Source organism: Aptenodytes patagonicus, chromosome 7 (assembly GCF_965638725.1).
Source record: "Aptenodytes patagonicus chromosome 7, bAptPat1.pri.cur, whole genome shotgun sequence".
In the NCBI taxonomy this organism is placed as follows: domain Eukaryota; kingdom Metazoa; phylum Chordata; class Aves; order Sphenisciformes; family Spheniscidae; genus Aptenodytes; species Aptenodytes patagonicus.
Genome location: NC_134955.1, coordinates 1,754 through 68,216, shown reverse-complemented (window position 1 = coordinate 68,216; position 66,463 = coordinate 1,754). Strand labels below are relative to the sequence as shown.

The window sequence follows — 66,463 nt, the reverse complement described above, 5'->3', positions numbered from 1 at the left end:
GTCCGCCGCGGCGCTGAGGGGCGGCCTCGCCTCCGCGCCCGCTCGGCGGCCAGCCCCGGGGCGGGGGCGGGCAGAGCCCTGCGCCGCGCCGAGCATGCGAGTGCCGGCGGGGCGGGCTACAGCGGCCGCGGGGCGTCTGCGGCGGCCAGCCGGAGCCGGGGGAGGCGCCGGGCCGGGCCGGGCCGGGGCGGCGGAGCCATGCTGCTGGCCTCGGCCGTGGTGGTGTGGGAATGGCTGAACGAGCACGGGCGGTGGCGGCCCTACAGCCCAGCCGTCAGCCACCACATCGAGGCGGTGGCCCGCGCCGGGCCGCGGGCGGGCGGCAGCGTGGTGCTGGGCCAGGCCGACAGCCGCCTGGCGCCCTACATCATCGACCTGCAGTCCATGCACCAGTTCCGCCAGGACACCGGTGAGTCAGCCCGGGGGGAGCCACCGGACGGCCGACCCCTGCCCCGGCGTATCTTGCCCTGCCCGGCCCGGCCGGGCCCTGCGCCGGGCTCCCCGGGCTGCGATTGCGTTGCTTTGCGCTGCTTTGCATCGCCGGGTGCCACGCAGCCCTGCCTGTTTGCACGTTGCTCCGGGCTCCGCGGTCTGGCCTTGCGTTGCTCGGCGCCGTGCAGCACAGTGCTCCCTGCTCTAGAGTTGCATTGCACCGTGCTGTGCCTTGCAGTATTGCTCAGCCCTGCGTGGTCTCGCACTGCTTCGTGCTCCCTGCTCTGCAGTTGCATTGCACCGCACCGTGCCGCCGGGTCCTGTCCAGCGCTGCCGTGTCCTGGTCCCTCGCTGCACTGCGCTGCACGGGGTTCTGGTGCCAGGCCCCGTGCTGCCCTGCCTGGTCCGGTGCTTTCCTGCCTGACATGACTGATCTAGATTTGCTCTGTATTTCCAGGTCCCTTATTGAATTGCACTGGTTAGTGTAGAGTTGCACCATGCAGCGCTTTGCTGCCAGGTCCAGTATTGCACAGTGCTGCCTGACCTGGAATTGCATTGCACGGTGTTGCACAATGCTGTGCTGCTGGGTCCCGTACTGCATTGCACTGCCTGAGCTGGAGCTGGGTTGTACTGCGCTGCCTTTCCCAGTCCCATATTGCATTGTGCTGCTTTGCCCTGTGTTACGTCCCATCGCCCGCTCTGCCATCACGTTGCTGGCTGTACTGCGCTGTGCTGCTGGGCGCCGCGCTGCATTATACTGCCTGATCCTGGATTGTATTGCCCGGTCCTATACTACATCTGGATTTGCCTTGCACCGCCCTGCTCTGCCTGCCCTGGAATTGCACAGCTCTGCTCCTCGTTGCCCAGTCCCACACTGCTGCCCAGCCCTTACCGGTGCTGCCCAAGCCCACGCTGCCCGGGGTTGCCCGCTGCCAGCTTGTGTTATGCCATCCCACCTGGTCCCCAGGTGCTTGCTGTATCCCATGCTGCCTGGCCCTGCCCATGTGTTTGTGGTCCCTTACAGGGTTGTGCTGCCCAGCCTCCTCCCTGCTGCACCTCCCTGGGCCCTATTGCATGCTATGGCCTTTTCCTCTTCTGGCCTGCAGTCCCTTCGTGTGCGGAGCCCATCCACTGCAGACCCTTCCCAGGATCCTGCCCCACCATGCCCAGCTCCCTCTGTGCTACCCCTGAGCCGCCATCAACCCCAAAGGCCCAGTGCTGTAACGGTGCTTGGGGACCAAATCCTGCCCTGGGTCATGGCAGCCCATGGGGGTGCCCAGGGTGGGGGCACACGCAGGTGGGGGGATGCTCAGGGAGGGCACCGGCAGGTTGGGGGTCCCCAGGGTGGTGGCTTGGATGGGTAAAGGGGCTATTTGGGGGTAGGGGGCAATGAGCAGGCATGGGGGTCCCCACGGTGGTGGGGTTGTGGAGGGATTCCCAAGGTGGTGGGGTACATATGGCCCTGGGGGTGTCTGGGATGTGGGGCACAGGCACCCATGGGGGAGAGGTTGGCACAGGGGATTTGTGCCCCCTAAACACCCCCGTAATGGCCATGGGAAGGGGACCAGCCAACGTCCCTTGTTCCTGGGACAGGGAGTGCTGGGTGCAGCGGGGTGCTGGACACCCTCTTTTGTCCTCTTTCCCCCAGCAGCTCTGGGGGCTGGTGGGGACCCTTCCCTGCCTGGGGGTGTGGGGACGAGGGACCTCTGCGGCAGGGCTGGGGGCCAGCCTCTGAGGGCTATTGTCACCCCAGGGAGGAGGCCTGAAAGGCGGATTGTTCTGTCTCTCCCTGGGTTGCTGGGGATGTTGGTATTTTGGGTCATTAAACAGCTCTGATTTGGGGGGGTCGCGACCCTGGCAGGCCCTGAATAGCTATTGTCCCTTTTCTTCCCCTGCTGAATGGGAGGCCGGCTGGCCGCGCTGGGCTGGGGGAATGCACGGCGTTCCCACACCGCCGCTCGGGGACCGCCAGATGCCGCATGCTGCCACTGCTGCCCTCCCCGCCTCACGCCGGATTAGGATAAATCACCACCCCACTCCCCTCCTGCCCCGCTTTGTGCTGCCAATGCCAGCGGCTTTTCTCCCCCGGGATGTCCCTTCGCAGGATGGGGACGGGTGGCCTGGCTTGCCTGGGGTGCAGCTGCACCCCATTCTCCATAGTGGGGTGCTTGATGTGTGCCTGTCATTAGTGCTAATAAACAGCTTTTCCTTTTTAGCTCACTTTTTCTTGGGAAGTGGTCCTGTGTGGGGACTGATGGTGGCGGCTGCTCCCAGCGGAGAGGTGGGGGTGAAAAGGGAGTGAAATTCTTGCAGGCTTTGCAAGACATGTGGTGAAAAGCCGAAGAAGCAGGCTTATTATTTCTTCTCTTTGACCTTTCTTGTTTCTACTGCTGGCAGGGGGGCCAAGCCATGGGGTTTTGCAGAAGAGCATGGAGGCAGCTATGTTCGTGAGCTCATCCCACCTATTAACCAAACAACTCTGGGTGCTAGTAGCATGCTCAGGATGGGACCCTGAGGCTGAGCCTGGCTGTGTTCAGCCTGCCCTGCTGTGCCATGAAACGTCCCAAAGAGGAAGGCTTTCTCCTCATTGTAGGAGTTTCTAAAATTTGTGTCCGTGCTTTGAATGCGTCCTAGTCAACTGGGAGCGGTGGGAAAGGAAACGCCTAGCAAAAATAAGGATGCAAGCCACAAAGCCTTCATGCTCTGCACTCATCCCACTCTTAACGCTTGCTGATGGGGGAGCAGGAGCCGGGCACAGGGCCCCACTCAAACCCCTTTGCTTGGCCTCGCGGGGATTTTCCCTCTGCCACGGGCTGGGTTTTCGTCGCAGGCCAGTTTGGCAGCTGCAGATGGTGGGGCTGGCACAAGCCCTGCTCCCCTGCGCACATGGGTGCCTGTGCATGTCACCTCTGCGGGGCTCAGAGCTGCCCTTAAATCTTATTCCCCCATCCCGGTCCAGAGCTGAGAGGGGGACAGGGCCGTCTCCGGCAGGAGTCCGGTGCCTACATGCCTGGTTTCATCAGGCTCCCGCAGGAGGTCCCTGGGAGCAGGTTGGAGCGGCCAAGCTTGTGGTTCTGTGTTTCCTCATCAGGGCTGAGCGGCTGCATGCTGGGGCTGGGAGGGCAGCCACCCCTGTAGACTGATGGGGGTGAAATCTGCCCTTTCCTCACCCCGGTCACACTGGGGGTGCACCCCAGTGCTGTGCATGTACAGCCCAGGGGCTCCCTGGCCCTTTGGGTGCGCCAGCAGCAGTGCGGCTTGCAGGCAGTGGCCTGGAGAAACCAAGGCACACCAGTCCCCTGGCAGGGCAGGGACAACTGCTGAGCCAGAAAGTTGTCCTGTCCCCGTGCTGAACAGCACCGGCGGGGCAGGTTGGGGTGGTTTCGCTCCCTGCCCACAGGTGGGTCCTGGCGCCAGAGTCTGACAGCATCTCTCATCCTCCCTCAGGCACTATCCGCCCTGTCCGGCGCAGCTACTACGACCCATCGTCAGCACCAGGCAAGGGAGTCGTGTGGGAGTGGGAGAATGACAGTGGGTCATGGACACCCTACGACATGGATGTGGGTATCACAATCCAGCGCGCCTATGAGAAGCAGCACCCCTGGGTGGACCTGAGTGCCATTGGCTTCTGCTATGTCATCGACTTTGCCACCATGGGTCAGATCAACCGGCAGACCCAGCGCAAGCGCCGCATCCGCCGCCGCCTTGACATGGTCTACCCGCTGGTCTCGGGCACCCTGCCCAAGTCACAGTCCTGGCCGGCCAGCCCTGGGGCGGCAGCGGCCCCCCCGGTCCCCGCCTGCGCCTGTCCCCAGTGCCTCCTGGTCATGAGTGTCAAAGCCACTGTGTCAGCCGCTGGCCCTGGCACTGCCACCCTACAGCCCCGCAAAGCCCCCCCTGCGCCACCTGCCGCCCCCAAAGCCTCAGCGCTGGCCCCAGGGGCCAAGGTGCCCAATGGTATGACCCCGGTGCGTGGCTCACTGAAGCCGCTGGCAGCCCAAGGGGGCCGGCGGCAGGCAGCCAGCACACCCGCCTTGAGCTCAGCCAGCTCCACCACCAGCCCCCCTGGCACAGGCAGTGGCAAGGCATCCCGTCCTGGCCTCAGCACCCTGAATCGCAGCCACCTCCAGCGCCTGGCCATCGCCCAGTCCCGGGTACTCATTGCCTCTGGGTGAGTCCCGCCGTGTGCGAGCGAGAGGGTAGCTGGGGGGAGAACAGGTGCAGCGCAATTTTTTTTCTCCTCCCCAGGGAACGGAGGGACTGCAGCCCTGTGGGGCTCCCCCCTGCAGGGGTGCTGTCACCCCTGGGCCTGGTGGGAGATGGACCTCGGCAGTCCCCAACCTCCCGTGGGCGAAGGGCTCTGCTGGGCCCCTCTCCTTCCCTGCGGGTGCCTGGGGACTGGAGCAAGGATGGGGTGGCTCCTGCATCTCAATGAGGAGGCTGAGGCTGCTCTTTCTCTTGGTGGCAGGGGACGGGTGGGGGACTGCGAAAGGCCCAAAGAAAAGCCATTCAGGCCCCATGAGAAGGGGTCCCTCCAGACCCCCACCCTCCGAAGACACTTTTTTTTCAAGGGGGTGGGTGTTTAATGAGCCTGTTTCTCCCCTTTGTCTGGCTCTGCTGTCAGCCTTCTGTCGCAGCCTGGCCCCTTTCCTCTCCTTCTCCATCCTCCCCCTTCCCTCCGCTCCTGACCCGCCGGGAAACTTTCCCATGGAAGAGAGCCCCAAGGGGAGGGGGGGAAAGAGCTGTGGCAGTGACGTGGCTGTAGGAGAAAAGAGAAAAAAAAACAACAGACTAGCCCGGGGAGCGGTGACAAAAAGGGGCTGTGAATGGAGATGCAGGCGGGGTTTCTAAAGAGCAAGAGAAAAGGCGGCAGTGGGGCAGGGGGGGCATGTTGCCCCGTTGGGGGTTTCTCTGTTTCCAGCCAGGGCCCATGCAGTTGCTCAGGCAACTATTGTCTGGCCCCTGCCGGCCCCCGGGGGCTGCGGGGATGTGGGTGCCTGCCGCCGGCCCTGATGTGGTCTCTGCTGGCTCCTTGCAGGGTCCCCACTGTCCCTGTGAAGAACCTCACTGGCTCCAGTCCTGTCAACCCAGCACTGGCAGGTGAGGATGGGGCTGCAGCAGGGCGCCTGGTGCCCGTGTGTTCTGGCCTCCCCGGGGGGGCAGTCAGCCCCAGTGGGGTGGTTTTTGGGGGAACATCTGGGGTTTGGGGTGACACTGGTTCCTCAGTGCCATTTCGAACCTCCTCGCCCAGGGATCACGGGAATCCTAATGAGTGCAGCTGGGCTGCCCGTCTGCCTGACACGGCCCCCCAAGCTGGTGCTGCACCCCCCACCTGTCAGCAAAAGCGAGATCCAGTCCATCCCTGGCATCTCCCACACCTGCCGCAAGACCACCAAGAAACAGGCCAAGAAGGGTGAGAGGCACTTTGCCACATGGCCCCTGTTCCTGTCCCCGCTTCCCAACCTGGTTCCCCTGTCTCCTCCCACTGCTCCCAGCAGTGGGTTTCCCCCGTGCTGCCCTCCAGCCCCTCTGACTTTTGCTCTCCCACAGGTAAAACTCCAGAGGAGGTACTGAAAAAATACCTGCAGAAGGTGCGGCATCCGCCGGATGAGGTGCAAGCAGCGGGGGTCACGCTGGGGTGTCCATGGGGTGCTTTGCTGTGGGAGGAGTGACTGGGGACACAGGCAATGCCCCCATGCCATGCAGGGGTCTCCTGCTGCCCCTCATGGCTCTGCCCTGTCCCCATCCCCCTCCGAAGAGGGGCTGCGTGCCGCATGCATGTGTTGGCCAGCCTCTGCGGTGGCCCAGGGTGACGGCATGGCACCAGGGGTGGGTGCTGGTCCCTGGGTAAGAGCAGGGCAGCTCATCAGCCCCATGTCCTTGGCGAGGCTCTGGCTGCATCCGTCCATCTGACCCTTCTCCTCCCCTTCTGTGCAGGACTGCACCATCTGCATGGAGCGCCTCTCTGCACCCTCCGGCTACAAGGGACCCCAGCCAGCCCTCAAGCCCGACCTGGTGGGGAAGCTGGTGAAGTGTGGCCACGTCTTCCACCTCCACTGCCTGGTCGCCATGTACAACAACGGCAACAAGGTGCAAGGCTGCAGCCCTGGGGGATGCCCAAGCCCCCAGCTCGGCAACCTGTGCTGAGCTCCACCTGCCCTCAGTGGGACGACGCTTGAGTCCTGCTGCCCCGGAGGGCTCTGACCTCCCCGCCCTTGACAGAGTTTAATTTTTATCAGCAGCAAGCACTTTGGGACTGCTAAATCAGAAACCAGGGTTGTGTGGGTGTTTTTTCCCCCACTATGCCTGGGTTTACGTCCTTGCTTTCCTTCTCAGGGTTAGTGGTGGTGAACTTTGATCCCGGCATGTTTGAGCAGAGCTACCTGGCATCTCGCACTGGGCAGTGCCTTTCCAGCCGCAGGTGGGCTTTCCTGAGCCCCCTGCAAATGGCCCTTGTGCTCGATATTCCCAGGAAAATGCATTTCACATTGCTTGGGGTTTTTTAATATTTATTATCTTTCCCTCTTTGAAAAAAAAAAAAAAACACCAAAACAGAGGTAGGGAAAGTAGAGGGAACTGTGAAACTGATGAGGCAAAGAAATGCAGACCTCAGGTTTTTGGTTAAAGTTGGGTTGCTGTAGCAAATTCTCACAGCCCTACCCCCTACCTCCTAAGTGTTTTTGAAATGACTGTTTTCATGATGAAAATGGCGTTCAGTGCTGCTCAGGGATGAAGTGCCTGGTCTGGCTCAGTGCTGGGGGATACCGGTTTCATTATATTCTCCTCTTTTCCTGCTCTCAGGATGGGAGCCTGCAGTGTCCCACCTGCAAAACCATCTATGGGGTGAAGACTGGGACACAGCCCCCGGGGAAGATGGAATATCACATCATCCCTCACACGCTGCCTGGCCACTCTGACTGCAAAACCATCCGCATCATCTACAACATCCCCCCGGGGGTGCAGGTTCGGCCCAGTCCTATGCCCAGGGAGGTACATGGGTGGTCCCCTGTGGGGGCTGGTGGCCCTTGTCACTGCTGCATCACCCCCGGGTCATGCTGCAGCTCATGCCTTGACTCGGGGCTCTGGGTTCAATGATGTCTCAGGAGCTGCGTGTCTGTAAGGATGTTGTGGGAGTCTGGGGTACATCTGCATGAAAGTGTTGGCCCCGCCTGCTTGGTGGCAGGGGGGATGGTGGCATTTAGGGCCACCATGCTGGAGCATGGCCGCCCAGCACAGCAGTAAGCAGCTCTGTGTCCACTGAGGTTGGGGGGTTACCTTATGCCCAGAGCATCCTTCTGAGCTCCAAAAGGGTTTTGTTCCTCTCCCACTCCACCCGCTGCAGGGACCAGAGCATCCAAACCCCGGGAAGAGCTTCACCGCCCGTGGCTTCCCCCGGCACTGCTACCTGCCAGACAGTGAGAAGGGCAGAAAGGTGAGGGGCTCACCTGGGTGGCTCGAGCTGGCCAAGGCATGCTCAAGGGCATATCGAGGGGGAGAGGGAGTGAGCAGCTATTTGGAGCATGGGGAAAAGCAGATAGGGCTTATGCAGGCAAATCTGGGTGGAGGTTTTCCCCGTAGCTCATCTGGCATGCTCTGCAGGAGCCCAGCAACGTTCCCATGTGCTGGGGGAGCTCTGCAGCCTTGTCCCACTATTTTGTTTGGGGTAGGACCCCATGCTGGGATCCTGAGCTCCCTGGGAGGGCTTGGCTGTGGGTTGCCCACGTTGCCGGGGCATACCAGGATGATCAGGTGTGCCTTGAGCAGAAGTGGGTGCTTCCCCGCTGCATTTGCCTTGCTGCCTGCCTCATCTCTCCCCTCCACAGGTACTGAAGTTGCTGCTGGTAGCCTGGGACCGGCGCTTGATCTTTGCCATTGGGACCTCCAGCACCACAGGCGAGTCAGACACGGTGATCTGGAATGAGATCCACCACAAGACAGAGTTCGGCTCCAACCTCACTGGCCATGGCTACCCCGACATCAACTACTTGGACAATGTCCTGGCCGAGCTTGCGGCCCAGGGCATCACGGAGGAGAGCCTGGCACAGGAGAAGGACTGAGACCGTGGCAGGGAGGCAAGGGAAGGGGCACCCATGCCGTGCCCCCCCAAGGATAAAGCTGCTGGAGAAACCCGCATGGGGGCTTTGCAGGGGCACCTGGAGCCCCCTGCTCCTGGTGGCACCTGCCCAATGGGAGCATCCCCAGGCTGGCCGGGAATGTGGGAGAAGGTCCTTTTGGCCATCCCCTTCACTCCTGCGGGGAGGGAGCCTCCCCCACGGAGCCGTGGGGCTTCACGCTGGCCTGGCTGTCCCCTCCGGCTGGTGTCCTATCCCCACTGCCACCATGCTGAGGGCTTGGGGGGTGCTAGGCTCCCCTCCCTCCTCATCCATTGGACGGTCCCAGCCTGGCCTGATTCCCCTGACACCCATCTGGGGCTGTGACCTGGCCTGGGGTGGGAGCAGGGGCCATGGGAGTCCCCCTCGCTCTGCCTCATCCCTCAGCCGTCTATTTGTTCATTTGTCCTGTCCGGTACCTCCCCACTGGTCTCTTGTGTCCACGGAGGTTGGGGGGGGGCCCTGGCCTGCCTCGGCTGGCCCCCCAGCCCTGTGCCCCCTTCTCCTCTTGGCTGTGTCTGAGCTGTGCCCTGCAGGGTCCACTTGTCTGGGCTGCTCACCCCCACCCCGTGCCGGGGAGGGGCTGGTGGGTGGTAGGAAGGGGGGGGGAGGGGCATGTTTCCTGGCCTGTCTCCCACCCCCCCTGTAGTGGGTTCCTTGAACTGTTCGTATGGGGGCGTCCCCGCCTTGAATTTTTATATACCTCGTGTTTTGGGGTTTTGTCGTATATATGTACATATAGGTCGTGGCATTTTGGGAGGTGTCCTGGGGGCTGGGAGAATGGGATGCTGTGGCCAGACTAGGGGCTGAGCCCAGTGGCGCTCGGGGTGGGGGGGGGCAGGGGCAGCACCGCTCCCCCACTGCAGGGACCCCCCACCCCGAAGGGGGTCAGTGCCCCATGGTGGGACTGTCGCCTGTGGGTCACTGTGGGGCCAGGCGCAGGTGGCCCTCCTGCTGGGTCCCAGCACCATCCCCAGAGGCCCCTTTGGGGGGGCAGGGGGCAGGGGGGAGAGGTGGCTGGCTGGCGGTGGGTTGGCACAGCCATTTTGGGCTGGGGCCAGGGGGGTTGGCGTGGGCAGGGGAGTGTGGGTGATGGGGGGGGGGGGGAAGGTTGCATGGCATCTTGGGGTCTCTGCCTGCCCCCGGGGGACTTCATAGGGCCTCTTGGAGCCACCTGTGATGGGGTGCTGGGGAGGTCCCCGCAGCTTTGGGGGCTGCCCTGGGGACACTCTCCCCATTGGTGAGGGCTGGCTGCACTCATGCCGCTGTCCCGCGAGACCCCCGGGGTTGGAGAGCGGAGTGGGGGGCAGCACCCACCACTGCCCAGGCTGCCCCCAGCCCTGCACTGTTGTCTCCTGGGGGGGGGTTGGGGCCTCCTAGGCCGTTTTGTTGCATACCCCTCGTGGTTTTCCGGGAGGGGGTGTGTGTGTGTCACCTTGCTCTCGGTCCCAGGGGATGGCTGCGTGGGAGGGGGACCCGTCCTGCTGTGCATCGTGTTGTCACTGTTTTTCCTCTCCCTGGCTTGGGGGGGGTGTCGCCCCCAGCCGGCCCCCTCGCAGAGGAGGGGGTGGGGGGTCAATAAAGCGGATGGCAGGGGACGCCCGCTGTCCCTGCGCGGCCTCGCCTCTCTGTTGTCTTCTGTCCGTCATCTGTGTGGCCAGGCGAGCGAAGGGGCACCATGGGGAGGGCAAGGCACGCCTTGTCCCCCTGATGCCCCTTTGCACCGGTCTGTCCCCAGCTGTCCTTAGCATGGGATGTTATTTTCTACCTCAAGGGAGAAAATCTCTTTCCCCAGGAAACCCCCCTTTTTTGGGCGGCTTAGCAAGCCAGGGGAGCTGCAGCAGTGTGATTTCTCCTCCACCCGAGCCGCAAACTTCCCCTGCTGCAGAAAAACCCTGGTTGGAGCTATGCAAAACCCTCCCATGATCTGGGGGAGGAAGGGGGGGTCCCCCACCCTCCCCCGGTGCCGCCCTGATGGCTCTTAACGTGACACAGTCTTTTCACAACATGACTTTTTTTTCTTTTTTAATGCCGCGTTGCCTACGCAATTACTTCCTGGCTGAAATAAAACTGATCCGTGCCTCTCTGCATGCGTGTGTATATCTATCTCGATAGATATACATGGAGACAGGGCTTGCCCACCAGTTGCAGCGGGCAGAAGCCAGTGGCTAACTCCACGCACATCTCCGTGGGGCCCCTCTGCTCCCTCCTATGCCGCGAGGTGAAGCATTGCTAATACTGTCTGTGCCAGCCCTGGGTGCCTGCAGTAGCTGGGGGGGCTCTCTGGGCTTGGAGGGCTGGGGGTCTTTTCCCAGGAGTCGGGCCCCAGCATGCATCCTGACCCAATGTTTTTACAGTAGCAGGTCTCCACCGTGGACGTGCTTGAGTCCTGCTGGTGTTCCTGTGTGTTGGGGGAGGGGGGGGGGGGAGCGTTGCACAGCTTCCCCTGGCTTTTGGGGGCCAGCCTGTGGGCAAGAAGATGGCTGTGCTCAGGGTTTCCTTCTCCTTGGGCACCCCAGTGTCCCCAGCAGCTTGTTGAAGGGTCCTGAGGCCCCCTTTTTGGTTTTGGGGCAGGGGAGACAACTAGGGCATGGCTTGCAGTGGAGGGGGAAACTCGCTTATCTGTGAAGGGGCAGAGCCCTGGGACTGGTTGGAGGGGGGAGATGCAGCCGTGGAGGTGCAGGGGCAGGCAGAGGGATATCGTGGTGGGTCTTGATGATGGGTTGACCCTAGGAGCCGGCCTCCGAGGTCAGCCAGGGAGGGATATCTGAAGGGCCATGGAGCCTCCCATGGAGCTCGAGGCTGGAGCTTGGGGATCTAGTGGAGGGCGAGAGCATGTGTTGTCCCACGGAGGGGTGAGCCTGGGGCCTTCGTGGGGACAGGGACCCTTGGCTCCAGGGGGCGAGGGGCAGGGGGCTAGTAGCGCTGTGCAGCTTTGCCCCTGGAAAGGGGGGGTGGGCAGGGGGCTTTGCCTGGGTTTGGGGCACAAGGCATTGCCTGGCAACTGCGGGGTGGGGATGCTCATGCCATCAGCCCCTCTGGCTCTTGCTGGTACCCCTCACCCATGCTGAGCACAGTGCTATCCTCGGGGCTCACGGCGGCCAGACTGTCCCCTTCGCCCATCGCGCGGTACCCCCTCGCCTTGTACCTCCGGTGGCTGTAGCAGACTGTCGCCAGGATGGTGGCCAGCCCCGCCAGGACCGCCGCAGTGATGCCAGCCACCTCGCCCCCTGTCAGCCCCCGGCCCCTCACCATCTCCACTGAGTGCTGGATCTCTTCTGGCTGGGCCAGCTGCCATGCGTGGCTCTGCCCATCCCTGACCCAGGTGCTGTCCCCATCCCCGCTGCTTACCAGCACGGTGTTGATGGCCGGCAGGTTGGTGGGGGGCCGGGTGAAGGGTGGCAGGCGGGCAGGCGGCAGCGAGCCCCCTGTGAAGATGCCAGCCTGGACACAGTACTCCACCTGGCAGCTATCGCTGATGAGCGCCAAGTGCTGGCTGAAGCCTGGGGGGCAGCTCTTGGCATGGGGGTCTTCGGCGGTGTCCTGATGCTGCCCTGCCAAGGGGTTCCCTGCCTGGCAGCTGAAGAAGCCCCCAAAGGGCACCGCATACTGGCCTCCCCCCTCGTAATCCTGGCTCACGCACACCCTGAGCTCATCAAAGAGCTTCAGTGGGAAGTACCCTGAGGGGCAGGACTGGGCACCAGTGATAGAGTTGGTGCTGTGAGCGCTGAACAGCCCCCCAAAGAGGTATCCCAAGCTCGGGGCCACTGGCCCGCTCATTGCACACCAGTAGGCACTGAATTGCACCCGTGAAAGCCAGAAGACATCCTGGCACTCGCGGTGGCAGAAGATGCCCAGGATGCACTTCTTGTGGCACTCCAGATGGCTGTGGCCTTCCTCCTGTTCCTGCATGCCCAGCAGCACTGGAGTGTAGGTGGTGGGGCAGGAGAAAGCCCCAGTGAGGGGGTTCCTCTGCTCCAGCCCCCGGCACAGCGTGCTGGTGTCGGGGCCAGCCAGCCCAGCACACTCCTGGAAGACTCCCCCGAAGGTGAAGTTGGTCATGGCACCCTCACAGGAGCCATCATCGGCATTGGCATGGAAGTTGAAGTTGGGCGAGGTGGCATCGGTGCAGCCCGGGTAGGTGTTGAAGGTGTAGTAGCGGCGGATAGCCATCTCCACTCGCCTGGCCAGCTTCTTCACTGTGGGGGTGGGCAGCTCTGGCAGGGTGCTGGGGTTAATGAAGAAGTACAGGGGCAGCCCTGAGCGGTCAAGAGCCACCAGCTGGTTTCTGATCCCCTCCTGCCAGGTCTTGAGGGTGATGCCTGGGTAAAAGGGCGTCCCACCGATGCTCTCTACCCTGGAGTTGGTGCGGTTCTCCAGATACTGCTTAGTGAAGCCAGAGCTGACATCCAGGGACTCCTCATTTTTCACACCGACGATGCTGTGGAAGGCCACGCCGGCTGAGGCGGTGACAGCGCTCCGTGTGGCCCAGCTGTCCTTCAGGAAGGTTGCCTTGATCTGATCCTCCTGCACCAAGCTGGCTCCAGCATCCACGGAGGTGATGGTGTGGGTGCCATAGTTAAGCACCAGCACCTCGGCCAGAAAATCAGCCATCCGCGTCTGGTTGTTCTCCAGGTGGCTGGCAATTGTCAGCAGCTGCTTCTTGAAGCCCTTGTCCAGGACTGCCCCTGGGTCGATCTTGGCAGTGTAAACCAGGTTCCTGACTTGCACTCGGGTGGTGACAGCATGGTCTTTCACTTGGTGGGTCTTGGTTCGGTGGAAGTCATAGGAGAACTTGCCATTGATGGAGGAGAAGAGGGACAGCTCCAGGTTGATGGAGGCAGAGGTGATGCTTTGGTAATCTTTCCAGGACTCGATGATCTCAGAGTTGATGTCCAGGTTGCTCTGCTTGCGAGGGATAGTGAAGATCTCATCTGGGATGATATAAGATCCATCTTCTGTGGTCTTGCACAGCGAATAGCCCAGGTTGATAACTCTGCCCATATCCAAATTCCTGAGGTTATCCCAGCCCCCCCCCGGCAGGACTTCCAGACTTGGGAGCTTCAGGGCCTTCTTGCACTCCGAAAACCCCGCAGAGGACAGCTCCTGGGACTGCTCAGCCCCTCTCACCGAAGCCACCAACACCCAGGCGAGCAGGACCCTCCACACCACCCAGCCCATGGCTGAACCAGTGCAGGGCCCTCACTAGACGTCCGAGCAGTGAGGCAGGAGCTGGGGAAATGAGCTGGCTGGGGGTGCAGCTGCTGGGTAGTTCCTCCTTTTGGGGGTTGAATTAACAAAAAGGAAAGGAGAAGTGAGAACTGATGAATGTGAGAAATGACTTAGTGGAGCTGAGACAAGCGGGTGGGGAGCAGAAAGTAGAGGTGCCTGAGGCTCATTGCCTCCCTGTTGCAAAAGCTCCCTCTCCCCATGAAAGCTGCTCTGCTGGGGATGGGGCAGTTAGAAATCTTGCCTTCAGCTCTTCACTGTGCCCAGGGAATTTCACTGTGTGAATCTCCCTTCACCAGTGCTTGGGTGACTCCCCCAGATGAATGCACTCTGCCCCTGGGTGACCCTGGCTCCTTCATGCCATGCAAGGGACCTGTCCCTAGCCCCACGGCCTTGGGGTCCCACTCACATGATGGGGTGAGATCTGGCTCTGGTCGCACGGGCTTTGCTCCTGCCTCCAAGGCTTTCATCCACAGCAGAGGCAAGGAGAAGAAGCGGGGAGGTGGTGCAGTGTGGTTTCAGCGTGGGGGACAGTGCAATGCTTGTCTCCCTTCTCTCTTGGGGAAGAGGCTGCCCACGAGCCTGGGGCAGGCACTGGTGGGTTTGGAGGTCCTCCCCATGGGGGCCAGCCCATGGCACAAGTGTGTGTCCCCCCATACCAACATCTACATTAGGGCCCTCTGCAGCCTCCTCTACCCCATCCCTGTTCTTCCCCCAGGGTCCACAGTGCCCCCAGCTGGGAAAAGCACCTCAGGATTGCTGAGCTGCAGGAAACTGGTCCCAGTGGTACTGAGCCGGCTCTGCCCAGGGATGCTGGTGCGTGGCTGGGCCCCAGTTTCAGCGGCACAGGGCAGCTGCTTCATGTTTTGGGGAATAAACAGTTAAAGCAGCTTCTGCTGTGAAAGCTGTGACTCTTTCCATATGGACAGGCTCACTTCCCCTATTTTTGCTAGTTAGTTCCTCTTCCCAGGATCGTTCTGGCATGGGATGAGGCTGAAGCGAGAGCTGTGACTGGAGTGGGGTGGGGGGAGACGGAACCATAGATGCGTGTGTGCTTTTGCCAGGATAAGGCCGGGAGCAGGGGGAACAGATGACAGGAACATTGTCAGGGATGGCCTTGCTGGCCCCAGTGTGGGGCTTGGGCCCCAGAGTTGCTGGAAAACCCTGGTGTGGGGAGCCCCTTGCTGAAGGCTCCCACACCAACCTGGAGCCATCTGCATTTCAGACCGGGCTGTGAGGTCATCTCACCTAAAATCTAGCCGTGGGTTTCACTGCCATCCAACTTCGAAGTGTAAGCAGTGGCCCCCGGCAGAGAGCTGCGGCCGGCGACGGCTGTGGCCCCTGGGATCAGAGGAGGGAGAGAAGCCCCTTGGGGCAGACAGGAGCTGCCTTGTCTCTCCACCATGCAGGAGCAGCTCCCAAATGGAAACCAGGGCTTCTCTGTGCTGTGTCTGCTGCCATGAGCTACCCTGTCTCGTGGTGACTGAGATGTGGCAGAGCAAGGCAAAACCCGTCCACTGTACCCAGCTGGGGGATTAAAAAAAATATATTTCCTTCCTGACCGCCATGGGGTATGAGCAAATGCTGAAGCGGGAGAGCAAGCCATGCTCACCGGTTGGTGGGCTCTGGGAGGGGAGACAGAGACCTGGGCAGGGCTGCTGCTGCTGTCCAGAGGGTGAGGAAGGGGAAGCGAGGGAGGATGGCCACCAGCGGAGCTGCAGGTGCTGGAGCAAGAGGGGGAAATGTGGTTTGGACCTCCCCCCGAAAACAGCAGAGCCATTAAATGCTTGGGGCCGGGGCGAGGGGTGGGATGTGCTGCTCATGGAAAGCCACAGCACTGATGCAACCCAAATTGGCAGGGCCTGGGATGGATGGAGGCTACGGAAAACCTTTTTGGTGCCGATTCTGGGCTTCTGGGTGCCAGGTCTGACATCTGGCCCCATTGCTGAGTCTGGCAGGGACCCTTGGCCACCTGGGTCCCAGCCCCAAGCACACGGTGCCCCAGCACACCAGGCTTGTGCACCATCATCATGCTGGGGCTTCCTGTGAGCTGGGATTCCTTGCAGTGGTGCGTCGTATAGCCTCATCCTGCTGCTTGTTCCTGGCACTGGGAAGTCGAGAATAAATTCGGCTGGGAAGGCAGCACAGTTCAGTGCTCCGGCTGTAAAAAGCGGGTGGCCTTAGAAAAATGCCCAAGGGCTACTAATAAATATATCAGTTTGCAGCAAAGTTCCTGGTGGGAGGAATTAGAGATTGTTACTCAGTGAACAGAAAAACCACAGATTGTAACCCCTGAGCAATATGAACCTAAGTGCTTGTGGGGATCACCCGAGACTGACGTTAAACCAGAAAAGCATGAGGTAGCCTACAGCCACCAGGGCTTGTGTCAGCCAGCGATTGGTTGCTGGCTTGGATTGCTGCTCAGCACCAAAGCACAGAAATTTCTTAGGATTGATGAAAAACTGTGTATATATCATGTCAATAAATAAATAGAGAGTCTATATATACACACCCACACATATAGATATTTAAGCTTTTCTTGGCTATGCAGAAACCTGAAAGGGGAGGGGATACTTTTACAAGAAACAATCCTTTTGTCCTCATTGATGTTTTATTTTTAGGCAAAGCCTGCAGAATCTTGTCATAATGAGAAGTGGAGAAATGTGAGTTCAAAAGCCATCAAAATGAATTGTAGGGTTTTTCAGTTTTGTTCCCTTTTCCGGCTGCGACTATTAGCAGTTGGTAGAGGAGGTGGCCTGATTTGTGAATTTCTGTGGAGAAAGCAGGACTGAGCAATTTTGCGAGCTCTGTACCTGGCACATGGGCTGGTAAATGAAGGAGACAAAATGGGAACTCAGGCCATGCAGATGCAGGTATGACTTGAGTGGTTGTAAGCGTGGTCCTGGCTGCTTGTTTTAATTAACGTCTCTGCATTAAGATGGTGATTCGATCTAGTGTCAAGACCTGCCTCCTAGAGAGACCCAAACTCAAAGCACCTTCAGGCAGAAGGGCCCTTTCTCCTGAAAGTCAGCCATAACCTGTTTTTCTACAAGTGATCTCCTGAAATTTTTAGGGCTCTGTAGACCATCTCGACAGGGTCAGGCCATTCCCCAGCAGAGAGCTGCAAAAGCAGTGAGGAGCCCAGGAGGCCCCTGGTGACAGTTTCACCGTGCCACTGGGACTGGTGACAGCCAGCACACACGCGGGGATGGCAAGGCCAGACAGGAGGAGTAAGCATGTCTTGCCTGACCTCTATGCACCCGAAGCCAGCTTTGGCTATTCCTGTTCCCTGCCCCACCTGATGCAGACCAGTCTTTAAGTTGCTCTTAAATGAACATAATTTAAACCCACTCTTTTTTTCTCTTTCTGTCCCATGTTGCTTGTGCAACCTCTGGCATGGAAGGTGTAGAAAACAGTCTTTAAGCACTTACAGACTGTCTCCTTCCTGGGTAGAGTAAAACCAAATTTTTTAGCAGTACCCTTACAGCACCAGAGGGAGTGTGAGCAATTAGGGGCGTGCTAATTAACCCCTTTGTAAGGACATTTCCCAGGGAGTCTAACTGCAGGTGAGTGGGCCATTTAATGGGCCCTGTTACATCCCCATCCCACAGTAACCTCTGTGTGCCAGCTCTCTGGGGGGTGGGGTGATGTGGCTGCTGGAGGCACTTGTGGCAGGTGAGAAGCACAGATACCTCCAGCATGCTCTTTTGGAGAATATTTTTTGAAAAAGTGTTGACTGTGACTGTTCCTACAGCTTTGCTTACTCGGCTTTACAGGGGCTTTCCCAGCTTTGGAGAAGAAGGAAAGAGAAACCAGGTGGGAATCACTGGGTGATTCTGCCACCCACAAGGCCAGGCTTACTCAGCGCCTGAACCCTGTTATTATGTGTGTGTAATCAATATTGGATAATTCTGCCCAGGGCACTTTTCTTCATGTTGATCAAAAACTATATTTTTCTCAGTGAAGTAGTCACCAGCATTATTTCTGGTTGCATATAATATATGCTTTTTCTCTCTGAGTGTTTTTTGAGCACAGGGAAGTAGCTCTAAAGCCATGAAGATCTCAGGAAGGATAATTTCAAATTGCGTTTCCCTGTATAACAGTCATCTAGCTCCAGAGTGGGTAGAATGGTGCCATTTTCTGTAAGCTCCCTTGCTTTATTGAAAGGGAGCAGTAAATGAGCTTATTCAATGTAAACTGTCTTTTAGACTTATTTTCAAGTTGTCAGGGCCTGGAGGGCATTAATAGACTAATTTCCCTAAGCAGCCTCATCTGGCCCCACACCCATGGCCACAGGAATCCCAGCTGTGCTCAGCCCTGAGCCCTCTGCCCTCTGAGCTATGTTGTAGCTGTGCTGGTCTGCAGCCCTGTCTCCTGGATGGATGCCTTGGACCTGTGCTGTAGGCAGCTCCACTCCTGGATGGACCCCTTGGATGTATGTTGTAGCTTACCCCCAGCCCCATGCTCCTGATGGACCCTGGACCTGGTTCATCGCTTGCTGTGGCTGAGGCTGTTGATGGACCCAGTTACCAGGCCTGCCCATTGTGCTCAGGTCCCATGGGACTGCACCCTACCGGTGAGGGTACTGCCTGTGCTGGGGTGCCTCCTGGCCATCCCCATCCTTTGGGGAGCAGCTGGTCTTTGCTGCTCCCTGACAGAAGCCACCAAAACGGTCTGTATTTTCTTTTGTATCTAGATTAATGATTATACATTAATAACAGAGCTGGAGCTTAGCCTCAGCCCACACGGAGAGCCTGAGTGACAGCTCTGTGACCCTGGACGGAGGAGCCCCTGGCAAGGGCACCCTGTCCTGCCTAAGCTCAAATGTTGCAATGGGCACAGACTGAAATGCAGGAGACTCCATGTGAATGTTAGGAAACCCTTTTCCACTGTGAGGGTGACCAAGTACTGGCACAGGCTGCCCAGGGAGCTTGTGGAGTCTCCTTGGAGATATTCAAAAGCCACCTGGATGTGGTCCTGGGCTCCAGGTGGCCTGGCTTGAGCAGGGAGGGCTAGACCAGGTTGTTCCTCACCAATCTCAGCCAGTCTGTGATTCTGGGACTGGGATGCCTGACCTGCTCACGGGGATGGGAAGCTGTCACTGCGCGGCAACAGGATACCCAAAGCCCCAGGGTCCCTGCTCTGGGGGGCTGTACTGCCGGGCTTGTACCCACAGCGGGGGGGAGCACTGGTGTGATGCAGGGCTGTGACGTCACTGAGGTGTCCCTACCTGCAGGGCTGTGACCTTGCAGCATGGTAATTTTAAGACATATGCCACCATCCCACACCTCCCTGTGTGGCTGTGTCAGACTCTGCACAATGAGCAACGGCAGCTTTCTCCTCAGCCTTGGCATCCTGCTCCTGGCTGCTGGGGTCATTCTGCTTGCCACTGGCTGTTGCCAATAAGTACGGGGCTGCTTGGGGCCAGGGGGGCTGCTCGGGGTGGGGGCTGGCCCCAGGTGGGTCACTGTGCCACAGTCTTGTGCCTGCAGGCTGATGGCTGGAGCCAGCGATGCTGGAGTTGGTGGCAGTGAGCGGTGGCAGCTGAGCCAGGTAAGACCCCTGAGGGTCCACCCGGGGGTGCGTGGGTGTGTCCCCAGGGCAGGGCCTCTCAGAAGCCCAGCCCCGGTGCAGAGCAGCCCAGGTGGATGGTCCCTGGGCTGTCCCCATGTCCCCTGTCCCCCACAGCTCAGGCAACCCCTCCCTGATTTGCAGGTGGTGAGTGGCAAGCAGGTGGTCCTGTGGGACCCCTGTGCAGGCTCTGGTGCTGCAGCCCTTGCTGCACCCACTGCAGCAAGGCTGCCCAGGAGCTGCAGCAGCTGGTGCTGTCAGCATGGGCTGGGACCGGGGCATTGCCAGGACCAGGCTCCTCAGCCATGCTGGACCCCGGCACCTGGCAGGTGGCATGGCAGGACCTAGAGGAGCTGGTGGAGCGGGGCAGCCTGCCCTGCCACGGCTGCAGCTCCTCTGGCTCCCCCAAGAGCCTCAATGCCTCCGAGAGCCTGAGAGAGATGTACCTGACTGTATGGAGGAGCCCCCGTAGAGCTGGGGTCTGTCCGCTCCCTTGGACCCGTGTGTGGCAGCAGAGCCTGTTCAGCCCTGAAGATGCACGTGGCAAGGAAAGGACTGGAAATGTGTCTGGGGGCCCTGTCCATGCCAGTGCAACTGTCCCAGCAACAAGCAACACTGCAGCAGGGCTGACCCATCCTGCTGAAGCTCAGCTGGCCAGGGCAGAGCCAGCCCGTGCCGTGGCATGGGCTGTGCCCCTTGCTGCAGGGGAAGGCAGATGCCATCATTGACAATGTAAAAGAGAAGCAAGTCTGGAGGCTGTGGGGGGACCCCAACCCCACCGAGGACTCCCTGGCCCTGCTGGTGCCATGGCCCCCACTGCTGCTCACTCCGCTCGACCTGCAGCTCCCCTGGGAGCACTGCATGTGGGGGCCCTGGGCCAGGCCAGTGCAGTGGGGCACCCTGAAGAGGGACAGCAGGAGCCGCACAGCCAGCATGGCTCCGAGGAGTCTGTGCATGCTCCTTTGCCTCTGTGCCCCAGGTCACCAGCTGAGCAAACATGTCCCCTGGACCTCTCTTCAAGCAGCCAGCACCTGGACTCTTCTCTCAGTGCCAATGACAGTGTGGAGGAGCCAGCCATCTGACCACCAGTGCTGGGGAACATTGTGTGCGAGAGTCTCCTTTGCCTGGATGGGGGTCTGTCACTGGGATGAGGAGTACCTATGGCCTTTTGGTTTACCCATGGTCCCCCCAGCCCTTCTCAGCCTGGATAACAGGGCAGCAGGACCGGTGGTAGGACCAGCTTCCATCCTCTCAGAGAAAGAAGTATGCAGTCAGACCAACTTCACCACCCAGGGCAGGTGTGAGGCTGACATTGCGGACAGGAGCCGGCCTCATGCTGCAGCACCTCTTGCCATCTCAAGGCTGGAGCCGCGCCAGGAGGTGTGCAGCAAGCTCTGAATGCGCACTGCAAGGAAAAGCCTGGAGATTAAGCTGCAAAGGCTCCCCGTGGCAGTGCAGCAGTCCATGGAAATGCTGCATCAGTCACTGCCCAAACTCGTGTGGGCTGGGGCTGGGCCCCTGGGGTCACGCTGTGCCTGCCCCCCCCCCTTCCTGAAAATCATCCAGCTGGACTGGGACATGCTGCAGTTGCTTGTGGCATCCCTTGCCTGCCTAGCAGCCTCCACAACACCATGCTCCCACCCGGTGCCTATCCCCTTCTATGGCCCCATGCCCGGGGAGGAGGGTGGCCAGGCATCCCTGGAGGCCAGCACCCTGCCCAGCACATCCAGCTCTAGCAACGAGATGGACATGACCACCATGGGTGCAGCCCTCAGGACACCCCGGAGGGTGGTGAAGGCCTTGGCAGGGCAAGCGTCCACTGTGGTCTCCCCAGGTCTCGTCACAGTGTTCCCTGCTACAGACCCAAGGCCTGAGCTCTGTCGAGGAGCTCGGGTGTGGGCAATCCTTGGAGGCTTTGTGGCACCAGCCCCAGGAGCCCTATAAGGCCATTGGGGCTGCTGCAAGGCACAGGCCAGAACCGCGGATGGCAGCTTCTACCACCTGACCTCTGCAGTCCCTCCGGAGGGGACCACCAGCATGGAGGGGACCACCAGCATGGAACGGGCTGCAGCATCCAAGCCCTGTGGGGCTGAAGCAGGCCATGAAGGGCAAAGGTGGTGGTCCTCAAGGAGGCAGTGCTCTGGCAGCTCCAAGAGCTTCCCACGCTGGGGGGGAATGGTCCCAGGACATCTCCAGGAGCACAGACTTGCAAGGGCAATGGCCTTGTGTTGGACTCCCACAGGGACTACCAGCCCAGATGGCCGTGCCACCTCCCACCTTAACACCCTCCAGCTCAGAAGGGACACTCAGCCAGTATAGCCCATCCTTGCAGCAGCACTGCAGTGCTCCTGCCACCAGGCTCATGTGCTCGTGCCACCTGCACCAAGCCCATGGCACCCAGGATACTGCAGTGGAGCTGACTGGCAACACTCTCTGCTTGGTCCTGGAGAAGATTTGCCAGTGGCAAAAGAAAGTGTCCCCATCTCTGGGGAGCTCTGCCTCTGATGACAGCTGCCCTGCTGTGGAGTGGCAGGGCCAAGCTTTGTGCAGCTGCTGCTTTTCAAAAAAAAAAAAAAAAGCTCTGTTGTTGTAAACAAACATGTTAACTTGTTCTTGAGAGGGCTCTGTGAAGGGCCTCACCCTGCCAAGTGGGGCAGGGTGTATTGGGGATGGAAAAGGGAAGGTGGGCACAGGGGCGCTAGGGAAGCTGTGTTGTCCCGGCAGGAGAATGAGGTGATGAGGATCAGCCTGGGCAAGCTGGCTGCTCCTCCTGGAGCTCCTCTTTAGCCCTACCCTGGCTATGGCATGGGGGTCAGCCTCACCCCAAAGCTGCACTGCCCCACACCCACAAGGGACAGTGGCAGGAACAGGCCATCAGCTCCTTCTGCAGCCAGTCAGATTTTACACCCTGCAGGGCAGGTCCTTTGGCTCAACTCGACCTGTGACCCAAGCCTTCCCTGAGAGTGGCTCTGTAGCCCCAGCACAGCAGTGTCCTCCAGGTCCTAGCCCGGGAGAAAGAATCATAGAATCATTAAGGTTGGAAAAGACCTCTAAGATCATCGAGTCCAACCGTCAACCCAACACCACCATGCCCACTAAACCATGTCCCTAAGTGCTGCATCTACACGTCTTTTAAATACTTCCAGGGATGGTGACTCAACCACCTCCCTGGGCAGCCTGTTTCGATGTTTAACCACTCTTTCTGTAAAGAAATTTTTCCTCATGTCCAATCTAAACCTCCCCTGGCGCAACTTGAGGCCATTTCCTCTCGTCCTATCGCTAGTTACTTGGGAGAAGAGACCGACCCCCACCTCGCTGCAACCTCCTTTCAGGGAGTTGTAGAGCGCAATAAGGTCTCCCCTCAGCCTCCTCTTCTCCAGACTAAACAACCCCAGTTCCCTCAGCCGCTCCTCATAAGACTTGTTCTCCAGACCCCTCACCAGCTTCGTTGCCCTTCTCTGGACACGCTCCAGCACCTCGACGTGCTTCTTGTAGTGAGGTTAAGTCCCAACCCTGTCCCAGGACTAGCAGAGCTTCCCAGGCATCTTTAGGCACTGGATGGCTTTCTGTGTGCCTGTAGCCACCTCTCGGGGCCCGCTCCACAGTGGTTTGCCCAGACGTGAGCTCGCTGACCAGGTGAGAGGACTGGCCCTGCAGCAGTACTCCAGGGCTGCTTCCCACAGCGGGAGCACACAGATAGCCAAGCCCTTCTGGACTTCCCTGCTGGGACCCTGCCCCATCCCCACGGGGCTCCCAGGCCACACGCAGCTGCTCCCTGCCTCACCAAGCAGGAGGGCTGGGGCGTACAGGCTTCCCCAAAGCGTGACCTCAGACTCGGGGAGCAGGAAGACCTTTGTGCTAGGCGAAAGCCAGGCAAGGCGCTGCTGCCGCCCAGCGACCAAAAGTCGGTACTGCAGTTAGGGCGCCGCGGGGGCGCCGCCGTGCTCCACGTTGCTGCCCGCCCGTAACGGCGATGCGACGCTGCGGTGCCTGCGGGGCGGTGCCGCCGCGCTCGTTGCTGCCTCCCGGTAAGGGAACGCCGCTGCCGCCCCACGTGCGCGGTGCCGGCGGGCGCTCGGCAAAGCGCGGGACCGCGGCACCGGTGCCGCCCCCGGGCACGCGCCGCCCGGCGGGTGCTCGCTGCTGCTGCCGCCTGATGGCCGAAGCGCGGTACTGCAGCCCGGCGTTCGCGCGCCAGCGCTGATCCCTCCGGCGCGCCGTCGGCGTCTCGCGCATGCGCGGTGCCCGGGAACAGCATGGCGGCGCGCTGGCAACCGGTGAGGTGAGTGAGCCCCTTCGGCGGGTGTGGGGGTGTCTCCTGCCCGCCCGGGGGTGGTGGGATGGGAAGCTGCAAACCGCCCGCTGCGGCAGGCTCCCGGTCTGCTGGAGGCGAGCCGGGTCCGGGCAGCCCCAGGGACTCACCCGAGGGCTGACGGACGGGGAGAGGGGAAGGAGGTGGACACCCCCCCAGACGCCGGCGCCGGGCGCCTGCCCAACTCACCAGAGCTCCTCTTGAGCCTCCCCCGGCCCCGCTCGCCCTCTGCAGCTGCCCCCGGCTCCAGCACTTCCCCTGAAGCCTGTCCCATAGCCCCAGGCCGCCCCCAAGCCCTGTAGTGAAGGCCGCAAGCTGGCCCTCGAATGTGCGTGATTCTCCCTTAACGCGGGTGCCGTTAGCAGCAGTGTGGGGAAAGAGCGGCATCTCCAGAAGCCCCTGCAGAAGGAGGGGGTCTGGCCAGGGGCCATCTACGGTATGTTATGGTAGTAACGGTGGCTGCTTCTTCCTTCTCTCTCCCAGAGGCCGTGCTGAGGACGCAGTTTTCCATTCCTCCCTTGGGGATGCTGTTGACTGCACCTGCCTCAGGCTTGCGTGGGTTGTCTGCCCGGCCTCGCTCTCCTCGCGGTGTGGAGGGTGAAAAGGGACAGGCGGAGCGCTTACTGGCTGTGGACAGGAGCTGCCGCAGCTGAAGCTGGAGAGGCCAGAGAAAGGTAAAGAAGAAGAAACTGAAGGCCATCCAGGTGGCAGCTGCCTCCCGCTGCAGGCAAGAGACAGCCTGCCTCTCTGGGTGAGGAAGGATCCTTCTTCGTAGTCCGCAGCAGGCCAGGCCTGTGCACCGCAGGGTCTGTATGCGTCACCAGCAGCATGGTACGGCCGCATAGTGCACGAGGGAGCGAGGCTACATGTCTAGGAAGCCTCGTCTTGTAAGAGCTGTAAGAAATCCACGTATTCTTTTAGGTGGAGGAGAGCCAAGCGACCGGAGTTACAGAAGAGGAAGGGAGGAGAGCAGGAGAAAGAAGCATCTGAACTGGCAAATTCTCCTAGCAGAGCCGAGAGCAAGAGCTGTGGTGAGTCCCCTGTCCTGCTCTCTTTCCCACACTGTTGTGACTTTTTGTTTTTGCCTCCCTGTACCTCTCCTCTTCTCTCTATTCTTGTGTCCTGCTCCCTTTTCCTCTCTCCCTCTCTTTCTCCTGTTCTACTGCTCCCTTTTCTTTTTCTCTCTGCACTTTTGTCCTGCTCCCTCTCCCTCCTTTTTTTTCATTTCATCCTCTGTCTCTGTCGTGTAGCCCATCGCTGTTTTTTCCTTTTCTGTCTCTTTGTCCTGCTCCCTGTCCTTGTCTCTCTTTCCCTTTGTTCTGCCTCCTGTCCTTCTTTCCTTTCTTGCTCCATCTCTCTGTCCTGCTCCCTATCCCCCCCACCTCTCTCTCTGTTCTTCTCCTTGACTTTCCCCTTATTTCTCTGTCTTGTTCCCTCTTTGGTTTTTTGGTTCTCTGTCACTCTGTCCTGCTCGCTGTCACTGTTTTTTCTCACTCCATCTCTGTCCTGCTCCCCGTCTCTTATTTTTGCCTGTCTTTCACTTTGTCCTTCCTCCCTGTCCCTTTTTTCTCTCTCTGTATCATCTTGTCTTGCTCCCTGTCCTTGTCTTTCTCTTACAATCTGTGTCCTGCTCCTTGTCCTTCTTTTTCCGCTATCATCCCCCATCCTTCTTCCTGCCTGCCTTTTTTCTCTTTCTATCCTTCTGCCCCAATGCTTCTTTCTCCACCTCTGTCCCGCTCCCTGCCCCTTGTTTCCTCACACTGTCCTGCTCCCTGGCCCTTGTTTCCTCTCACTGTCCCTCTGTCCTGCTTCCTGTCTTTGTTTTTTCTGTCTTTATTTCTCTGTCCCGCTGCCTGTCCAGTCAGTTCTTGCTATACCTCCCTGTCCAGCTGGCTCTCCCTTTTTTCCTTTCTCTCCTCTTTGGCCCTGCCTGCTGGCCCTTTTCTCTCTTCCTCTGTCTCTGTCCTCTAGCCTGCTGCTGGTTTTTTTTTTTTTCTTTTCCTTCTTGGTCTCTTTGTACAGATCTGACCCTTTCTTTATTTCTCAATCCCTTTGTCCTGTTCCCTGTCCTTTTTTCTCTCTCTGTCTGTGTCCTGCGCCCTGTCACCACCTTTGACTCTTCTTTCTTCTTCCACTCCTTCCTCTCCTCCCCCCCGCCCCCCAATCTCTCTATCCCTCTGTCCTGCTCGCCGACCCGACATTTTCTTGCTCGCTCTCTCTGCAGGGCTCCTCGTCCCTATTTTTCTTGATTTCTCTACCTCTCTGACCTTTTCTTTCGACCTTTCTTTCTCTCTCTGCTCCTCGGTCTTCTCCCTTGTCTTATTTTTCTCTTTCTAGTCTTCTGTCCTGCTCCTCATCACTGTATTTTCTTTCTTCATTTCTCTGCCCCGCTCCCCATCCCTCTCTTTCTTTCTCCATATGCCTGTGCTGTTCCCTGTCCCTCCCTCCCTCCCTCTCTGTCATTATCCTTGCATCCCTCATTGTCTCTCCATCCCTCTGTCTTGCTCCCCATCACTGTATTTTCTTTCTTCATTTCTCTGTCCTGCTTTTGGTCCCTGTTTTTCCTCTGGCTTCACCTCCCTGTCATTCTCCCTGTTGCTCTCGCTTGCTCTCTATCCCGATGTCCTGCTCCCCATCCCTCTCTTTTCCTCTGTATCCCATTTTCTCGCTCCCTGTCCCTCACTTGTTTTCTGTATCCCTCTCTCCTTCCTCCTGTCCTTCCTTCCCCCTGCCCCCCTGCCTCTGGCCTGCTTCTTGTCACTGTTTTTTCTTGCTCCTGCTCTCTGTCCAAGTTCTGTCACTCTCTTTCTCTCTTTCTCTCTCTGTCCTTCCTCCAACCTGTATTTCCCTCTCTCTATCCCTCTGCCCCTAGTGCTGCTTCCTCCACCTCTTGGTCCTGTTCCCTGCCCCTTTTTTCCTCTCGCTGTCCATCTGTCCTCCTTCCTCTCCCTGGTTATTCTGCCTTTATCGCTCTGTCCCACTGCCTGTCTCATTGTTTCTAGTTATATCCCCCTGTCCAGCCAGCTGTCCCTTTTTTCCTTTCTCTCTTCCCTACTCTGACCCTGCTTTTTCTTCCTTCGTCTCTGTCCAGCAGCCCCTCAGCGGTTTCCTTTTTCCCTTCTCCATCTCTTTGTTTTAAGCTGCATCTGTCCCTCCCCCTGATCCCCGGTCCCTCTGTCCTGTTCCTTGCCCTGCTTTTGGTCTCTTCGTGTCCCGCGCTCTATCCCCATCTTTCCCTCTGTCTCCCTCCTTCCTTTTCCCTCCTCCTTTTCCTCTGCATCCCTTTGTCCTGTTGCTCATCGGTATTTTTTCCTCCCATTCCTCTGTCCTGCTCCCTGTCCCTTACTTCTCTGTCAATCCCTCTGTCCTGTTGCCTGTCGTTGTTTTTGCTGTCTGCATCGTCTCTTTCGGCTCTGTGCTCCTGTCCTGCTCCCCAGCAGGACTTTTTCTTTCTCTGACCTGCTCCCTGCCCCTCTGTTTTTCCCTCTGTCATTCTTTCCACTTCCCTGTACCTTTCTCTCGGCAATCTTGTGTCCCGTGCTCCCTGTCCCTCCCTGTTTATATCCCACTGTCCTGGTCCCCGTCCCTCTCTTTGCCTCTCTCTCTCTCTGTCCTTGTCCCTGTTTTTTCTTTCTCCATCTCTCTGTCCTGCTGCTCATCTCTGTCCAGTTCCCTTTCTGGTTTTTTTCCTCTCTTGATTACTCTGCTTTTCTACCTGTCCCTTTTTTTTGTCTCTCTTCATCCCTCTGTCCTGCTCTGTGTCCCCTCCCTCTCACTCCCTGTGTGTGTCCTTCTGTGTGTTACCCGTCCTTCTCCCTGTTGATTTTTTCCTCTTGCTGTATCCCTCTCTCCTGCTCCCTAGAAGTATTTTTTGAATTCTCTGTATTTCTGTTCTTCCGTCCATCGCATTTTTTGTTCTCTGTCTCTCTCTCCTGCTCCCCATCCTCCCCTTTCTCTCTGTCGTTCTTTCCTCTTCCCTGTACCTCTGTTTTTCTGTATCCTTGCATCCCCCCCCCCCCCCCCCCCTCTCTCCGTCTCTCCCTATCACACTGTCTTGCTCCCCATCCCTCTCTTTTTCTTTCTACCCTTCTGGTGTGTGTCCCCCCCCCAGCCCCCCCTTTTACGTGTCCTGGTCTTTCTCTCTACATCCTTCTGTCATTCTCCTTCTCTTGCTCTTCTTGCTCTTTCTCTCTCTCTTCCTCTGTCCTATTCACTGCCCCATCACTATTTTTTTCCTCCTCCATCCCTTTGTCCTGCTCCCTGTCCTTGTCAATCTTTCTCTTTGTTCTGCCTCTAGCCTGTCTTTGTTTTCTCCCTCTCTGTCCTTTTCCCCGTACCTTTTTCTCTCTGCTCCTCAGTCCTTTTCCCTTGTCTTCTTTTTCTCTTTCTGCCATCCCTCTCTTTTTGTCTGTGACCTTCTGTGCTGTTCCCTTTCTCCCTTCTTTCTCCCTTCTTTCTCCCTTCTTTCTCCCTTCTTTCTCCCTTCTTTCTCCCTTCTTTCTCCCTTCTTTCTCCCTTCTTTCTCCCTTCTTTCTCCCTTCTTTCTCCCTTCTTTCTCCCTTCTTTCTCCCTTCTTTCTCCCTTCTTTCTCCCTTCTTTCTCCCTTCTTTCTCCCTTCTTTCTCCCTTCTTTCTCCCTTCTTTCTCCCTTCTTTCTCCCTTCTTTCTCCCTTCTTTCTCCCTTCTTTCTCCCTTCTTTCTCCCTTCTTTCTCCCTTCTTTCTCCCTTCTTTCTCCCTTCTTTCTCCCTTCTTTCTCCCTTCTTTCTCCCTTCTTTCTCCCTTCTTTCTCCCTTCTTTCTCCCTTCTTTCTCCCTTCTTTCTCCCTTCTTTCTCCCTTCTTTCTCCCTTCTTTCTCCCTTCTTTCTCCCTTCTTTCTCCCTTCTTTCTCCCTTCTTTCTCCCTTCTTTCTCCCTTCTTTCTCCCTTCTTTCTCCCTTCTTTCTCCCTTCTTTCTCCCTTCTTTCTCCCTTCTTTCTCCCTTCTTTCTCCCTTCTTTCTCCCTTCTTTCTCCCTTCTTTCTCCCTTCTTTCTCCCTTCTTTCTCCCTTCTTTCTCCCTTCTTTCTCCCTTCTTTCTCCCTTCTTTCTCCCTTCTTTCTCCCTTCTTTCTCCCTTCTTTCTCCCTTCTTTCTCCCTTCTTTCTCCCTTCTTTCTCCCTTCTTTCTCCCTTCTTTCTCCCTTCTTTCTCCCTTCTTTCTCCCTTCTTTCTCCCTTCTTTCTCCCTTCTTTCTCCCTTCTTTCTCCCTTCTTTCTCCCTTCTTTCTCCCTTCTTTCTCCCTTCTTTCTCCCTTCTTTCTCCCTTCTTTCTCCCTTCTTTCTCCCTTCTTTCTCCCTTCTTTCTCCCTTCTTTCTCCCTTCTTTCTCCCTTCTTTCTCCCTTCTTTCTCCCTTCTTTCTCCCTTCTTTCTCCCTTCTTTCTCCCTTCTTTCTCCCTTCTTTCTCCCTTCTTTCTCCCTTCTTTCTCCCTTCTTTCTCCCTTCTTTCTCCCTTCTTTCTCCCTTCTTTCTCCCTTCTTTCTCCCTTCTTTCTCCCTTCTTTCTCCCTTCTTTCTCCCTTCTTTCTCCCTTCTTTCTCCCTTCTTTCTCCCTTCTTTCTCCCTTCTTTCTCCCTTCTTTCTCCCTTCTTTCTCCCTTCTTTCTCCCTTCTTTCTCCCTTCTTTCTCCCTTCTTTCTCCCTTCTTTCTCCCTTCTTTCTCCCTTCTTTCTCCCTTCTTTCTCCCTTCTTTCTCCCTTCTTTCTCCCTTCTTTCTCCCTTCTTTCTCCCTTCTTTCTCCCTTCTTTCTCCCTTCTTTCTCCCTTCTTTCTCCCTTCTTTCTCCCTTCTTTCTCCCTTCTTTCTCCCTTCTTTCTCCCTTCTTTCTCCCTTCTTTCTCCCTTCTTTCTCCCTTCTTTCTCCCTTCTTTCTCCCTTCTTTCTCCCTTCTTTCTCCCTTCTTTCTCCCTTCTTTCTCCCTTCTTTCTCCCTTCTTTCTCCCTTCTTTCTCCCTTCTTTCTCCCTTCTTTCTCCCTTCTTTCTCCCTTCTTTCTCCCTTCTTTCTCCCTTCTTTCTCCCTTCTTTCTCCCTTCTTTCTCCCTTCTTTCTCCCTTCTTTCTCCCTTCTTTCTCCCTTCTTTCTCCCTTCTTTCTCCCTTCTTTCTCCCTTCTTTCTCCCTTCTTTCTCCCTTCTTTCTCCCTTCTTTCTCCCTTCTTTCTCCCTTCTTTCTCCCTTCTTTCTCCCTTCTTTCTCCCTTCTTTCTCCCTTCTTTCTCCCTTCTTTCTCCCTTCTTTCTCCCTTCTTTCTCCCTTCTTTCTCCCTTCTTTCTCCCTTCTTTCTCCCTTCTTTCTCCCTTCTTTCTCCCTTCTTTCTCCCTTCTTTCTCCCTTCTTTCTCCCTTCTTTCTCCCTTCTTTCTCCCTTCTTTCTCCCTTCTTTCTCCCTTCTTTCTCCCTTCTTTCTCCCTTCTTTCTCCCTTCTTTCTCCCTTCTTTCTCCCTTCTTTCTCCCTTCTTTCTCCCTTCTTTCTCCCTTCTTTCTCCCTTCTTTCTCCCTTCTTTCTCCCTTCTTTCTCCCTTCTTTCTCCCTTCTTTCTCCCTTCTTTCTCCCTTCTTTCTCCCTTCTTTCTCCCTTCTTTCTCCCTTCTTTCTCCCTTCTTTCTCCCTTCTTTCTCCCTTCTTTCTCCCTTCTTTCTCCCTTCTTTCTCCCTTCTTTCTCCCTTCATCTGTTGTCTTACCTGTCCCTCTTTCTCTGCCTCGAATGTTTCTTCCTCCATCTCTGCCCCGCTCCCTGTCCCTTTTCTTTTATTCTGTCCTCCATTCTCCCCCTAAGATTTTTGTCTGTATATCTCCGTACCACTGCCTGTCTCGCTATATCCCCCTGTCCAGCTCACTGCCCCGTTATTCCCCTCTGTCCTGCTCCCTGGCCCTTTTTCTCATCCTGCAGTCCGTCACTGTTTTTTCTTTCTCCATCTCTTTATCCTGATCTGTCTCCCTCTTCTTTTCCCTCAGTTCCTCTGGCTTGTTCCCCATCTTTTTCTCTCCCTCCCGCTTCTTTATTCCTCTCATTCAATTTCTCTCCCGATCCATCTGTTCTGCTCCCTGCCCATCATCTTCTCTCTCTTTCCCTCTGTCCTACTCCTGCGTGTAGTGCACAAGGCTACGTGTCTAGGAAGCTTCGTCTCATAAGAGCTGTAAGACACCCACGTATTCTCTTAGGTGGAGGAGAGCCAAGCGACCGTAGTTACAGAAGAGGAAGGGAGCAGAGCAGGAGAAAGAAGCGTCCGAACTGGCAAATTCTCCCAGCGGTGCTGAGAGTGAGAGCTGCGGTGAGTCCTGGGCCCTCAGGGCCCTGTTGCCCCTCTTCTACGTCCCGGTCCCTCCCTGCCCCTCCCCTGGCCCCCTCTCTTTCCCACGCTGCTGTGATTTTTTTTTTCTTTTTCTTTTTCTTTTTTTTTTTTTTTTTTCCCTCCTCTGTACCTCTTTTCTCCGTCCTGCTCTGAGCGGCTCCCTGTCCCCATCTTTTAGGTCCTCCCTCTCTCTGCCCTGTAGCCCATGGCTATTTTTTCCTTCTCAGTCTCTCTCTGTTCAGCTCCCGGCCACTATTTTTGCATTCCTCCCTCTCTGTCCTGTAGCCCGTCGGTATTTTTGCTGTCTTTGGCTCTCTGTGTCCAGCTCCTTGTCCCTGTTGTTCAAGGTCTTCCTTCTCGGCCCTGTAGGACGTTGAGAGTCTATTTCTTTCTCCATCTCTCTTTTATCCTGCTCCCTGCCCCTCATTTTGAACGCCTCCTTCTGTCCTGTTGCCCATCGCTATTTTGTCCTTTCTCCATCTCACTCTGTTCTTGTTCCCTGTCCCTGTTTTCCTAAGTCTTCCCCTCTTTGCCCCCTAGCCTGTTGCTATAGTCTTCTTTCCCTGTCTCGGTTCGTCTGGTTCCCTGTCCCACTTTCTTCATTCCTCCCTCTCTGCCATGTCACCCATAGCGTCTTTCCTTTCTCCCTTCCTCTCTGTCTGTCTCGCTGTCCCCTGTCGGAGTTTACTTTGTTCGGTGTCGACGGCGGAGCGGGAGTTGCGATCCCGGAGTAATGATAGGTCCCAATATGAGTATGATCATTCTCCTTTATTCATACTTATAACAAGGCTTATATAGTTATCTACTATGGACACGCGCTACCTGCAGCTTGCAGACAGGTTACAGCCTTGTGTTCACGCGCATCTATGCTCTAGCAGATTGGCCCGTTCTTTCTGATCATGCGAAATGCCTTCATGGTCTTTATCTTGTTTTTCTCCTTCCAGCTGCACATTCCTTTCTCCATTATCTTCTGCTTATGTGCCTTCTCGTGCCAGGCGGTACAGTGCTTGCTCATTAAAATCAAACTCAGGAATGTCCGTTAGTGAGATTCCCATCCCCACAGTCCCCATTTTTGAAACTCTCCTTTGCCCGGTAGCCGGCCACGGTTTTTTCTTTCTCCGTCTCTCTGTCCAACTCCCTGTCTCTAATTTTTAATTCCTCCCTCTCTTAAAGCCTGTCGGGACTTTTCCCCTTCTCAGTCTCTCTGTCCAGCTCCCTGTCCTTGTTTTTTAATTCCTCCCTCTCTGCCCTCTTACCCATCACCATTTTTATTTCCTCTGTCTCTCTCGGTCCAGCTCAAGATCCTGATTTTTAAAATTCCTTCCTCTCTGCCCTAGAGCCTATCGGTAGTTTTTTCTTTCTCTGGCTCTCTCTTTCCAGCTCCCAGGCCCTGTTTTTCAATTTTGTCCTTCTTGGCCCTGTGCCACATTGCAATTTCATTTCTTTAGCCATCTCTCCCTGCCTGGCTCCCTGCCAGGATTTTTAAATTCGTCCCTATCTGTCTTGTAGCCCATCGCTGTTTTTTCTTTCTCTGTGTGTCTCTGTCCGGCTCCCTGTCCCTGTCTTTACTTATTTCTTTTAATTCCTCCCTCTCTGTCCTGTACACGTCACTCTTGAATTTTTTCTTCCCTGACATCGCTCTCTAGATTGCTCTCAGTCCCGGTTTTTTAATTCCTCCCTCTCTGCCCTGTGGCCTATCGCGATTTGTTCTGTCTCTCCGTTTTCTGGCTCTTGGTCCCTATTTTTCGGTTTCTCCCCCTCAGCACTGTAGCCCAGTGCTATTATTTGTCTGTTTTCATCTCTGTTTGTCCAGCTCCCTGTCCCTGTTGCTCACTTTCTTCCTTCTCGGCCCCGTAGCACATTGCGATTCTGTTTCTTTCTCTGCCTCTCCTTTCCCAGCTCCCTGTCCCTCACTTTTAATTCCTCCCTCTCTGCCCTAGTGTCCCTTGGGTTCCCCCCTGCCTTTCTCCATCTCACTGTTTCTTGCTTCCTGTCCCTGTTTTTTAATTCCTCCCTGTCTGCTGCGTCACTTTTTTCTTTTCTCCATCTCTCTAGGTCCATCTCACTGCCCCCATTTTTTAAGTCTTCCTCTGTGCCCTGTACGCTGCTGCTGTTTTTGCATTTCTCCGTCCCTCTCTGTCCAGCTCCCTGTCCCTATTTATTAATTCCTCCCTCTTCTTCCTGCTCCCGCCGCTATTCCCTGCGATCTCCATCTCTCTCTGTCCACCTCCCTGTCCCCAGTTTTTCATTCCTCCCTCTGCCCCCTGTAGCCTGTCTGGACTTTTGCCTCGGTCTCTCTCTCTGTCCGGCTCCCCCTCTCTGTGTTTTAATTCCACGTTCTCTGTCCCATAGCCCCATGCTATTTGTTTGTATTTCTCCATCTCTCTCTGTCTGGCTCCCTGCCACTAGTTTTTATTTCCTCCCTATCTACCTTGTAGCCCATTGCTGTGTGTTGTGGTTTTTTTTTCCTTCTCCATGTCTCCCTGTCCAGCTCCCGGTCCCTGTTCTTTAATTCCTCCCTCTTCCCTGTAGCCCACGGCTATTTTTTCCTGTTCTCCACCGTGCTCTGTCTGGTCCCCTATCTCTATTTATCAATTCTTCCCTCTCTGCCTTGTGGCCCATCTCTTTCCCCCATTTTATTTCTGTCTCTCTCTCTGTCCAGCTCCCTGTCCCTGGTTTTTTAATTCCTCCCTCTCTGCCCTGTCGCCCGTGCGATCTTTTGCCTTTCTCCGTCTGTCTCTGGCCAGCTCTCTGTCCCTATTCGTTAATTCCTCCCTCTCCGCCCTGTAGCCTGTCGCTTTTGTCCTTTCTCCATCTCACTGTCTCTGGCTCTGACCCTATTTTAGAATTTCCCCCCTCTTCTTTCTGTACACATTGCTCTTCCTGTTGCTCTCCAGCTCTCTTTTTTTTTCCGGCTCCCTGTCCGTGTTTCTTAATTCTTCCCTCTCTGCCCTGTAGCGTGTAGCTATGTGGTTTGTTTTGTGTTGTTCCCCTTGCCCCACCCCTTCCCTCCATCATTCGCTGTCCTGGCTCCCTGCCCCTATGCTTGTTTCCTCCCTCTCTGTCATGCTGCCCATCCCTGTTTTTTTCTGCATCTCCATCCTGCTCCCCACCCTTCTTTATCGGTCTCTGTCCTGCTCCTTCTCCCTCTTTCTGCTGACTCCCTTCCTCTCTCCCTGTTGCTTCTTTCTCCATCTCTGTCAGGCTCCTTGTCCCCATCTTTCTCTCGCTGTCCTGTTCCCTGCCTCATGCTTTCTCACTACACCCCCGCTGTTCAACAGGCTGACACTTTTCTTTTCTAGTGTCCTGTGCCCTGCTACTCAATTTTTGGTGGCCTCCGCCTCTGCCCAGCGTTCATCGCTCCAGGAGCTGACCGACCGACTGTCCGTTCCCCGCCGGACTGACGAGTGCGGCTCCAGGAATGACTGCTGAGGTGTCCCAGGGGCAGGGGGAGCATTGGAGGCTCCAAGCCCCGGAGCAGACTTGCTCCCGGGACTTGTTACGTGCATGACTGAATAAACACTCGCCGCCTCCTTTGCCCTCACGGCTGCGTTTGCGCTTCCTTTGCACCGGGCGAGGGGCTGTGATGGAGCCCAGGGGAGGGGGTGACGCACGGTGGGGGCTGGGTGATGGCTCCCTGTTCCTGCCGGGCTCCAGCTCTGGGCTTGGGCCAGAGGAGCCCCAGGTGCGGGCAGTGAGGCTGATGGCGACGGCCCCTCCCTGTAAAGGGGCTGTGTTGCAAGAGTAGCTGCAGGCTGTGGGGCTGGTGGTGGGGCTGCCGTGCCCCGGGTGGCCGTGGAGGGGCCGGTGTGAGCCAAGGGAGGAGCGGAGCGGTCGCTGAGCGAGGGGGGCGGCGAGGCCGGCAGGAGGGTCGCGCCGCCTCGGAGCCGGGCGGCAGTGGCCGTCCGGAGCCACGCTGGGAAACGCGGGGCTGCGCTGGGGGCTGGGCGGGGCTTCCGGGTGCGTCGGCGGGGGGAGAACGGTGTCCCCGCAGGGTCAGGGAGCGGGGACGGCTGCCTCCTGCGGCATGCCGGGAGCTGTAGTCCTGGGGCACGGACTTCCTGTCGGCCATGTTTGTTCCCCGGAGCATGCCGGGAGGTGTAGTCTTCCGTCACTCGGGGACCGGGCGGCCGTGCTGTGTCTGCCGGTGCTTGCCGGGAGGTGTAGTTTTCGCGGACGCGGCTGCCGGGCAGTCGCATGGCTCTCGGGCGCGTGCGGCGCGGCGTAGCCCTTGCTACCGCCGCGGCTACCGCCGCGGCTCCCGCGGTGGGGCACGAGGTGTAGTTTTGTTGCTGGTTTCGTGTGGTTTTCTGCGGCCTTCCCGCTGCGCCCGGTCCCCGACAAGCCGTGCGGCCGCGCCTCGCGAGCGCATGCCCCTGCCCTTGCTGCTGCCGCCCAGCGACCAAAATGTGGTACTTCAGCTCCAGCGCTGCGAATGCGCTGTCGCGAGGCCGCCCCGCTCGCAATGCCGCCCGGCGACCGAAACGCAGCACTGCAGCAGGGGCGCTGCTCATGCGGAGTTGAGTGCTACACCGCGTTCGCTCCTGCTGCCCGGCGATCAAAAGCCGGTACTGCAGAACGAGCGCCGCGACGCCCGGCTCGCTGCTGCCGCCGGGCGACAATAATGCGGTACTGCAGGTGGAGAACCGTGCATGCCCGATGGCGCGCGACCCCCGTGCTCGCTGCTGCCCCCTGATGAGCAACTTGCGGCACTGCAGGTGCGGCGCTGTATATGCGGGGTGGCGCATGCCCTCGTGCTCGCTGCTGCCGCCGGGCGGCCAAAATGCGGTACTGCAGGTGGAATGGCGCGCATGCGTGGTGGGGGTGTCACGCCGCGCTCGCTACTGCCTCCCAGCGACCAAGGATCGGTACTGCAGCACGGGTGCCGCGCATGCGCGGTGGCACGTTCCCCCGTGCTCGCTGCTGCCTCCCGGTGACAGGAACGTGGTACTGCAGGTGGAACGGCGCGCATGCGCAGTGGGGGTGTCACGCCGCGCTCGCTACTGCCTCCCAGCGACCAAGAATCGGTACTGCAGCACGGGTGCCGCGCATGCGCGGTGGCACGTTCCCCCGTGCTCGCTGCTGCCTCCCGGTGACAGGAACGTGGTACTGCAGGTGGAACTGTGCGCATGCGCGGTGGGGGTGTCACGCCGCGCTCGCTACTGCCTCCCAGCGACCAAGGATCGGTACTGCAGCACGGGTGCCGCGCATGCGCGGTGGCACGTTCCCCCGTGCTCGCTGCTGCCTCCCGGTGACAGGAACGTGGTACTGCAGGTGGAACGGCGCGCATGCGCGGTGGGGGTGTCACGCTGCGCTCGCTACTGCCTCCCAGCGACCAAGAATCGGTACTGCAGCACGGGTGCCGCGCATGCGCGGTGGCACGTTCCCCCGTGCTCGCTGCTGCCTCCCGGTGACAGCAACCTGGTACTGCAGGTGGAATGGCGCGCATGCGCAGTGGGGGTGTCACGCCGCGCTCGCTACTGCCTCCCAGCGACCAAGAATCGGTACTGCAGCACGGGTGCCGCGCATGCGCGGTGGCACGTTCCCCCGTGCTCGCTGCTGCCTCCCGGTGACAGCAACCTGGTACTGCAGGTGGAATGGCACGCATGCGCAGTGGGGGAGTCACGCCGCGCTCGCTACTGCCTCCCAGCGACCAAGAATCGGTACTGCAGCACGGGTGCCGCGCATGCGCGGTGGCACGTTCCCCCGTGCTCGCTGCTGCCTCCCGGTGACAGGAACGTGGTACTGCAGGTGGAACGGCACGCATGCGCGGTGGGGGTGTCACGCCGCGCTCGCTACTGCCTCCCAGCGACTAAAGGTCGGTACTGCAGCACGGGTGCCGCGCATGCGCGGTGGCACGTTCCCCCGTGCTCGCTGCTGCCTCCCGGTGACAGCAACCTGGTACTGCAGGTGGAACTGTGCGCATGCGCGGTGGGGGTGTCACGCCGCGCTCGCTACTGCCTCCCAGCGACCAAGAATCGGTACTGCAGCACGGGTGCCGCGCATGCGCGGTGGCACGTTCCCCCGTGCTCGCTGCTGCCTCCCGGTGACAGGAACGTGGTACTGCAGGTGGAACGGCGTGCATGCGCGATGGGGGTGTCACGCCGCGCTCGCTACTGCTTCATGGCGACCGGAACGTGGTACTGCAGGTAGAGTGCCGCGCATGCTGCCGCCACCTGGTGACCAAAAGTCGGTACTGCAGAACGGGTGCCGCGCATGTGTGCTTGAGCACGCTGCCGCGCTGGCTGCTGCCGCCGGGCAACCGAAGCGCGGTAGTGCAGCCCGGGTGCTACGCATGCGCAGTGGCGCGCGGTGGGTGGGTCGCTAAACTGCGCTCTCGCTGCTGCTGCCCAGAGACCAAGATGCGGTACTGCAGCACGGCTGCCGCACATGGGCGGTGGTGCGCGCCCCCGCTGCGTTCGCTGTTGCCGCCCGACAACCAAGGAGCGGTACTGCGGGTAGGCGCTGTGCATGGGCAGAGGCGCCACCGCGCTCCACGTTGCCGTCCGCCGGTAACGGCGATGCGACGCTGCGGTGCTCGTGAGGCGTGCCGCCGCGCTCGTTGCTGCCTCCCGGTAAGGAAACGCTGCTGCCGCCCCATGTGCGTAGTGTCGGCGGCCGCTCGGCGCACAAAGCGCGGAACTGCAGCGCCGGTGCCGCCCCTGGGCACGCGCCGCCCGGCGGGTTCTCCCTGCTGCTGCCGCCTGGTGGCCGCAGCCCGGTACTGCAGCGCCGCCACTGCCCAGGTACGCAGCAGCGCCGCCGCCGCCTTCCCTGCTGCCCCTGGTGGCCGAAATGCGGTACTGCAGCCCGGCGATCGCACGCCGGCTCTGATCCCTCCGGCGCGCCGTCGGCGTCCTGCTCATGCGCACTGCCCGGCAGCAGCATGGCGGCGCGCTGGCAACCGGTGAGGTGAGTGAGCCCCTTCGGCGGATGTCTCTTGCCCGATGGCTGCCCGAGGGTGGCGGGACGGGAAGCTTCAAACCGCCTGCTGCGGCAGGCTCCCGATCCACTGCAGGCGAGCCGGGTCAGGTCAGCCCCAGGGACTTACCCGAGAGCTGACAGAAGGGAAGAGGGGAAGGAGGTGGACACCCTCCCAGGCGCAGGGCACCTGCCCAACTCACCAGAGCTCCCTCTGAGCCTCCCCCAGCCCCGCTCGCTCTGTGTAGCTGCCCCCAGCTCCAGCACTTCCCCTGAAGCCTGTCCCATAGCCCCAGGCCGCCCCCAAGCCCTGTAGTGAAGGCCGCAAGCTGGCCCTCGAATGTGCGTGATTCTCCCTTAACGCGGGTGCCATTACCAGCGCGAGGAAAGAGCGGCATCTCCAGAAGCCCCTGCGGAAGCAGGGGGTCTGGCCAGGGGCCATCTACGGTAATAACGGGTGCTGCTTCTTCTTTCCCTCTCCCAGAGGCCGTGCTGAGGACGCAGTTTTCCATTCCTCCCTTGGGGATGCCGTTGACTGCACCTGCCTCAGGCTTGCGTGGGTTGTCTGCCCGGCCTCGCTTTCCTCGCGGCGTGGGGGCGAAAAGGGACAGGCGGAGCGTTTACTGGCTGTGGACAGGAGCTGCCGCAGCTGAAGCTGGAGAGGCCAGAGAAAGGTTAAGAAGAAGAAACTGAAGGACATCCAGGTGGCAGCTGCCTCCCGCTGCAGGCAAGAGACAGCCTGCCTCTCCGGGTGAGGAAGGATCCTTCTTTGTAGTCCGCAGCAGGTCAGGCTGCCCACATGCACCGCAGGGTCTGTATGCGTCACCAGCAGCATGGTACGGCCGCGTAGTGCGTGAGCGAGCGAGGCTACATGTCTAGGAAGCCTCATCTTGTGAGAGCTGTAAGACACCCATGTATTCTCTTAGGTGGAGGACAGCCAAGCGACCAGAGTTACAGAAGAGGAAGGGAGGAGGGAAGGAGAAAGAAGCGTCCGAACTGGCAAATTCTCCTGGCAGCGCCGAGAGCGAGCGCTGCGGTGAGTCCTGGGCCCTCCCTGCCCCTCCCCTGGCCCCCCCTCTTTCCCACGCTGCTGTGATTTTTATTTCTTTATTTCTTTATTTCTCAATTTTCCCTTTGTCCTGGTCCCTGTCCTTTTTCTCTCTCTGTCTGTGTCCTGTGCCCTGTTACCGTCTTTAACCCTTCTTTCTTCTTCCTTTCCTGACCCCGCAATCTCTCTATCCCTCTGTCCCTCTCACCGACCCGACATTTTCTTGCTCGCTCTCTCTGCAGGGCTCCTCGTCCCTATTTTTCTTGATTTCTCTACCTCTCTGACCTTTTCTTTCGACCTTTCTTTCTCTCTCTGCTCCTCGGTCTTCTCCCTTGTCTTATTTTTCTCTTTCTAGTCTTCTGTCCTGCTCCTCATCACTGTATTTTCTTTCTTCATTTCTCTGCCCCGCTCCCCATCCCTCTCTTTCTTTCTCCATATGCCTGTGCTGTTCCCTGTCCCTCCCTCCCTCCCTCTCTGTCATTATCCTTGCATCCCTCATTGTCTCTCCATCCCTCTGTCTTGCTCCCCATCACTGTATTTTCTTTCTTCATTTCTCTGTCCTGCTTTTGGTCCCTGTTTTTCCTCTGGCTTCACCTCCCTGTCATTCTCCCTGTTGCTCTCGCTTGCTCTCTATCCCGATGTCCTGCTCCCCATCCCTCTCTTTTCCTCTGTATCCCATTTTCTCGCTCCCTGTCCCTCACTTGTTTTCTGTATCCCTCTCTCCTTCCTCCTGTCCTTCCTTCCCCCTGCCCCCCTGCCTCTGGCCTGCTTCTTGTCACTGTTTTTTCTTGCTCCTGCTCTCTGTCCAAGTTCTGTCACTCTCTTTCTCTCTTTCTCTCTCTGTCCTTCCTCCAACCTGTATTTCCCTCTCTCTATCCCTCTGCCCCTAGTGCTGCTTCCTCCACCTCTTGGTCCTGTTCCCTGCCCCTTTTTTCCTCTCGCTGTCCATCTGTCCTCCTTCCTCTCCCTGGTTATTCTGCCTTTATCGCTCTGTCCCACTGCCTGTCTCATTGTTTCTAGTTATATCCCCCTGTCCAGCCAGCTGTCCCTTTTTTCCTTTCTCTCTTCCCTACTCTGACCCTGCTTTTTCTTCCTTCGTCTCTGTCCAGCAGCCCCTCAGCGGTTTCCTTTTTCCCTTCTCCATCTCTTTGTTTTAAGCTGCATCTGTCCCTCCCCCTGATCCCCGGTCCCTCTGTCCTGTTCCTTGCCCTGCTTTTGGTCTCTTCGTGTCCCGCGCTCTATCCCCATCTTTCCCTCTGTCTCCCTCCTTCCTTTTCCCTCCTCCTTTTCCTCTGCATCCCTTTGTCCTGTTGCTCATCGGTATTTTTTCCTCCCATTCCTCTGTCCTGCTCCCTGTCCCTTACTTCTCTGTCAATCCCTCTGTCCTGTTGCCTGTCGTTGTTTTTGCTGTCTGCATCGTCTCTTTCGGCTCTGTGCTCCTGTCCTGCTCCCCAGCAGGACTTTTTCTTTCTCTGACCTGCTCCCTGCCCCTCTGTTTTTCCCTCTGTCATTCTTTCCACTTCCCTGTACCTTTCTCTCGGCAATCTTGTGTCCCGTGCTCCCTGTCCCTCCCTGTTTATATCCCACTGTCCTGGTCCCCGTCCCTCTCTTTGCCTCTCTCTCTCTCTGTCCTTGTCCCTGTTTTTTCTTTCTCCATCTCTCTGTCCTGCTGCTCATCTCTGTCCAGTTCCCTTTCTGGTTTTTTTCCTCTCTTGATTACTCTGCTTTTCTACCTGTCCCTTTTTTTTGTCTCTCTTCATCCCTCTGTCCTGCTCTGTGTCCCCTCCCTCTCACTCCCTGTGTGTGTCCTTCTGTGTGTTACCCGTCCTTCTCCCTGTTGATTTTTTCCTCTTGCTCTATCCCTCTGTCCTGCTCCCTAGAAGTATTTTTTGAATTCTCTGTATTTCTGTTCTTCCGTCCATCGCATTTTTTGTTCTCTGTCTCTCTCTCCTGCTCCCCATCCTCCCCTTTCTCTCTGTCGTTCTTTCCTCTTCCCTGTACCTCTGTTTTTCTGTATCCTTGCATCCCCCCCCCCCCCCCCCTCCCTCTCTCCGTCTCTCCCTATCACACTGTCTTGCTCCCCATCCCTCTCTTTTTCTTTCTACCCTTCTGGTGTGTGTCCCCCCCCAGCCCCCCCTTTTACGTGTCCTGGTCTTTCTCTCTACATCCTTCTGTCATTCTCCTTCTCTTGCTCTTCTTGCTCTTTCTCTCTCTCTTCCTCTGTCCTATTCACTGCCCCATCACTATTTTTTTCCTCCTCCATCCCTTTGTCCTGCTCCCTGTCCTTGTCAATCTTTCTCTTTGTTCTGCCTCTAGCCTGTCTTTGTTTTCTCCCTCTCTGTCCTTTTCCCCGTACCTTTTTCTCTCTGCTCCTCAGTCCTTTTCCCTTGTCTTCTTTTTCTCTTTCTGCCATCCCTCTCTTTTTGTCTGTGACCTTCTGTGCTGTTCCCTTTCTCCCTTCTTTCTCCCTTCTTTCTCCCTTCTTTCTCCCTTCTTTCTCCCTTCTTTCTCCCTTCTTTCTCCCTTCTTTCTCCCTTCTTTCTCCCTTCTTTCTCCCTTCTTTCTCCCTTCTTTCTCCCTTCTTTCTCCCTTCTTTCTCCCTTCTTTCTCCCTTCTTTCTCCCTTTATCTGTTGTCTTACCTGTCCCTCTTTCTCTGCCTCGAATGTTTCTTTCTCCATCTCTGCCCCGCTCCCTGTCCCTTTTCTTTTATTCTGTCCTCCATTCTCCCCCTAAGATTTTTGTCTGTATATCTCCGTACCACTGCCTGTCTCGCTATATCCCCCTGTCCAGCTCACTGCCCCGTTATTCCCCTCTGTCCTGCTCCCTGGCCCTTTTTCTCATCCTGCAGTCCGTCACTGTTTTTTCTTTCTCCATCTCTTTATCCTGATCTGTCTCCCTCTTCTTTTCCCTCAGTTCCTCTGGCTTGTTCCCCATCTTTTTCTCTCCCTCCCGCTTCTTTATTCCTCTCATTCAATTTCTCTCCCGATCCATCTGTTCTGCTCCCTGCCCATCATCTTCTCTCTCTTTCCCTCTGTCCTACTCCTGCGTGTAGTGCACAAGGCTACGTGTCTAGGAAGCTTCGTCTCATAAGAGCTGTAAGACACCCACGTATTCTCTTAGGTGGAGGAGAGCCAAGCGACCGTAGTTACAGAAGAGGAAGGGAGCAGAGCAGGAGAAAGAAGCGTCCGAACTGGCAAATTCTCCCAGCGGTGCTGAGAGTGAGAGCTGCGGTGAGTCCTGGGCCCTCAGGGCCCTGTTGCCCCTCTTCTACGTCCCGGTCCCTCCCTGCCCCTCCCCTGGCCCCCTCTCTTTCCCACGCTGCTGTGATTTTTTTTTTCTTTTTCTTTTTTTTTTTTTTTTTTTTTTTCCCTCCTCTGTACCTCTTTTCTCCGTCCTGCTCTGAGCGGCTCCCTGTCCCCATCTTTTAGGTCCTCCCTCTCTCTGCCCTGTAGCCCATGGCTATTTTTTCCTTCTCAGTCTCTCTCTGTTCAGCTCCCGGCCACTATTTTTGCATTCCTCCCTCTCTGTCCTGTAGCCCGTCGGTATTTTTGCTGTCTTTGGCTCTCTGTGTCCAGCTCCTTGTCCCTGTTGTTCAAGGTCTTCCTTCTCGGCCCTGTAGGACGTTGAGAGTCTATTTCTTTCTCCATCTCTCTTTTATCCTGCTCCCTGCCCCTCATTTTGAACGCCTCCTTCTGTCCTGTTGCCCATCGCTATTTTGTCCTTTCTCCATCTCACTCTGTTCTTGTTCCCTGTCCCTGTTTTCCTAAGTCTTCCCCTCTTTGCCCCCTAGCCTGTTGCTATAGTCTTCTTTCCCTGTCTCGGTTCGTCTGGTTCCCTGTCCCACTTTCTTCATTCCTCCCTCTCTGCCATGTCACCCATAGCGTCTTTCCTTTCTCCCTTCCTCTCTGTCTGTCTCGCTGTCCCCTGTCGGAGTTTACTTTGTTCGGTGTCGACGGCGGAGCGGGAGTTGCGATCCCGGAGTAATGATAGGTCCCAATATGAGTATGATCATTCTCCTTTATTCATACTTATAACAAGGCTTATATAGTTATCTACTATGGACACGCGCTACCTGCAGCTTGCAGACAGGTTACAGCCTTGTGTTCACGCGCATCTATGCTCTAGCAGATTGGCCCGTTCTTTCTGATCATGCGAAATGCCTTCATGGTCTTTATCTTGTTTTTCTCCTTCCAGCTGCACATTCCTTTCTCCATTATCTTCTGCTTATGTGCCTTCTCGTGCCAGGCGGTACAGTGCTTGCTCATTAAAATCAAACTCAGGAATGTCCGTTAGTGAGATTCCCATCCCCACATCTCCCCCTTTTTGTTTTACTAGAAACACTGCTGAAACCGATCTTTCAATCATTTTTCGTATACATTGCAACAAACAGGGTACACAAACCAAAATGCATATAAATACTATTACACATATCCCTCCTAGCTTGGCTAGTCCTTGTAACCAGCCACGAGGAGGAGCTGTCTGATACCCGCAAGTCTGCAAATGCAGCAGCCAGGGGGTCTTTCTCCCCGGCCACTCCCCCATCATTCACCGGAACGGATGGGGTGGCTGGGCACGCCGGGCCCGGGGGAACCGGGACCGGCGGGGCAGGGGCAGTGGCCGCTGCCACCGCTTGATGGGCGGCGCGGTCGGTCTTTAACTGCTTTAGTGAATCTGCTATCAGTCGCCGCGTAGTCAGCAGGTGGGGTTTTTTTTGTTTTTTTTTTTTTTCTTTTTCGTTGCCGCGTCAAAAAAGGACTGTCGTGGTTTAACCTCAGTCGGCAACTGAGCACCACCCAGCCGCTCGCTCACTCCCCGCCAGTGGGATGGGGGAGAGAATCGGAAGGGTAAAAGTGAGAAAACTTGTGGGTTGAGATAAAAGCAGTTTAATAGGTAAAGCAAAAGCTGCGCACGCAAGCAAAGCAAAACAAGGAATTCATTCACTCCTTCCCATCAGCAGGTGGATGTTCAGCCATCTCCAGGACAGCAGGGCTCCATCACGCGTAACGGTTACTTGGGAAGACAAATGCCATCACTCCGAACGTCCCATAACAAATCCCCGGCTTTATCCCAAGTCTCTACCCGAAAGGCTGTTGCTGAGTCCGGTGGAATTCCTTTTCTTTTTAGCCATGTAAGCAACAGGCAGAGGGTATAGTCATCATACTTAATCCCACGCTTCTCTAATAGCTTCTTAAGAATACATAGTATAGATTCCTCCTCCTTAGTTAGTTGCAATCCCATTCTTAAGTTTCCCAGCTGCTCACCTCTGCTCCGACGAGGCGATGATTTAAAGTTCCAGCTCCAGCTCTTTCCTGAGACTGCTCTGTCTCCCGCTGGCTGTGACTCGTTCAGCTGGCTCCCCACCGGTGCTCAGTTCCAGCATTTTCGTCCCCCTCAACAGTCTGTTCCCACATAGTATTTCCTAATTCTCTCCATTCGAGCACGGAAAAGATCGTATGGCTGTCCTTAAAATGACCCCAACGTTGTCCTAATTTAACCAACTTACAAAGTTGTTTTACCGTTGCTTCTATCCCTCTCTTGGAGAGGATACTCGCAAGCAACGTTGCTGCCGCCTCTATTTCCATGCTGGCAGCTATTCCGCTGGGAGGCAGTTGATCAGTCTGCTCCGTTATCTATCCCCTCCGATCACCAGGATAGTACATCTCCCAGTCGCTAGTTTCCCGCTCCCCTTCTCTCGCTGCTCTTACCACAGTCTCGAAGACGCACGTCTAACCATCCTCTGCCACCAGATGTCGGAGTTTACTTTGTTCGGTGTCGACGGCGGAGCGGGAGTTGCGATCCCGGAGTAATGATAGGTCCCAATATGAGTATGATCATTCTCCTTTATTCATACTTATAACAAGGCTTATATAGTTATCTACTATGGACACGCGCTACCTGCAGCTTGCAGACAGGTTACAGCCTTGTGTTCACGCGCATCTATGCTCTAGCAGATTGGCCCGTTCTTTCTGATCATGCGAAATGCCTTCATGGTCTTTATCTTGTTTTTCTCCTTCCAGCTGCACATTCCTTTCTCCATTATCTTCTGCTTATGTGCCTTCTCGTGCCAGGCGGTACAGTGCTTGCTCATTAAAATCAAACTCAGGAATGTCCGTTAGTGAGATTCCCATCCCCACAGTCCCCATTTTTGAAACTCTCCTTTGCCCGGTAGCCGGCCACGGTTTTTTCTTTCTCCGTCTCTCTGTCCAACTCCCTGTCTCTAATTTTTAATTCCTCCCTCTCTTAAAGCCTGTCGGGACTTTTCCCCTTCTCAGTCTCTCTGTCCAGCTCCCTGTCCTTGTTTTTTAATTCCTCCCTCTCTGCCCTCTTACCCATCACCATTTTTATTTCCTCTGTCTCTCTCGGTCCAGCTCAAGATCCTGATTTTTAAAATTCCTTCCTCTCTGCCCTAGAGCCTATCGGTAGTTTTTTCTTTCTCTGGCTCTCTCTTTCCAGCTCCCAGGCCCTGTTTTTCAATTTTGTCCTTCTTGGCCCTGTGCCACATTGCAATTTCATTTCTTTAGCCATCTCTCCCTGCCTGGCTCCCTGCCAGGATTTTTAAATTCGTCCCTATCTGTCTTGTAGCCCATCGCTGTTTTTTCTTTCTCTGTGTGTCTCTGTCCGGCTCCCTGTCCCTGTCTTTACTTATTTCTTTTAATTCCTCCCTCTCTGTCCTGTACACGTCACTCTTGAATTTTTTCTTCCCTGACATCGCTCTCTAGATTGCTCTCAGTCCCGGTTTTTTAATTCCTCCCTCTCTGCCCTGTGGCCTATCGCGATTTGTTCTGTCTCTCCGTTTTCTGGCTCTTGGTCCCTATTTTTCGGTTTCTCCCCCTCAGCACTGTAGCCCAGTGCTATTATTTGTCTGTTTTCATCTCTGTTTGTCCAGCTCCCTGTCCCTGTTGCTCACTTTCTTCCTTCTCGGCCCCGTAGCACATTGCGATTCTGTTTCTTTCTCTGCCTCTCCTTTCCCAGCTCCCTGTCCCTCACTTTTAATTCCTCCCTCTCTGCCCTAGTGTCCCTTGGGTTCCCCCCTGCCTTTCTCCATCTCACTGTTTCTTGCTTCCTGTCCCTGTTTTTTAATTCCTCCCTGTCTGCTGCGTCACTTTTTTCTTTTCTCCATCTCTCTAGGTCCATCTCACTGCCCCCATTTTTTAAGTCTTCCTCTGTGCCCTGTACGCTGCTGCTGTTTTTGCATTTCTCCGTCCCTCTCTGTCCAGCTCCCTGTCCCTATTTATTAATTCCTCCCTCTTCTTCCTGCTCCCGCCGCTATTCCCTGCGATCTCCATCTCTCTCTGTCCACCTCCCTGTCCCCAGTTTTTCATTCCTCCCTCTGCCCCCTGTAGCCTGTCTGGACTTTTGCCTCGGTCTCTCTCTCTGTCCGGCTCCCCCTCTCTGTGTTTTAATTCCACGTTCTCTGTCCCATAGCCCCATGCTATTTGTTTGTATTTCTCCATCTCTCTCTGTCTGGCTCCCTGCCACTAGTTTTTATTTCCTCCCTATCTACCTTGTAGCCCATTGCTGTGTGTTGTGTTTTTTTTTTCCTTCTCCATGTCTCCCTGTCCAGCTCCCGGTCCCTGTTCTTTAATTCCTCCCTCTTCCCTGTAGCCCACGGCTATTTTTTCCTGTTCTCCACCGTGCTCTGTCTGGTCCCCTATCTCTATTTATCAATTCTTCCCTCTCTGCCTTGTGGCCCATCTCTTTCCCCCATTTTATTTCTGTCTCTCTCTCTGTCCAGCTCCCTGTCCCTGGTTTTTTAATTCCTCCCTCTCTGCCCTGTCGCCCGTGCGATCTTTTGCCTTTCTCCGTCTGTCTCTGGCCAGCTCTCTGTCCCTATTCGTTAATTCCTCCCTCTCCGCCCTGTAGCCTGTCGCTTTTGTCCTTTCTCCATCTCACTGTCTCTGGCTCTGACCCTATTTTAGAATTTCCCCCCTCTTCTTTCTGTACACATTGCTCTTCCTGTTGCTCTCCAGCTCTCTTTTTTTTTCCGGCTCCCTGTCCGTGTTTCTTAATTCTTCCCTCTCTGCCCTGTAGCGTGTAGCTATGTGGTTTGTTTTGTGTTGTTCCCCTTGCCCCACCCCTTCCCTCCATCATTCGCTGTCCTGGCTCCCTGCCCCTATGCTTGTTTCCTCCCTCTCTGTCATGCTGCCCATCCCTGTTTTTTTCTGCATCTCCATCCTGCTCCCCACCCTTCTTTATCGGTCTCTGTCCTGCTCCTTCTCCCTCTTTCTGCTGACTCCCTTCCTCTCTCCCTGTTGCTTCTTTCTCCATCTCTGTCAGGCTCCTTGTCCCCATCTTTCTCTCGCTGTCCTGTTCCCTGCCTCATGCTTTCTCACTACACCCCCGCTGTCCAACAGGCTGACACTTTTCTTTTCTAGTGTCCTGTGCCCTGCTACTCAATTTTTGGTGGCCTCCGCCTCTGCCCAGCGTTCATCGCTCCAGGAGCTGACCGACCGACTGTCCGTTCCCCGCCGGACTGACGAGTGCGGCTCCAGGAATGACTGCTGAGGTGTCCCAGGGGCAGGGGGAGCATTGGAGGCTCCAAGCCCCGGAGCAGACTTGCTCCCGGGACTTGTTACGTGCATGACTGAATAAACACTCGCCGCCTCCTTTGCCCTCACGGCTGCGTTTGCGCTTCCTTTGCACCGGGCGAGGGGCTGTGATGGAGCCCAGGGGAGGGGGTGACGCACGGTGGGGGCTGGGTGATGGCTCCCTGTTCCTGCCGGGCTCCAGCTCTGGGCTTGGGCCAGAGGAGCCCCAGGTGCGGGCAGTGAGGCTGATGGCGACGGCCCCTCCCTGTAAAGGGGCTGTGTTGCAAGAGTAGCTGCAGGCTGTGGGGCTGGTGGTGGGGCTGCCGTGCCCCGGGTGGCCGTGGAGGGGCCGGTGTGAGCCAAGGGAGGAGCGGAGCGGTCGCTGAGCGAGGGGGGCGGCGAGGCCGGCAGGAGGGTCGCGCCGCCTCGGAGCCGGGCGGCAGTGGCCGTCCGGAGCCACGCTGGGAAACGCGGGGCTGCGCTGGGGGCTGGGCGGGGCTTCCGGGTGCGTCGGCGGGGGGAGAACGGTGTCCCCGCAGGGTCAGGGAGCGGGGACGGCTGCCTCCTGCGGCATGCCGGGAGCTGTAGTCCTGGGGCACGGACTTCCTGTCGGCCATGTTTGTTCCCCGGAGCATGCCGGGAGGTGTAGTCTTCCGTCACTCGGGGACCGGGCGGCCGTGCTGTGTCTGCCGGTGCTTGCCGGGAGGTGTAGTTTTCGCGGACGCGGCTGCCGGGCAGTCGCATGGCTCTCGGGCGCGTGCGGCGCGGCGTAGCCCTTGCTACCGCCGCGGCTACCGCCGCGGCTCCCGCGGTGGGGCACGAGGTGTAGTTTTGTTGCTGGTTTCGTGTGGTTTTCTGCGGCCTTCCCGCTGCGCCCGGTCCCCGACAAGCCGTGCGGCCGCGCCTCGCGAGCGCATGCCCCTGCCCTTGCTGCTGCCGCCCAGCGACCAAAATGTGGTACTTCAGCTCCAGCGCTGCGAATGCGCTGTCGCGAGGCCGCCCCGCTCGCAATGCCGCCCGGCGACCGAAACGCAGCACTGCAGCAGGGGCGCTGCTCATGCGGAGTTGAGTGCTACACCGCGTTCGCTCCTGCTGCCCGGCGATCAAAAGCCGGTACTGCAGAACGAGCGCCGCGACGCCCGGCTCGCTGCTGCCGCCGGGCGACAATAATGCGGTACTGCAGGTGGAGAACCGTGCATGCCCGATGGCGCGCGACCCCCGTGCTCGCTGCTGCCCCCTGATGAGCAACTTGCGGCACTGCAGGTGCGGCGCTGTATATGCGGGGTGGCGCATGCCCTCGTGCTCGCTGCTGCCGCCGGGCGGCCAAAATGCGGTACTGCAGGTGGAATGGCGCGCATGCGTGGTGGGGGTGTCACGCCGCGCTCGCTACTGCCTCCCAGCGACCAAGGATCGGTACTGCAGCACGGGTGCCGCGCATGCGCGGTGGCACGTTCCCCCGTGCTCGCTGCTGCCTCCCGGTGACAGGAACGTGGTACTGCAGGTGGAACGGCGCGCATGCGCAGTGGGGGTGTCACGCCGCGCTCGCTACTGCCTCCCAGCGACCAAGAATCGGTACTGCAGCACGGGTGCCGCGCATGCGCGGTGGCACGTTCCCCCGTGCTCGCTGCTGCCTCCCGGTGACAGCAACCTGGTACTGCAGGTGGAATGGCGCACATGCGCAGTGGGGGAGTCACGCCGCGCTCGCTACTGCCTCCCAGCGACCAAGAATCGGTACTGCAGCACGGGTGCCGCGCATGCGCGGTGGCACGTTCCCCCGTGCTCGCTGCTGCCTCCCGGTGACAGCAACCTGGTACTGCAGGTGGAATGGCGCGCATGCGCAGTGGGGGAGTCACGCCGCGCTCGCTACTGCCTCCCAGCGACCAAGAATCGGTACTGCAGCTCAGGTGCCGCGCATGCGCGGTGGCACGTTCCCCCGTGCTCGCTGCTGCCTCCCGGTGACAGGAACGTGGTACTGCAGGTGGAACGGCACGCATGCGCGGTGGGGGTGTCACGCCGCGCTCGCTACTGCCTCCCAGCGACCAAGAATCGGTACTGCAGCACGGGTGCCGCGCATGCACGGTGGCACGTTCCCCCATGCTCGCTGCTGCCTCCCGGTGACAGGAACGTGGTACTGCAGGTGGAACTGTGCGCATGCGCGGTGGGGGTGTCACGCCGCGCTCGCTACTGCCTCCCAGCGACCAAGAATCGGTACTGCAGCACGGGTGCCGCGCATGCGCGGTGGCACGTTCCCCTGTGCTCGCTGCTGCCTCCCGGTGACAGCAACCTGGTACTGCAGGTGGAATGGCGCGCATGCGCAGTGGGGGTGTCACGCCGCGCTCGCTACTGCCTCCCAGCGACCAAGAATCGGTACTGCAGCACGGGTGCCGCGCATGCGCGGTGGCACGTTCCCCCGTGCTCGCTGCTGCCTCCCGGTGACAGCAACCTGGTACTGCAGGTGGAATGGCGTGCATGCGCAGTGGGGGAGTCACGCCGCGCTCGCTACTGCCTCCCAGCGACCAAGAATCGGTACTGCAGCTCAGGTGCCGCGCATGCGCGGTGGCACGTTCCCGTGCTCGCTGCTGCCTCCCGGTGACAGGAACGTGGTACTGCAGGTGGAACGGCACGCATGCGCGGTGGGGGTGTCACGCCGCGCTCGCTACTGCCTCCCAGCGACTAAAGGTCGGTACTGCAGCACGGGTGCCGCGCATGCGCGGTGGCACGTTCCCCCGTGCTCGCTGCTGCCTCCCGGTGACAGGAACGTGGTACTGCAGGTGGAACTGTGCGCATGCGCGGTGGGGGTGTCACGCCGCGCTCGCTACTGCCTCCCAGCGACCAAGAATCGGTACTGCAGCACGGGTGCCGCGCATGCGCGGTGGCACGTTCCCCCGTGCTCGCTGCTGCCTCCCGGTGACAGGAACGTGGTACTGCAGGTGGAACGGCGTGCATGCGCGGTGGGGGTGTCACGCCGCGCTCGCTACTGCTTCATGGCGACCGGAACGTGGTACTGCAGGTAGAGTGCCGCGCATGCTGCCGCCACCTGGTGACCAAAAGTCGGTACTGCAGAACGGGTGCCGCGCATGTGTGCTTGAGCACGCTGCCGCGCTGGCTGCTGCCGCCGGGCAACCGAAGCGCGGTAGTGCAGCCCGGGTGCTACGCATGCGCAGTGGCGCGCGGTGGGTGGGTCGCTAAACTGCGCTCTCGCTGCTGCTGCCCAGAGACCAAGATGCGGTACTGCAGCACGGCTGCCGCACATGGGCGGTGGTGCGCGCCCCCGCTGCGTTCGCTGTTGCCGCCCGACAACCAAGGAGCGGTACTGCGGGTAGGCGCTGTGCATGGGCAGAGGCGCCACCGCGCTCCACGTTGCCGTCCGCCGGTAACGGCGATGCGACGCTGCGGTGCTCGTGAGGCGTGCCGCCGCGCTCGTTGCTGCCTCCCGGTAAGGAAACGCTGCTGCCGCCCCATGTGCGTAGTGTCGGCGGCCGCTCGGCGCACAAAGCGCGGAACTGCAGCGCCGGTGCCGCCCCTGGGCACGCGCCGCCCGGCGGGTTCTCCCTGCTGCTGCCGCCTGGTGGCCGCAGCCCGGTACTGCAGCGCCGCCACTGCCCAGGTACGCAGCAGCGCCGCCGCCGCCTTCCCTGCTGCCCCTGGTGGCCGAAATGCGGTACTGCAGCCCGGCGATCGCACGCCGGCTCTGATCCCTCCGGCGCGCCGTCGGCGTCCTGCTCATGCGCACTGCCCGGCAGCAGCATGGCGGCGCGCTGGCAACCGGTGAGGTGAGTGAGCCCCTTTGGCGGATGTCTCTTGCCCGATGGCTGCCCGAGGGTGGCGGGACGGGAAGCTTCAAACCGCCTGCTGCGGCAGGCTCCCGATCCACTGCAGGCGAGCCGGGTCAGGTCAGCCCCAGGGACTTACCCGAGAGCTGACAGAAGGGAAGAGGGGAAGGAGGTGGACACCCTCCCAGGCGCAGGGCACCTGCCCAACTCACCAGAGCTCCCTCTGAGCCTCCCCCAGCCCCGCTCGCTCTGTGTAGCTGCCCCCAGCTCCAGCACTTCCCCTGAAGCCTGTCCCATAGCCCCAGGCCGCCCCCAAGCCCTGTAGTGAAGGCCGCAAGCTGGCCCTCGAATGTGCGTGATTCTCCCTTAACGCGGGTGCCATTACCAGCGCGAGGAAAGAGCGGCATCTCCAGAAGCCCCTGCGGAAGCAGGGGGTCTGGCCAGGGGCCATCTACGGTAATAACGGGTGCTGCTTCTTCTTTCCCTCTCCCAGAGGCCGTGCTGAGGACGCAGTTTTCCATTCCTCCCTTGGGGATGCCGTTGACTGCACCTGCCTCAGGCTTGCGTGGGTTGTCTGCCCGGCCTCGCTTTCCTCGCGGCGTGGGGGCGAAAAGGGACAGGCGGAGCGTTTACTGGCTGTGGACAGGAGCTGCCGCAGCTGAAGCTGGAGAGGCCAGAGAAAGGTTAAGAAGAAGAAACTGAAGGACATCCAGGTGGCAGCTGCCTCCCGCTGCAGGCAAGAGACAGCCTGCCTCTCCGGGTGAGGAAGGATCCTTCTTTGTAGTCCGCAGCAGGTCAGGCTGCCCACATGCACCGCAGGGTCTGTATGCGTCACCAGCAGCATGGTACGGCCGCGTAGTGCGTGAGCGAGCGAGGCTACATGTCTAGGAAGCCTCATCTTGTGAGAGCTGTAAGACACCCATGTATTCTCTTAGGTGGAGGACAGCCAAGCGACCAGAGTTACAGAAGAGGAAGGGAGGAGGGAAGGAGAAAGAAGCGTCCGAACTGGCAAATTCTCCTGGCAGCGCCGAGAGCGAGCGCTGCGGTGAGTCCTGGGCCCTCCCTGCCCCTCCCCTGGCCCCCCCTCTTTCCCACGCTGCTGTGATTTTTATTTCTTTATTTCTTTATTTCTCAATTTTCCCTTTGTCCTGGTCCCTGTCCTTTTTCTCTCTCTGTCTGTGTCCTGTGCCCTGTTACCGTCTTTAACCCTTCTTTCTTCTTCCTTTCCTGACCCCGCAATCTCTCTATCCCTCTGTCCCTCTCACCAACCCGACATTTTCTTGCTCGCTCTCTCTGCAGGGCTCCTCGTCCCTATTTTTCTTGATTTCTCTACCTCTCTGACCTTTTCTTTCGACCTTTCTTTCTCTCTCTGCTCCTCGGTCTTCTCCCTTGTCTTATTTTTCTCTTTCTAGTCTTCTGTCCTGCTCCTCATCACTGTATTTTCTTTCTTCATTTCTCTGCCCCGCTCCCCATCCCTCTCTTTCTTTCTCCATATGCCTGTGCTGTTCCCTGTCCCTCCCTCCCTCCCTCTCTGTCATTATCCTTGCATCCCTCATTGTCTCTCCATCCCTCTGTCTTGCTCCCCATCACTGTATTTTCTTTCTTCATTTCTCTGTCCTGCTTTTGGTCCCTGTTTTTCCTCTGGCTTCACCTCCCTGTCATTCTCCCTGTTGCTCTCGCTTGCTCTCTATCCCGATGTCCTGCTCCCCATCCCTCTCTTTTCCTCTGTATCCCATTTTCTCGCTCCCTGTCCCTCACTTGTTTTCTGTATCCCTCTCTCCTTCCTCCTGTCCTTCCTTCCCCCTGCCCCCCTGCCTCTGGCCTGCTTCTTGTCACTGTTTTTTCTTGCTCCTGCTCTCTGTCCAAGTTCTGTCACTCTCTTTCTCTCTTTCTCTCTCTGTCCTTCCTCCAACCTGTATTTCCCTCTCTCTATCCCTCTGCCCCTAGTGCTGCTTCCTCCACCTCTTGGTCCTGTTCCCTGCCCCTTTTTTCCTCTCGCTGTCCATCTGTCCTCCTTCCTCTCCCTGGTTATTCTGCCTTTATCGCTCTGTCCCACTGCCTGTCTCATTGTTTCTAGTTATATCCCCCTGTCCAGCCAGCTGTCCCTTTTTTCCTTTCTCTCTTCCCTACTCTGACCCTGCTTTTTCTTCCTTCGTCTCTGTCCAGCAGCCCCTCAGCGGTTTCCTTTTTCCCTTCTCCATCTCTTTGTTTTAAGCTGCATCTGTCCCTCCCCCTGATCCCCGGTCCCTCTGTCCTGTTCCTTGCCCTGCTTTTGGTCTCTTCGTGTCCCGCGCTCTATCCCCATCTTTCCCTCTGTCTCCCTCCTTCCTTTTCCCTCCTCCTTTTCCTCTGCATCCCTTTGTCCTGTTGCTCATCGGTATTTTTTCCTCCCATTCCTCTGTCCTGCTCCCTGTCCCTTACTTCTCTGTCAATCCCTCTGTCCTGTGGCCTGTCGTTGTTTTTGCTGTCTGCATCGTCTCTTTCGGCTCTGTGCTCCTGTCCTGCTCCCCAGCAGGACTTTTTCTTTCTCTGACCTGCTCCCTGCCCCTCTGTTTTTCCCTCTGTCATTCTTTCCACTTCCCTGTACCTTTCTCTCGGCAATCTTGTGTCCCGTGCTCCCTGTCCCTCCCTGTTTATATCCCACTGTCCTGGTCCCCGTCCCTCTCTTTGCCTCTCTCTCTCTCTGTCCTTGTCCCTGTTTTTTCTTTCTCCATCTCTCTGTCCTGCTGCTCATCTCTGTCCAGTTCCCTTTCTGGTTTTTTTCCTCTCTTGATTACTCTGCTTTTCTACCTGTCCCTTTTTTTTGTCTCTCTTCATCCCTCTGTCCTGCTCTGTGTCCCCTCCCTCTCACTCCCTGTGTGTGTCCTTCTGTGTGTTACCCGTCCTTCTCCCTGTTGATTTTTTCCTCTTGCTGTATCCCTCTCTCCTGCTCCCTAGAAGTATTTTTTGAATTCTCTGTATTTCTGTTCTTCCGTCCATCGCATTTTTTGTTCTCTGTCTCTCTCTCCTGCTCCCCATCCTCCCCTTTCTCTCTGTCGTTCTTTCCTCTTCCCTGTACCTCTGTTTTTCTGTATCCTTGCATCCCCCCCCCCCCCCCCCTCCCTCTCTCCGTCTCTCCCTATCACACTGTCTTGCTCCCCATCCCTCTCTTTTTCTTTCTACCCTTCTGGTGTGTGTCCCCCCCCAGCCCCCCCTTTTACGTGTCCTGGTCTTTCTCTCTACATCCTTCTGTCATTCTCCTTCTCTTGCTCTTCTTGCTCTTTCTCTCTCTCTTCCTCTGTCCTATTCACTGCCCCATCACTATTTTTTTCCTCCTCCATCCCTTTGTCCTGCTCCCTGTCCTTGTCAATCTTTCTCTTTGTTCTGCCTCTAGCCTGTCTTTGTTTTCTCCCTCTCTGTCCTTTTCCCCGTACCTTTTTCTCTCTGCTCCTCAGTCCTTTTCCCTTGTCTTCTTTTTCTCTTTCTGCCATCCCTCTCTTTTTGTCTGTGACCTTCCGTGCTGTTCCCTTTCTCCCTTCTTTCTCCCTTCTTTCTCCCTTCTTTCTCCCTTCTTTCTCCCTTCTTTCTCCCTTCTTTCTCCCTTCTTTCTCCCTTCTTTCTCCCTTCTTTCTCCCTTCTTTCTCCCTTCTTTCTCCCTTCTTTCTCCCTTCTTTCTCCCTTCTTTCTCCCTTTATCTGTTGTCTTACCTGTCCCTCTTTCTCTGCCTCGAATGTTTCTTTCTCCATCTCTGCCCCGCTCCCTGTCCCTTTTCTTTTATTCTGTCCTCCATTCTCCCCCTAAGATTTTTGTCTGTATATCTCCGTACCACTGCCTGTCTCGCTATATCCCCCTGTCCAGCTCACTGCCCCGTTATTCCCCTCTGTCCTGCTCCCTGGCCCTTTTTCTCATCCTGCAGTCCGTCACTGTTTTTTCTTTCTCCATCTCTTTATCCTGATCTGTCTCCCTCTTCTTTTCCCTCAGTTCCTCTGGCTTGTTCCCCATCTTTTTCTCTCCCTCCCGCTTCTTTATTCCTCTCATTCAATTTCTCTCCCGATCCATCTGTTCTGCTCCCTGCCCATCATCTTCTCTCTCTTTCCCTCTGTCCTACTCCTGCGTGTAGTGCACAAGGCTACGTGTCTAGGAAGCTTCGTCTCATAAGAGCTGTAAGACACCCACGTATTCTCTTAGGTGGAGGAGAGCCAAGCGACCGTAGTTACAGAAGAGGAAGGGAGCAGAGCAGGAGAAAGAAGCGTCCGAACTGGCAAATTCTCCCAGCGGTGCTGAGAGTGAGAGCTGCGGTGAGTCCTGGGCCCTCAGGGCCCTGTTGCCCCTCTTCTACGTCCCGGTCCCTCCCTGCCCCTCCCCTGGCCCCCTCTCTTTCCCACGCTGCTGTGATTTTTTTTTTCTTTTTCTTTTTTTTTTTTTTTTTTTTTCCCTCCTCTGTACCTCTTTTCTCCGTCCTGCTCTGAGCGGCTCCCTGTCCCCATCTTTTAGGTCCTCCCTCTCTCTGCCCTGTAGCCCATGGCTATTTTTTCCTTCTCAGTCTCTCTCTGTTCAGCTCCCGGCCACTATTTTTGCATTCCTCCCTCTCTGTCCTGTAGCCCGTCAGTATTTTTGCTGTCTTTGGCTCTCTGTGTCCAGCTCCTTGTCCCTGTTGTTCAAGGTCTTCCTTCTCGGCCCTGTAGGACGTTGAGAGTCTATTTCTTTCTCCATCTCTCTTTTATCCTGCTCCCTGCCCCTCATTTTGAACGCCTCCTTCTGTCCTGTTGCCCATCGCTATTTTGTCCTTTCTCCATCTCACTCTGTTCTTGTTCCCTGTCCCTGTTTTCCTAAGTCTTCCCCTCTTTGCCCCCTAGCCTGTTGCTATAGTCTTCTTTCCCTGTCTCGGTTCGTCTGGTTCCCTGTCCCACTTTCTTCATTCCTCCCTCTCTGCCATGTCACCCATAGCGTCTTTCCTTTCTCCCTTCCTCTCTGTCTGTCTCGCTGTCCCCTGTCGGAGTTTACTTTGTTCGGTGTCGACGGCGGAGCGGGAGTTGCGATCCCGGAGTAATGATAGGTCCCAATATGAGTATGATCATTCTCCTTTATTCATACTTATAACAAGGCTTATATAGTTATCTACTATGGACACGCGCTACCTGCAGCTTGCAGACAGGTTACAGCCTTGTGTTCACGCGCATCTATGCTCTAGCAGATTGGCCCGTTCTTTCTGATCATGCGAAATGCCTTCATGGTCTTTATCTTGTTTTTCTCCTTCCAGCTGCACATTCCTTTCTCCATTATCTTCTGCTTATGTGCCTTCTCGTGCCAGGCGGTACAGTGCTTGCTCATTAAAATCAAACTCAGGAATGTCCGTTAGTGAGATTCCCATCCCCACATCTCCCCCTTTTTGTTTTACTAGAAACACTGCTGAAACCGATCTTTCAATCATTTTTCGTATACATTGCAACAAACAGGGTACACAAACCAAAATGCATATAAATACTATTACACATATCCCTCCTAGCTTGGCTAGTCCTTGTAACCAGCCACGAGGAGGAGCTGTCTGATACCCGCAAGTCTGCAAATGCAGCAGCCAGGGGGTCTTTCTCCCCGGCCACTCCCCCATCATTCACCGGAACAGATGGGGTGGCTGGGCACGCCGGGCCCGGGGGAACCGGGACCGGCGGGGCAGGGGCAGTGGCCGCTGCCACCGCTTGATGGGCGGCGCGGTCGGTCTTTAACTGCTTTAGTGAATCTGCTATCAGTCGCCGCGTAGTCAGCAGGTGGGGTTTTTTTTGTTTTTTTTTTTTTTCTTTTTCGTTGCCGCGTCAAAAAAGGACTGTCGTGGTTTAACCTCAGTCGGCAACTGAGCACCACCCAGCCGCTCGCTCACTCCCCGCCAGTGGGATGGGGGAGAGAATCGGAAGGGTAAAAGTGAGAAAACTTGTGGGTTGAGATAAAAGCAGTTTAATAGGTAAAGCAAAAGCTGCGCACGCAAGCAAAGCAAAACAAGGAATTCATTCACTCCTTCCCATCAGCAGGTGGATGTTCAGCCATCTCCAGGACAGCAGGGCTCCATCACGCGTAACGGTTACTTGGGAAGACAAATGCCATCACTCCGAACGTCCCATAACAAATCCCCGGCTTTATCCCAAGTCTCTACCCGAAAGGCTGTTGCTGAGTCCGGTGGAATTCCTTTTCTTTTTAGCCATGTAAGCAACAGGCAGAGGGTATAGTCATCATACTTAATCCCACGCTTCTCTAATAGCTTCTTAAGAATACATAGTATAGATTCCTCCTCCTTAGTTAGTTGCAATCCCATTCTTAAGTTTCCCAGCTGCTCACCTCTGCTCCGACGAGGCGATGATTTAAAGTTCCAGCTCCAGCTCTTTCCTGAGACTGCTCTGTCTCCCGCTGGCTGTGACTCGTTCAGCTGGCTCCCCACCGGTGCTCAGTTCCAGCATTTTCGTCCCCCTCAACAGTCTGTTCCCACATAGTATTTCCTAATTCTCTCCATTCGAGCACGGAAAAGATCGTATGGCTGTCCTTAAAATGACCCCAACGTTGTCCTAATTTAACCAACTTACAAAGTTGTTTTACCGTTGCTTCTATCCCTCTCTTGGAGAGGATACTCGCAAGCAACGTTGCTGCCGCCTCTATTTCCATGCTGGCAGCTATTCCGCTGGGAGGCAGTTGATCAGTCTGCTCCGTTATCTATCCCCTCCGATCACCAGGATAGTACATCTCCCAGTCGCTAGTTTCCCGCTCCCCTTCTCTCGCTGCTCTTACCACAGTCTCGAAGACGCACGTCTAACCATCCTCTGCCACCAGATGTCGGAGTTTACTTTGTTCGGTGTCGACGGCGGAGCGGGAGTTGCGATCCCGGAGTAATGATAGGTCCCAATATGAGTATGATCATTCTCCTTTATTCATACTTATAACAAGGCTTATATAGTTATCTACTATGGACACGCGCTACCTGCAGCTTGCAGACAGGTTACAGCCTTGTGTTCACGCGCATCTATGCTCTAGCAGATTGGCCCGTTCTTTCTGATCATGCGAAATGCCTTCATGGTCTTTATCTTGTTTTTCTCCTTCCAGCTGCACATTCCTTTCTCCATTATCTTCTGCTTATGTGCCTTCTCGTGCCAGGCGGTACAGTGCTTGCTCATTAAAATCAAACTCAGGAATGTCCGTTAGTGAGATTCCCATCCCCACAGTCCCCATTTTTGAAACTCTCCTTTGCCCGGTAGCCGGCCACGGTTTTTTCTTTCTCCGTCTCTCTGTCCAACTCCCTGTCTCTAATTTTTAATTCCTCCCTCTCTTAAAGCCTGTCGGGACTTTTCCCCTTCTCAGTCTCTCTGTCCAGCTCCCTGTCCTTGTTTTTTAATTCCTCCCTCTCTGCCCTCTTACCCATCACCATTTTTATTTCCTCTGTCTCTCTCGGTCCAGCTCAAGATCCTGATTTTTAAAATTCCTTCCTCTCTGCCCTAGAGCCTATCGGTAGTTTTTTCTTTCTCTGGCTCTCTCTTTCCAGCTCCCAGGCCCTGTTTTTCAATTTTGTCCTTCTTGGCCCTGTGCCACATTGCAATTTCATTTCTTTAGCCATCTCTCCCTGCCTGGCTCCCTGCCAGGATTTTTAAATTCGTCCCTATCTGTCTTGTAGCCCATCGCTGTTTTTTCTTTCTCTGTGTGTCTCTGTCCGGCTCCCTGTCCCTGTCTTTACTTATTTCTTTTAATTCCTCCCTCTCTGTCCTGTACACGTCACTCTTGAATTTTTTCTTCCCTGACATCGCTCTCTAGATTGCTCTCAGTCCCGGTTTTTTAATTCCTCCCTCTCTGCCCTGTGGCCTATCGCGATTTGTTCTGTCTCTCCGTTTTCTGGCTCTTGGTCCCTATTTTTCGGTTTCTCCCCCTCAGCACTGTAGCCCAGTGCTATTATTTGTCTGTTTTCATCTCTGTTTGTCCAGCTCCCTGTCCCTGTTGCTCACTTTCTTCCTTCTCGGCCCCGTAGCACATTGCGATTCTGTTTCTTTCTCTGCCTCTCCTTTCCCAGCTCCCTGTCCCTCACTTTTAATTCCTCCCTCTCTGCCCTAGTGTCCCTTGGGTTCCCCCCTGCCTTTCTCCATCTCACTGTTTCTTGCTTCCTGTCCCTGTTTTTTAATTCCTCCCTGTCTGCTGCGTCACTTTTTTCTTTTCTCCATCTCTCTAGGTCCATCTCACTGCCCCCATTTTTTAAGTCTTCCTCTGTGCCCTGTACGCTGCTGCTGTTTTTGCATTTCTCCGTCCCTCTCTGTCCAGCTCCCTGTCCCTATTTATTAATTCCTCCCTCTTCTTCCTGCTCCCGCCGCTATTCCCGGCGATCTCCATCTCTCTCTGTCCACCTCCCTGTCCCCAGTTTTTCATTCCTCCCTCTGCCCCCTGTAGCCTGTCTGGACTTTTGCCTCGGTCTCTCTCTCTGTCCGGCTCCCCCTCTCTGTGTTTTAATTCCACGTTCTCTGTCCCATAGCCCCATGCTATTTGTTTGTATTTCTCCATCTCTCTCTGTCTGGCTCCCTGCCACTAGTTTTTATTTCCTCCCTATCTACCTTGTAGCCCATTGCTGTGTGTTGTGGTTTTTTTTTCCTTCTCCATGTCTCCCTGTCCAGCTCCCGGTCCCTGTTCTTTAATTCCTCCCTCTTCCCTGTAGCCCACGGCTATTTTTTCCTGTTCTCCACCGTGCTCTGTCTGGTCCCCTATCTCTATTTATCAATTCTTCCCTCTCTGCCTTGTGGCCCATCTCTTTCCCCCATTTTATTTCTGTCTCTCTCTCTGTCCAGCTCCCTGTCCCTGGTTTTTTAATTCCTCCCTCTCTGCCCTGTCGCCCGTGCGATCTTTTGCCTTTCTCCGTCTGTCTCTGGCCAGCTCTCTGTCCCTATTCGTTAATTCCTCCCTCTCCGCCCTGTAGCCTGTCGCTTTTGTCCTTTCTCCATCTCACTGTCTCTGGCTCTGACCCTATTTTAGAATTTCCCCCCTCTTCTTTCTGTACACATTGCTCTTCCTGTTGCTCTCCAGCTCTCTTTTTTTTTCCGGCTCCCTGTCCGTGTTTCTTAATTCTTCCCTCTCTGCCCTGTAGCGTGTAGCTATGTGGTTTGTTTTGTGTTGTTCCCCTTGCCCCACCCCTTCCCTCCATCATTCGCTGTCCTGGCTCCCTGCCCCTATGCTTGTTTCCTCCCTCTCTGTCATGCTGCCCATCCCTGTTTTTTTCTGCATCTCCATCCTGCTCCCCACCCTTCTTTATCGGTCTCTGTCCTGCTCCTTCTCCCTCTTTCTGCTGACTCCCTTCCTCTCTCCCTGTTGCTTCTTTCTCCATCTCTGTCAGGCTCCTTGTCCCCATCTTTCTCTCGCTGTCCTGTTCCCTGCCTCATGCTTTCTCACTACACCCCCGCTGTCCAACAGGCTGACACTTTTCTTTTCTAGTGTCCTGTGCCCTGCTACTCAATTTTTGGTGGCCTCCGCCTCTGCCCAGCGTTCATCGCTCCAGGAGCTGACCGACCGACTGTCCGTTCCCCGCCGGACTGACGAGTGCGGCTCCAGGAATGACTGCTGAGGTGTCCCAGGGGCAGGGGGAGCATTGGAGGCTCCAAGCCCCGGAGCAGACTTGCTCCCGGGACTTGTTACGTGCATGACTGAATAAACACTCGCCGCCTCCTTTGCCCTCACGGCTGCGTTTGCGCTTCCTTTGCACCGGGCGAGGGGCTGTGATGGAGCCCAGGGGAGGGGGTGACGCACGGTGGGGGCTGGGTGATGGCTCCCTGTTCCTGCCGGGCTCCAGCTCTGGGCTTGGGCCAGAGGAGCCCCAGGTGCGGGCAGTGAGGCTGATGGCGACGGCCCCTCCCTGTAAAGGGGCTGTGTTGCAAGAGTAGCTGCAGGCTGTGGGGCTGGTGGTGGGGCTGCCGTGCCCCGGGTGGCCGTGGAGGGGCCGGTGTGAGCCAAGGGAGGAGCGGAGCGGTCGCTGAGCGAGGGGGGCGGCGAGGCCGGCAGGAGGGTCGCGCCGCCTCGGAGCCGGGCGGCAGTGGCCGTCCGGAGCCACGCTGGGAAACGCGGGGCTGCGCTGGGGGCTGGGCGGGGCTTCCGGGTGCGTCGGCGGGGGGAGAACGGTGTCCCCGCAGGGTCAGGGAGCGGGGACGGCTGCCTCCTGCGGCATGCCGGGAGCTGTAGTCCTGGGGCACGGACTTCCTGTCGGCCATGTTTGTTCCCCGGAGCATGCCGGGAGGTGTAGTCTTCCGTCACTCGGGGACCGGGCGGCCGTGCTGTGTCTGCCGGTGCTTGCCGGGAGGTGTAGTTTTCGCGGACGCGGCTGCCGGGCAGTCGCATGGCTCTCGGGCGCGTGCGGCGCGGCGTAGCCCTTGCTACCGCCGCGGCTACCGCCGCGGCTCCCGCGGTGGGGCACGAGGTGTAGTTTTGTTGCTGGTTTCGTGTGGTTTTCTGCGGCCTTCCCGCTGCGCCCGGTCCCCGACAAGCCGTGCGGCCGCGCCTCGCGAGCGCATGCCCCTGCCCTTGCTGCTGCCGCCCAGCGACCAAAATGTGGTACTTCAGCTCCAGCGCTGCGAATGCGCTGTCGCGAGGCCGCCCCGCTCGCAATGCCGCCCGGCGACCGAAACGCAGCACTGCAGCAGGGGCGCTGCTCATGCGGAGTTGAGTGCTACACCGCGTTCGCTCCTGCTGCCCGGCGATCAAAAGCCGGTACTGCAGAACGAGCGCCGCGACGCCCGGCTCGCTGCTGCCGCCGGGCGACAATAATGCGGTACTGCAGGTGGAGAACCGTGCATGCCCGATGGCGCGCGACCCCCGTGCTCGCTGCTGCCCCCTGATGAGCAACTTGCGGCACTGCAGGTGCGGCGCTGTATATGCGGGGTGGCGCATGCCCTCGTGCTCGCTGCTGCCGCCGGGCGGCCAAAATGCGGTACTGCAGGTGGAATGGCGCGCATGCGTGGTGGGGGTGTCACGCCGCGCTCGCTACTGCCTCCCAGCGACCAAGGATCGGTACTGCAGCACGGGTGCCGCGCATGCGCGGTGGCACATTCCCCCGTGCTCGCTGCTGCCTCCCGGTGACAGGAACGTGGTACTGCAGGTGGAACTGTGCGCATGCGCGGTGGGGGTGTCACGCCGCGCTCGCTACTGCCTCCCAGCGACCAAGAATCGGTACTGCAGCACGGGTGCCGCGCATGCGCGGTGGCACGTTCCCCCGTGCTCGCTGCTGCCTCCCGGTGACAGCAACCTGGTACTGCAGGTGGAATGGCGCGCATGCGCAGTGGGGGTGTCACGCCGCGCTCGCTACTGCCTCCCAGCGACCAAGAATCGGTACTGCAGCACGGGTGCCGCGCATGCGCGGTGGCACGTTCCCCCGTGCTCGCTGCTGCCTCCCGGTGACAGCAACCTGGTACTGCAGGTGGAATGGCACGCATGCGCAGTGGGGGAGTCACGCCGCGCTCGCTACTGCCTCCCAGCGACCAAGAATCGGTACTGCAGCTCAGGTGCCGCGCATGCGCGGTGGCACGTTCCCCCGTGCTCGCTGCTGCCTCCCGGTGACAGGAACGTGGTACTGCAGGTGGAACGGCACGCATGCGCGGTGGGGGTGTCACGCCGCGCTCGCTACTGCCTCCCAGCGACTAAAGGTCGGTACTGCAGCACGGGTGCCGCGCATGCGCGGTGGCACGTTCCCCCGTGCTCGCTGCTGCCTCCCGGTGACAGGAACGTGGTACTGCAGGTGGAACTGTGCGCATGCGCGGTGGGGGTGTCACGCCGCGCTCGCTACTGCCTCCCAGCGACCAAGAATCGGTACTGCAGCACGGGTGCCGCGCATGCGCGGTGGCACGTTCCCCCGTGCTCGCTGCTGCCTCCCGGTGACAGGAACGTGGTACTGCAGGTGGAACGGCGTGCATGCGCGGTGGGGGTGTCACGCCGCGCTCGCTACTGCTTCATGGCGACCGGAACGTGGTACTGCAGGTAGAGTGCCGCGCATGCTGCCGCCACCTGGTGACCAAAAGTCGGTACTGCAGAACGGGTGCCGCGCATGTGTGCTTGAGCACGCTGCCGCGCTGGCTGCTGCCGCCGGGCAACCAAAGCGCGGTAGTGCAGCCCGGGTGCTACGCATGCGCAGTGGCGCGCGGTGGGTGGGTCGCTAAACTGCGCTCTCGCTGCTGCTGCCCAGAGACCAAGATGCGGTACTGCAGCACGGCTGCCGCACATGGGCGGTGGTGCGCGCCCCCGCTGCGTTCGCTGTTGCCGCCCGACAACCAAGGAGCGGTACTGCGGGTAGGCGCTGTGCATGGGCAGAGGCGCCACCGCGCTCCACGTTGCCGTCCGCCGGTAACGGCGATGCGACGCTGCGGTGCTCGTGAGGCGTGCCGCCGCGCTCGTTGCTGCCTCCCGGTAAGGAAACGCTGCTGCCGCCCCATGTGCGTAGTGTCGGCGGCCGCTCGGCGCACAAAGCGCGGAACTGCAGCGCCGGTGCCGCCCCCGGGCACGCGCCGCCCGGCGGGTTCTCCCTGCTGCTGCCGCCTGGTGGCCGCAGCCCGGTACTGCAGCGCCGCCACTGCCCAGGTACGCAGCAGCGCCGCCGCCGCCTTCCCTGCTGCCCCTGGTGGCCGAAATGCGGTACTGCAGCCCGGCGATCGCACGCCGGCTCTGATCCCTCCGGCGCGCCGTCGGCGTCCTGCTCATGCGCACTGCCCGGCAGCAGCATGGCGGCGCGCTGGCAACCGGTGAGGTGAGTGAGCCCCTTCGGCGGATGTCTCTTGCCCGATGGCTGCCCGAGGGTGGCGGGACGGGAAGCTTCAAACCGCCTGCTGCGGCAGGCTCCCGATCCACTGCAGGCGAGCCGGGTCAGGTCAGCCCCAGGGACTTACCCGAGAGCTGACAGAAGGGAAGAGGGGAAGGAGGTGGACACCCTCCCAGGCGCAGGGCACCTGCCCAACTCACCAGAGCTCCCTCTGAGCCTCCCCCAGCCCCGCTCGCTCTGTGTAGCTGCCCCCAGCTCCAGCACTTCCCCTGAAGCCTGTCCCATAGCCCCAGGCCGCCCCCAAGCCCTGTAGTGAAGGCCGCAAGCTGGCCCTCGAATGTGCGTGATTCTCCCTTAACGCGGGTGCCATTACCAGCGCGAGGAAAGAGCGGCATCTCCAGAAGCCCCTGCGGAAGCAGGGGGTCTGGCCAGGGGCCATCTACGGTAATAACGGGTGCTGCTTCTTCTTTCCCTCTCCCAGAGGCCGTGCTGAGGACGCAGTTTTCCATTCCTCCCTTGGGGATGCCGTTGACTGCACCTGCCTCAGGCTTGCGTGGGTTGTCTGCCCGGCCTCGCTTTCCTCGCGGCGTGGGGGCGAAAAGGGACAGGCGGAGCGTTTACTGGCTGTGGACAGGAGCTGCCGCAGCTGAAGCTGGAGAGGCCAGAGAAAGGTTAAGAAGAAGAAACTGAAGGACATCCAGGTGGCAGCTGCCTCCCGCTGCAGGCAAGAGACAGCCTGCCTCTCCGGGTGAGGAAGGATCCTTCTTTGTAGTCCGCAGCAGGTCAGGCTGCCCACATGCACCGCAGGGTCTGTATGCGTCACCAGCAGCATGGTACGGCCGCGTAGTGCGTGAGCGAGCGAGGCTACATGTCTAGGAAGCCTCATCTTGTGAGAGCTGTAAGACACCCATGTATTCTCTTAGGTGGAGGACAGCCAAGCGACCAGAGTTACAGAAGAGGAAGGGAGGAGGGAAGGAGAAAGAAGCGTCCGAACTGGCAAATTCTCCTGGCAGCGCCGAGAGCGAGCGCTGCGGTGAGTCCTGGGCCCTCCCTGCCCCTCCCCTGGCCCCCCCTCTTTCCCACGCTGCTGTGATTTTTATTTCTTTATTTCTTTATTTCTCAATTTTCCCTTTGTCCTGGTCCCTGTCCTTTTTCTCTCTCTGTCTGTGTCCTGTGCCCTGTTACCGTCTTTAACCCTTCTTTCTTCTTCCTTTCCTGACCCCGCAATCTCTCTATCCCTCTGTCCCTCTCACCGACCCGACATTTTCTTGCTCGCTCTCTCTGCAGGGCTCCTCGTCCCTATTTTTCTTGATTTCTCTACCTCTCTGACCTTTTCTTTCGACCTTTCTTTCTCTCTCTGCTCCTCGGTCTTCTCCCTTGTCTTATTTTTCTCTTTCTAGTCTTCTGTCCTGCTCCTCATCACTGTATTTTCTTTCTTCATTTCTCTGCCCCGCTCCCCATCCCTCTCTTTCTTTCTCCATATGCCTGTGCTGTTCCCTGTCCCTCCCTCCCTCCCTCCCTCCCTCCCTCTCTGTCATTATCCTTGCATCCCTCATTGTCTCTCCATCCCTCTGTCTTGCTCCTCATCACTGTATTTTCTTTCTTCATTTCTCTGTCCTGCTTTTGGTCCCTGTTTTTCCTCTGGCTTCACCTCCCTGTCATTCTCCCTGTTGCTCTCGCTTGCTCTCTATCCCGATGTCCTGCTCCCCATCCCTCTCTTTTCCTCTGTATCCCATTTTCTCGCTCCCTGTCCCTCACTTGTTTTCTGTATCCCTCTCTCCTTCCTCCTGTCCTTCCTTCCCCCTGCCCCCCTGCCTCTGGCCTGCTTCTTGTCACTGTTTTTTCTTGCTCCTGCTCTCTGTCCAAGTTCTGTCACTCTCTTTCTCTCTTTCTCTCTCTGTCCTTCCTCCAACCTGTATTTCCCTCTCTCTATCCCTCTGCCCCTAGTGCTGCTTCCTCCACCTCTTGGTCCTGTTCCCTGCCCCTTTTTTCCTCTCGCTGTCCATCTGTCCTCCTTCCTCTCCCTGGTTATTCTGCCTTTATCGCTCTGTCCCACTGCCTGTCTCATTGTTTCTAGTTATATCCCCCTGTCCAGCCAGCTGTCCCTTTTTTCCTTTCTCTCTTCCCTACTCTGACCCTGCTTTTTCTTCCTTCGTCTCTGTCCAGCAGCCCCTCAGCGGTTTCCTTTTTCCCTTCTCCATCTCTTTGTTTTAAGCTGCATCTGTCCCTCCCCCTGATCCCCGGTCCCTCTGTCCTGTTCCTTGCCCTGCTTTTGGTCTCTTCGTGTCCCGCGCTCTATCCCCATCTTTCCCTCTGTCTCCCTCCTTCCTTTTCCCTCCTCCTTTTCCTCTGCATCCCTTTGTCCTGTTGCTCATCGGTATTTTTTCCTCCCATTCCTCTGTCCTGCTCCCTGTCCCTTACTTCTCTGTCAATCCCTCTGTCCTGTGGCCTGTCGTTGTTTTTGCTGTCTGCATCGTCTCTTTCGGCTCTGTGCTCCTGTC

General features: G+C 57.5%; 2 protein-coding genes and 4 long non-coding RNA genes across 9 annotated transcripts; 5 read left to right on the top strand and 1 right to left on the bottom strand.

Annotated features, from left to right (window-relative positions):
* The first annotated feature begins 166 nt into the window (after positions 1 to 166).
* Positions 167 to 9,566, top strand: DTX4 (deltex E3 ubiquitin ligase 4). 2 transcript variants are annotated; one of them, XM_076343558.1, is made up of 9 exons: positions 167 to 409; positions 3,880 to 4,603; positions 5,471 to 5,532; positions 5,684 to 5,845; positions 5,983 to 6,023; positions 6,370 to 6,522; positions 7,234 to 7,395; positions 7,775 to 7,864; positions 8,256 to 9,566. In XM_076343558.1, exons 1-9 carry the CDS (start codon positions 199 to 201, stop codon positions 8,487 to 8,489), a joined length of 1,839 nt encoding a protein of 612 aa, XP_076199673.1. In that variant the 5' UTR covers positions 167 to 198; the 3' UTR covers positions 8,490 to 9,566. The 2 variants fall into 2 exon arrangements, with proteins under 2 accessions (XP_076199673.1, XP_076199672.1); XM_076343557.1 differs by having other exon boundaries at positions 5,983 to 6,044.
* A 984-nt stretch (positions 9,567 to 10,550) lies between these two features.
* Positions 10,551 to 13,755, bottom strand: MPEG1 (macrophage expressed 1). Its single transcript, XM_076343555.1, has one exon. It carries the CDS (start codon positions 13,722 to 13,724, stop codon positions 11,565 to 11,567), a length of 2,160 nt encoding a protein of 719 aa, XP_076199670.1. The 5' UTR covers positions 13,725 to 13,755; the 3' UTR covers positions 10,551 to 11,564.
* A 9,810-nt stretch (positions 13,756 to 23,565) lies between these two features.
* Positions 23,566 to 34,511, top strand: LOC143162981 (uncharacterized). 3 transcript variants are annotated; one of them, XR_012995825.1, is made up of 5 exons: positions 23,566 to 23,625; positions 24,139 to 24,329; positions 24,577 to 24,686; positions 30,837 to 30,946; positions 34,270 to 34,511. It is a non-coding gene; the product is annotated as an uncharacterized LOC143162981 (long non-coding RNA). The 3 variants fall into 3 exon arrangements; XR_012995824.1 differs by having other exon boundaries at positions 24,139 to 24,406; XR_012995823.1 differs by having other exon boundaries at positions 24,139 to 24,486.
* Positions 34,512 to 37,835: 3,324 nt separating this feature from the next.
* On the top strand, positions 37,836 to 47,554 carry LOC143162980 (uncharacterized). Its single transcript, XR_012995822.1, has 5 exons — positions 37,836 to 37,879; positions 38,373 to 38,724; positions 38,815 to 38,924; positions 42,058 to 42,167; positions 47,313 to 47,554. It is a non-coding gene; the product is annotated as an uncharacterized LOC143162980 (long non-coding RNA).
* Positions 47,555 to 51,194: 3,640 nt separating this feature from the next.
* On the top strand, positions 51,195 to 60,900 carry LOC143162979 (uncharacterized). The gene is made up of 5 exons (XR_012995821.1): positions 51,195 to 51,238; positions 51,732 to 52,083; positions 52,174 to 52,283; positions 55,406 to 55,515; positions 60,659 to 60,900. It is a non-coding gene; the product is annotated as an uncharacterized LOC143162979 (long non-coding RNA).
* Positions 60,901 to 63,906: 3,006 nt separating this feature from the next.
* Positions 63,907 to 65,045, top strand: LOC143162743 (uncharacterized). Its single transcript, XR_012995788.1, has 3 exons — positions 63,907 to 63,950; positions 64,444 to 64,633; positions 64,886 to 65,045. It is a non-coding gene; the product is annotated as an uncharacterized LOC143162743 (long non-coding RNA).
* Positions 65,046 to 66,463: the final 1,418 nt, after the last annotated feature.

Bases quoted from the DNA above. Each gene is read 5' to 3' on its own strand.
- DTX4 (XM_076343557.1), top strand. From the start codon at position 199: ATGCTGCTGGCCTCGGCCGTGGTGGTGTGGGAATGGCTGAACGAGCAC. The intron at 5,533-5,683 runs GTGAGGATGGGG...CTCCTCGCCCAG, and splicing joins TGTCAACCCAGCACTGGCAG to GGATCACGGGAATCCTAATG. The intron at 7,865-8,255 runs GTGAGGGGCTCA...TCCCCTCCACAG, and splicing joins ACAGTGAGAAGGGCAGAAAG to GTACTGAAGTTGCTGCTGGT.
- MPEG1 (XM_076343555.1), bottom strand. From the start codon at position 13,724: ATGGGCTGGGTGGTGTGGAGGGTCCTGCTCGCCTGGGTGTTGGTGGCT.